The sequence below is a fragment of the Antechinus flavipes genome, chromosome 3 (assembly GCF_016432865.1).
Source record: "Antechinus flavipes isolate AdamAnt ecotype Samford, QLD, Australia chromosome 3, AdamAnt_v2, whole genome shotgun sequence".
Classification (NCBI taxonomy): Eukaryota; Metazoa; Chordata; class Mammalia; order Dasyuromorphia; family Dasyuridae; genus Antechinus; species Antechinus flavipes.
The window spans coordinates 551,265,024-551,337,112 of record NC_067400.1 but is presented as its reverse complement, the minus strand read 5'-3'; the positions used below and the strand labels follow the sequence as shown (position 1 = coordinate 551,337,112).

The window sequence follows — 72,089 nt, the reverse complement described above, 5'->3', positions numbered from 1 at the left end:
GAAGCAGAAGCTGGCACTGGCAAAAGATTAGCAACGAGAGCTCTTGGAACCAAAGAAAACTAACTGGGCTATTTTGGAAGAGACAATAAAGAACTACTTTAACAGCTGGCTGCATTTGAAGTGATTATTGATCTGAACTGAAACTAAGGCTGCCTCTAGAATTTCCCCAAGAAACCTGCTCCCAGAGAACGATCATATTATACAAAAGAAGAGAACACTACACATAGACAACATCCACATGCATTTATCTAAGAGGCATCAAACAAAAGACAGAGTGATATACATTTGTATATAGAAACAAACTTGTTTGTGTTCGTAATTCAGGACCAGGTTATTATCCTTTATCCTTAAGGATAATCCTTAATTCTTAAAGAACCTGGATTTTCTAATGAACGCAGATTATGCAGGAAAGAAAGTGTAACATCTCTACAAACTGCAAAAATGTAGCGCCTAGGCAAAGAATTGGAGGTTTAGGGAATGCCCATTAATTCTGGAATGTCTGAACAAGTTGTGTTATGATTTGTCCTGGAATTCTATTATGCTTTAAGAATATGAAGATGTGGTTTCAGAAAAACCTGGAGAGACATAAATGAGCTGATACAAAGTGAAGTAAGCAGAACTAGAAGACCATTGTACACAACAATAACACTATTGTACTGTGAAAGACAGCTACTCTGATTAATGCAATAATCTTTGAATATTCTAAAAAATACCATCTACCTTCAGAGAACTGATAAATCCTGAATACAAATTGAAGATTTTTTTTCATTTTAGGGGGGGTCTTTTTGTAATATGGCTAAGGATTCAAATAATAATAATTTTAATAGTATTTGTTATGAACCAATCAAGAACATGAAGTTGTAATTTATGAAAATAATATAGTTGCTTGAGTTTTTAAATGAATACTTTGATACTAAAATGCATCTATGATTTCATTGGTTTAGGTACTTTCTTCACTAGTAGAGATCACAACCTACTTGTCTTATTTTATTCAACTGTACAGTTCTTGCCCATCATCTTTTCAGAAATTTTCTATTAATGTACTAGGAGCCTAAGAGCCTTCCTCTCAGTCTTTTAATATTTCATGAATACCAGAGCAATACCAGCCTGTTCAACTATTATCCCTTGCTATATGGCTAGCCCAATACCATTTCTAGTCATAGATGGACAATCTAAAACTGATTATGTTATCCCTGTCCTAAACTAGTTACTGTTTCTCATACTTCTGTAATTCTGTTGAAGACAACATCATCATTTTAGTCATTCATGTGCACAATCTTGGAGTTAACCTTGATTCTTCCCCTTCCTCATTCCTCTCCTGGCTCTACTCCTGATTTCTAGATTTCAAAAAGCAAATGTAGCCAAGATCAGAAGGAAGCAAAAAAATCAGGTGGGGAAGATGATTTTATACACAGTTTCTCAGATAAATGTCTCATATCTCAAATATATAAAGAACTTTGTCAAATCTCCAAGAATTTGAGTTATTCCCCAATTGATAGTCAAATGACATGAACAGGCAGCTTTCCAGTAAAGAAATTAAAATAATTTATAGTCATATGAAAAAATATTCTAAATCAATTTTAATTTGAGAAATGCAAACTAAAACAACCTTGAAATATCATTTTATGCCTATCTGGCTGGCTAAAACGATTGAAGCAACAAATGTTGGAAAAGGTGTAGAAAAATCAGGACATTAATTCACTCAGTGGAATTGTGAACTGATAAAACCACTTTGGAGAGCAATCAGTAATTATACCTAAAGAGTTATTAAAACTATACTCTTTGACCCAGCAATACCACTAGTAAATCTTTTTCCAAAATAAATAGGGGGAAAGAAAAAGAATCTATATCTTCTAAAATAGTCATAGTCTCTCTCTTTGTGTAGCAAAGAACTAGAAATTTTAGGGATGCTTGTGAATTGGGAGATACCTGAACAAATCTTGATATATTATTGAGAGAGAATACTACAATGCTATAAGAAATGAATTATATCATGTTATAAAGATATGGATAGACTTGCATGAAATAATGCAGAACAAAATGAGCAAAATCAAAAGAATGCTGTTCTTGAACATTATTATTTTTCTAACTCAGTAAAATAAAATGTATTGTAATTTAATCAGTATAGCATTGAATATAGATCATTTAGGCAAAATTTTCATTTTTATTAAATTGGCTTTGTCTACAGTCAATGAACAATTAATATTACTCCAATTATTTAAATAACTTTATTTGTATAAAGAGTGTTTTATTATGTTCATGTAGTTATTGGGTCTGTTTTGGCAGGTATTTTATATTGTCTACAATGATCTAAAACATTATTTAATAATATTGGAGACACATACTGTTTATCTTTTTTTTTTATTTAAATCTATTTTAGTTTTAACTTTGTTTAAGATCATGATTGCTATTATCTGTCTTTTTTACACCAACTGAAGTATAATAAATTCTATTCCAGTCCTTTATTTTAATTCTATGGAAATAACATGGAAGGAAATATTCAACTAGTAGTTGTAATTTTGTTTCACCCACTCATGCTTTAGGATCAGATTATTTAGTTTCCAACTAATTTTGGTCTATTTTTCCACAGCTCTTTATTACACTATTTATTTTCTGTAGTTGCATTGGAGGTGTCACAGCTAATCTGCTTATCCACTGGCCTTATGAAACAGGACAGAATAGACATTGCTTCTAGATTTTGACTAAGAGCCTCCCACTAGACTCCCTGTGCAGGGCCTCTTTACGTTGGACCTCCTTGCATCACACCTACTCTGGACCATGTCATCTCCCTGCTCAATTGATACAGACCTTTCCTAAAATCCATCTAAGATATCTTCTACTAGAAATCTATTACTCTCCATTCAGAGGCTTGATCTAGTGTTGATTCTGAGAGAAGCCAGGGAGAACTCAGGCTCTCCACCACCTTGGCTCTGCTCCATAATTGTAACTTTGAATGTGAATGGGATGGATTTATGCATAAAATGAAAACAAATAAAATGGATTATAAACATGTTTTTTTTTAATTTTTAAAAACTACACAAAATAAGAGATACACAGTTATTGTTATTTCTAATCTAAATCTTGCCCTCCCATTCCTTATTTACCATGCCCTCCTTTATCTTCTCTCACACTCCCCTAATTCTTAATCTATTCACCTTTCTAAAAGTCTCTTTGTCCCACCTTTTGCTCTCTTATTTCTATAGATTTAGAATGTATATACCCTTTTAGATGTAGATATTATTTCCTTTTAAACTCATTTCTTACGATCAAAATTCCAGCACTACCAGTCCTTCACCCCCACCTGCTTCTTCCTTTCACTTATGTGTATGAAATACTTCTTCCTTTTTACATATGCCTATCCAGTTTTATTTTTTCAAATCACCTCATCACATGCAGCTCAAGCCTTTTTTTCAATAATGATTTTTTTCAAAATGATTTTTCAAAAATGACTATGATGATAGTTATAAGGATTTGTACATATTAGAAGTAAAAAGTTTGACCTTTTTGAGTCCCTTATAATTGATGTTAATGTTTCTCCTAGATCTTATATGTTGAATTTCCATTAAGTTCTGGTCTTTTTGACCAGAAAACTGAAAGTCTTTCAGTTTGTTGAATGTCTTTTGATTATTCTTCAGGGTCATTGTTAACTTTTCTTGCTAAGTTATTTTTTGTCATCCCAGCTTTTTTAATCATTGAAATATAGTATTCTAAGACCTACAATCTTTTGATGTAGAAGATGTGAGGTCTGATGTCATCCTGACTGTAGCTCTTTAGCATCTAATTTGTTTTCTTCTTGTTGCTTATAAATCTTTCTCCTTTCCTTGGGAGCTTTGAAACTTGGCTATGATGTTCCTGTAAGTTTCCCTAACGAGATCTCTTTCAGGTGATAACCACTGGATTATTTTTTTCTATTTTTACATTACCTTCTTGTTCTAAAACTTCAAGACAATTTTCCTTAATAGTTTTTTATAATATTTTATCAAGATTCTTTTTATTATAACTTTCAAGTAGTCCAACAATTCTTATATTGTCTTTCCTAGATCTGTTCTCTAGATCAGATGTTTCACATTTTTTCCTATTTTTTATTATTTTTGTTTTATTTTTCATTTATTATGTTTTATTATTTCTTAGTATCTTATAACATCTAATATCATTAACTTTCCTTACCCAATTCTAGTTTTCAAGGAGTTATTTTCTTCCTTAAATACTTGCATCTCTTTTTTCAATTGATTGACTTTTTCATAATTTTCTTGATTTTTCTGGATTGCTCTCCCCCCCTCTAATTTTTCCTTAATCTCTTGTTTTTAAGTCCTTTTAAGAATTTAAGAATTTTTAAGAATCTTATAAGAACTTTTGGGCTTGTGACCATTTAATGTTTCTCTTTGAATAAAGGAGTGACTTTTTAAACTTTACTATCTTCCTCTGACTATGAACTTATCTCCTCTCTATCACCATAGTAGCTGTTTACAATTAGGTTCTTTCTCTTTTACTTCATTTTTATTTTATAGTATTTTATTTTTATCAGCCCACTATTATAATCACGTTCTAGTGCTGAGAAATAGGGACTGGTGTACCAGACTTCAGGTCCTTCTTACTGTTATTTTCTGAGCTCTGTTCTAGAGCCCAATTTTGAGCACTATTCTCCACCCCTAAGCCATGGCTAGAGTCCCCAGGCCTACTTTTCCAAAAAGTTCCCCCTATAGCCTCTCTGACAGCTACAAATTTTAGCTCTCCCCTTTGCCAGGGAACTAAAACCAAGGATTCCACTCTCCTGCAAGCACTCAAAGTAAAGGGGTTCCTGCCCCTGTACTACTGCATTCACTAGGCATCTACTCATTCTTTTTCTCCCACAGCCATAGCCTAGTCTGCCACAGCCCGACCAGAAGACAGCTCTTCAGTCTTCCCTTTCTAAACCTTCCAACTCCCAGGTGAAAGGTCCTGAGGCTAAGGCTGTGGGTCAATGCAACTGCCCATAGAGCTTATTTGTTGATTCAATGAAGTCTGTTATAGGTGTTTGCACTTCACTCAGGTAAAATCTCTGTCCCTGGAAATGGGGTCTTCCCTGAGAGCCTCTCAAATTGTCTGAGGAGGGCAATACCTTCTCCTCCTCCTCCTCCTTTTTTTTTTTTTTACCTCTACTCTGACTGATAAATCATTCTACATTTACTTTGAGGTGTTGTTCTATCTTGTTTATGAAGGAAATTTGGATTTCCTAGAATTTTCTGACCTACTCCATCATCTTCTCAGAATCCTCTATCACAATTTCATATATGAAAATCATTGTTGGTGATATGCAAGAACCAGTTTATATAACCCCATGCATTTTCCCATTGAACTCTCTTTTATCAATCATTTGGATTCTTTAGAGATCATATTGTTCCATAATTCTCTTATATATAGGTGTAAGAGACTATTAATGGCAAAAAGATGAGCTTTGGTCTTTTTGTCATGAACCCCAATTTAAAGTCAGGGTTTTCTTATTTCCTCCTAATACTGCTACAAATAAAGCACTGAACTTTACTTCTAGTTATTCCTCAGTCTTGCCATGTAACTATCAACTTGTTTTTTACTCAGATTTTCATTTGATGGCATCTTTGACTGAACTTTTTATTTAAAGCTCCTAAATGATCACATGGTATAGTCTGATCATACTATCATGTACCTTTCCATTACTTAAACTTTAATAATCATCTAATTCTTCAGAAACTGTAGTATTCCATGACTTGCAATGGTATGACAAAATTGGTTGAATACTGGTTAAAAGACAGACTTTGTTGCAATAAGAAGTTTAAGGTTAGGAACTTTAAGATAGTTTTAAATTTAATTTGTGGGAAGTCAGGTCAAATTCTTTTGAGTAGTTATATATCTTTTCCAGGATGCAAAGTATAGAAGCTTAATGTGACCATCTCGGTATTATTCACAAAGAGAAGCTTCTAGAGGAACTCACCAACTGTAAGTTGGTGCCTATATGTAGCTACTATTTGAAAAGGATTTCATTGAATACCAAGGTACTATATAGCAAAATCCATAGCAATACAAAAAAAGACTAGCTAACTATTCGCCCTTCAAAAAGAGATTGAAAGATGAATACATATTACTTAAATCAAGAAGTAATATGGCATGATGGATAAAGCACTAGACTGTAGTCAGAAAACATGTGCTTAAATCTTGTTTGATTTTAGAAAATTTGTATTTGTGTGATTTTAGAAAATCTACAGTAACTTTCAGAGTTTCTGTCACATTTGAAAAATACAGACAACATATTTTATTCTCTACTTCATAGAATTATTATAAGGAAAATCATTTACAAACTCCATGTAAATAACTATATTATTATTTAAATTTAAAGATATATCATACTGATATTCATCCTGACAGTTGAGTTAGTTGATATATACATATACACATACACATATAAATGTACATACATAGATGAATAGATAGATAAATGGACAGATACAGATAACCTTGACTAGGGACAATAAATTGAGTCTAGAACTGAGTAGAAAAAAATCATTATATGGGGCAGCTAGGTGGTGTAATGGATAGAGCACCAGCCCTGAAGTCAGGAAGACCTGAGTTCAAAGCTGACTTCAGACACTTCACACTTCCTAGCTGTATGACCTTGGGCAAGTCACTTAATCCCAATTGCCTCAGCAAAAAAAAAAAAAAAAATCATTATAAATACAGTAGTAGATACTTTATAAATATTTAGCTAAATGAATTAAGGTAATGAAACTACAGGACTTAAAGAGAGAAATTATGAAGACAAAACAAAAAGCTTTCCAGAATCTCCAGAGTTTAGTCATATTATGATTTTGTACTTTTGTTTAATGCATCCATACTTATCATTGAAGCACATAAACTCATATTCAAAATTAGAGAAGACAAAATTTAAGGTGTTCATGATCCCTTTAAGCATTTAAAGGATTGTAGAGTCAAAGAGAGTTTAAATTTGCGCTGCTTGGCCTCAAAGAAAAAGTACTAGGAAAAATAGAAAATGTAGAGGAACAATTTCAGGCTTGATGTAAGGGAAAACATTCCTACCTATTAGAATTGTCCAAAAGTAGTATAAGTTTCCTTCAGATATACTGAGTTTTCCTTCATTGGAAACTTTTAACTAGCAATTTTGGTGATCATAGAAAGATAAATTTAGAGCTGACACTTAGCACAGTACCTGGAATCTAGTAAAGCTTAATAAATGCTTTTTATATTTAATTCAATGCTAAGCACCAAAGATAGAATTTGAAACCAGATCTTTAGATTCTAGGGACAGTTTTTATTTCAATGTGCCACTTTTGTTCAAAGAAATACTATATAAATATGGTTAGTATAGATTGCCTCTAAGGTGCCTTCCAATTCTTTGATTTTATAAAATATTTTAGAAATTCATTCCTAGGCCAAGGTGGCAGACAGCCTCTGACTTTCTCTCAAATCAACAGCAGATTAAGCCTCTGAACTAATTTTGGAGTCAAAGAACTCGCAAATATTTGGAGTACAACACATTTCCCAAAGAAGATACTTTGAAAGAACTTCAGAACAGGTCTATTTCAATCAGGTAGAGGGAGAGGTTGCGGAGCCCCAAAAAGAGCCCAGGACAAAAAGCTGGGGCAGGGAGCCAGAGTGTCTCAACATCCATGTGAGGCTCTTACACTACTCTGTCTTGGTTGCAAGTAGGTGGTTTAGCAGATTTGCTGTAAAACACCTAAAAGCAAATACAAAAGGCAAATTGTAAAACATTGAGCCCTGGGAGAATGCAGAATCTGGCCACAATTACCCAGCACCAGAAGTCAGTCAGCTGAACTTCTCCAGGGCAAACTAAAGCAGCTGTCATCCTTTTGCCAAAAGAGCAGACCTTAACCCTTTAAAAATGAGCAAAAAAGCAAAAATAACTCTTGACCATAGACAACTTTTATGCAGGGAGAAAAGAACAGACTTCAAATCTTGAGGTTCCTAAAGACAAATCAACTCCAGATGAAGTCCCAATGGGAAATATCAGCTGATCCCCATTTCCCAAGGCTCTCTTGGAAAACTTCAAGAAAGATCTTAAAAGAGAGAAGAGAAATGGGGAAAGGAAAAAACAGAAATAATATGAATAAAATGCCTTAAAAATAGATATGATGAAATGGGAAAAGCATATAACTCCTTACAAAAATATATGTGAAAAAGAAACCAATTTATTGAAAAACAGAATTTGTGAAATGCAAAAAAAAAAAAAAACCCTGCAATGAATAAAATGACTCATTTAAAAATTCAATTGGCCAAATACAAAAGGAGCTAAAAAAAAGATAACTGAAGAAAATAATACACTAAAAATTAGAATTGAACAAATGGAAATTAATGACTCAATAAGACATCATGAATCAATTAAACAAACCCCCCCAAAAAGGAAAAAAATAGAAGAAAATGTGAAATACCTTACTGGAAAACAACTGACTTGGAAAATAGAACTAGGAGAGATGATCTTAGGATTATTGGACTTCCTGAAAACCATGATGAAAAAAGAGCCTAGACATCATCTTTAGGAAACCATCAAGGAAAACTGCCCTATTGTCCTAGAACCAGAAGATAAATCAGCCATTGAAAGAATTCACAGATCACCTTCTGAAAGAGATCTCAAAATGAAAACTTCAAGGAATATAGTAGCAAAATTTCTTAATTATTGGGTCAAGGAAAAAATATTACAAGCAACCAGAAAGAAACAACTCAAATATCGAGGAGCCCCAATCAGGATTAACCAGGAGCTAGCAGCATCCATCTTAAAGAATCGAAGGGCCTGGAATTTGATATTCTGAAAAGCAAAGGAAATTGGATTGCAGCCAAAAATCAACTATCCAGCTAAATTGAGCATTATCTTTCAGGGAATAAGATGGACATTCAATGACACAAGTGAATTTCATTTATTTCCGATAAAAAGACCAGAGCCAAAAAAAAAAAAAAAAAAAAAATCTTCAAATACAGAACTCGAGAAGCATAAAAAAGTAAAAAGGAAAGAACTATTGAGGACTTTATTTCTTTTGTGGATATACTTAGAGAGTGTGGGTATAATTTGATTTTATTGTTATAATATGAAAAAGAAACTAGAGATAGAAAAGGGGATTATACTAGAAAAAGAGGAAAATGGAAGTAAAATGAGGAAATTACAAGGCATATTGTAATTGAGGGAAAACAGGGAGGGGGATGAGCTTATTGTGAATCTTATTCTCATCAGATTTGGCTCAGAGACAATATCAGACATATTTGGTTCCCAGAGAAACTTGTCTCACATTATAGAGAAGTAGGAGGAGAAAGGGAAAAAGAAAGAGGAAGGCTAATAGAAGGGAAAACAGAAGTAGTAGGCGAAAGGTGTAAGAAAGGATGAGGGGCTGTAAAAGGGGAGGACTGTTTGTAGGAGGTGGTGGTCAGAAGCAAAATACTGGGGAGGAAAGAAGGAGGGAAGGAAAGAGAAAAGCATAATGAGGTAAATAAGATGGCAGGAAATACAGAATTAGTTATTTTAACTGTGAATGTGAATGGGATAAACTCTCCCATAAAATGGAAGAAGATAGCAGACTGGATTAAAAGCCCAAATCCTACAATTGAAATGGACAAATGGCCCTCCTTTCCGTCTTGGGCCAGCAGAACAAAGTTTGCTCAGCTAGATTGGGGGATTTCTTTTGCATTTCAAAAGGCCGGCTCAACAATGCCCTTAAGGGTATCTGTTCCGGAAGGTACTTGGGCGGTACTCGAGCTGTACTCGAAACCCCATATGTTAAAACATTGCCCCGGTGCGATTCTCCTGTAAAACCCCCATCCTCCTGTTGTAAAATGCGAATCACAGATTAAAATGTAACAAGCCGAACAGAAATGCTTATAAGGCTGTCTTTAGTTCTGTAAGGTACAGAATTTGATCAGAACTCCATCCCGAGCTCTGTACCAAATAAATTCTAAATCTTCTTCATTACAGCTGTCTTGAATTTTATTGCCTGGGCTATTTCACAATATGTTCTTTACAAGAAACATATTTAAAGCAGAATGATACATACAGAGTAAATGTAAAAGGCTGGAGCAGAATCTATTATGCTTCAAATGAAGTTAAAAAAAAAAGCAGGAGTAGCAATCCTTATCTCAGATCAAGTAAAAGCAAAAATAGATCTAATTAAAAGAGATAAGGAAAGAAACTATATCTTGCTAAAGAGTATCATAGATAATGAAGCAATATTAATATATGCACCAAGTGGTACAGCATCCAAATTCCTAGAGGAGAAGTTAAGAGAACTGCAAGAAGAAATATACAACAAAACTATCCTAGTGGGGGATCTCAACCTTGCTCTCTTAGAACCAGATAAATTGAACCACAAAATAAATAAGAAAGACGTTAAGGAGGTATAGAATTTTAGAAAAGTTAGATATGATAAGATCTTTGAAGAAAATTGAATGGAGACAGAAAGGTGTATACTTTTTTCTTGGCAGTTCTCGGCAGTCAATAAATTGACCATGTATTAGGGCATAAAAACCTCAAAATCAAATGCAAATTTGTAGAACAGCAGAAATAGTAAATGCATGTTTTTCAGATCATGATGCAATAAAAAGCACATGCAATAAAAGGGCAGGGAAAAATAGACCAAAAATTAATTGGAAACTAAATAATCTAATCCTAATGAATGAATGAATGAGTAAAACAACAAATCATAGATACAATCAATAAATTTATCCAAGAGAATAACAATAATGAGACAACATACTAAAAATTGTGGGATGCAGCCAAAGCAGTTATTAAGGGGAAATTTTATATCTCTAGATGCTTACTTGCATAAAATAGAGAAAGAGAAGATCAATGAATTGGGCTTACAATTAAAAAAGTTAGAAAAAAGAACAAATTAAAAACCCTCAATTAAATACCAAATTTGAAATTTCTGAAAATAAAGGGGAGATTAATAAAATTGAAAACAAGAAAAGTGTTGAATTAATAAATAAAACTAATAGTTTTATGAAAAACCTCAACAGAATAGATAATTTTTTAATTAATTTGATTAGAAAAAGAAAAGAAGAAAATAAAACTGTTAGTCTCAAAAATGAAAAGGGAGAACTTTCCACCCATGAAAATGAAATTAAAGAGCAATAATTAGGAGTTATTTTGCCCAACTATATGTCAACAAATTTGATAATCTAAGTGAAATGGAAGAATATCTACAAAAATATAGATTGCTCAGGTTAAAAGAAGAGGAAATAAATTATTTAAATAGTTTTTAGAAAACTTTTTAATATAGTTTTTAGATAGTTTTTTTTAGTTTACTTTTTAAAATAGTTTTTAGAAAACCATTTTAGAAAAAGAAATAGAACTAGTTATTAATCAACTCCCTAAGAAAAAATCTCCAGGTCCAGATGGATTTACACTAAATGTTCTACCAAATATTTAAAGAACAAGTAATTCCAATACTATATAAACTATTTGAAAAAAATAGGAAAAGGAATCCTACCAAATTCCTTTTATGACATAGATATGGTTATAGATACCTAAACTAGCTAGGACAAAAACAGAGAAAAAAATTGTAAACCAATTTCTCTAATGAATATTGATGCAAAAATCTTAAATAAAATATTAGCAAAGAGATTACAGAAAGTCATTCCCAGAATAATACATCACAATCAAGTAGGATTTATGCCAGAAAAGCAGGACTGGTTCAATATTAGGAAAACTATTAGCATAATTGACTATATCAATAACCAAAATAACAAAAATTATATGATTATCTCAAAGGATGCAGAAAAAGCATTTGACATGTTAAATATGTTAAAATATATGTTAAATCCAATATATGTATACATATTTATACAGTTATCTTGCTGCACAAGAAAAATCAGATGTAGAAAGAAAAAAAACCTGTGAAGGAAAACAAAAATCCTTGCATATATTTTGAAAATAAAAAGCTTCAATAAAAAATTCATTCCTAAATCAAATATAATGATTTTTAAATTATCTACTACATATTATCCAAATTTTGGGTTCCTTTCACAATAGAAATGATTGTATATACTCTAGAAATATTTGTTGAAGGAATGAATTCCAAATGATAATATTAGGGACATTTATATATTGCACAAGACACTGAAGGATTAGAATACAATAGGGTACAGTAGATGAACCGGCTATTCATTGAATCAGTGTTGGTGACTTGGCATTCAAAATACCATACCGTCTTTAGAGATGCAGAGATAAATGAAAAAAGTGAACATCCTGGGAGCAGTACAACAGATGAACAGAAAAACAGGCAGTAATTTTATCCTTTGGCAAAAGATTTGTGGTATTGATTTTTCATCCTCTGGAATTCTTTCTCTAGAATTGGTAATCTGTTTTAGACCATGTTCTGTGTGCTCTATCATCTCTTGGAATTAGGAAAAAGTCCAATAGCTAAGTTTTTATTGTTGTTTTAGGAGACAAGACCCACAATTTCATTGGTTTAGGAAAATGTAAGCAAGGAACCTTCTTTCACTAATATAAGTTTAACAGAGTTACTAGGATCTTTAGAAGTTAAAAATCTTACATAGTTTGTTAGAGATGGTACTTGAATACATCTCCAAGGCCAGCTCTCTCTCCACTATGCCAAGAATTCATAATATAAAAGGTCTAGAAGTTGTCAAAGGGGAAAGTAGACAGAAAGATGTGGTCAGTTTTGAAAAGAGATAAACTTATTTTGTCCAATTGTAATCAATATACTATATTAAAATTTTGGTTCAGCCTTTTTGTAGGTAGGGATTTCAAGGAATTTTTATGTTACGGACCCTTTTGGTAGTCTGGTGAAACCTAACAACCCTTCTCATAAGAATTTTTTTTTCAATCATTTTTTTTTTTTTTAAATTGAAGGAAATGCCACGTTTCAATTAGAGGTTAGTAAAAATCTATTTCCCCCCCAAGTTCTGGTAATCCCTGAAATCTATCCTTTTAAGGATCTAAGGATGTCAAGAACCAATCTCTAGGGAAAAAAGGGAAATTATGAGTACCATACTTATATGGTTTAATAGATGGATAAGTAGTAGGGCGAAAAAGGAAGCAAAATGCTCCCAAACCACTAATGCTAACCCCAGCAGGGAGAGGAAGAGGCTTGTAAGTTGCAGAAATGAGTAGTTTATCGTTTAATTTAATCGAACTAAATTGTGTAAGGAAGTGATAGGGATAAGGATTGATACACGGATCATCAAGGTGAGGAAATTCCTTCCACTCGTGCCAAGAATAAAAAAAGGTCCTGAGCAATCTTTCCCACTTGAAACATAATGAGAGAGGGACGGGAGGGAAGAGGAAGAGTAAAGAATTTTTTTCAATGTCAGAAAAGTGGGAATAAGCAGGATTTATTTTACTAATTTAATTTACTTACTGATTTTTATTTACTTACTAATTTAATTACTAATAATGAGAGGACTTGATAGAATATTTTTCATTTGAGAAATAAAAAGGAAAGGTAGGATAGGTGAGAGCAGCGGAGTAAGGGCAGGGGTGGAGAAACCACAGTAGCAAAGTAAAGCCGAGGTTCAAGAAGCGGATGACGAAAACGCCTCGAATCTGCATCCCCCGGATAAAATTATAAGAGTACATCCGGGTAACCCTCCTTTCTTGGTTCACGGTGGCCTCTAGAAGTCAGAAGCCTTATTGCAGCACATGCGCAGTCTCTCAAGCCTTCCTTCTGCACTCAGTCCCTCAGAAAGTCTAGCTGCTTTGTCCCGCCAGGCTTTCAAACGCCCGCCTCTCTGATACTCGCATCCTGCTTCCTAACGCCGCGCAGGCGCAGGGAGAAAAGCTGCTTGGTGCCCCACTCCAGGCCTTCCCGGGCGCTCCGGGTGCTGGCGTTGGGTCTGGACAGGCAGTTGCAGGGAGAGAGCCGGGTGGTCTGCTTCCGACGGTAGCCCTCGGGACGGAGGCACAGCAGGGTATCGAATCGGCGGGGACAGGCGGCGCTGCCGCCCCCCCAGCCGCTGCTCCCCCAGCCCCGCAGCTCACCCTACTGGTCATGCAGCCCTGCGGCAGCCGGGAGGAGGCGGCAGGGGTGGAAGCGGCAGCGGGCGCCATCCTGCGGCCGAGCCCCGCTCCTGCGGCCTCGGTTACCCCTACCCCAACCCCAACCCCGACTTCGACCCCGACCGTGACCCCAGTCCCGCGGGGCGGCAGCGCCGCCGAGAACCCTATGCCCTTGTATGAAGTGGCGGGAGATGCGGAGGACGAGGCCGCTGAGGACGAGGCAGACCTCCTAGACACTTCAGACCCACCAGGGGGCGGCGAGAGCACGGCCAGCCCCGAGGAACTGGAAGACGAGGAGATTCACTCCGGGGGCGAAGGCGGCCGGGCGTCCGCGGGGATCGCAGGCGGGAGCGGCGGGGGCAGCGTGAGCAAGACGTGCACCTACGAGGGCTGCAGCGAGACCACGAGCCAGGTGGCTAAGCAGCGCAAGCCGTGGATGTGCAAGAAGCACCGCAACAAGATGTACAAGGACAAGTACAAGAAGAAGAAGAACGATCAGGCCTTGAGCTTGGCTGGCACTGGGGCCGCCGTAGGCGCCGGCAGCGGTACGAGCAGCGTCAAGCTCGAGGTACCGCCACCCAGCCGGGAATCCCCGGGGCCGACTGGGGCAGGTGTTCTGGCGCTGGTGCCCGGAGATGCACTGACCCTGGAGCGCAGCCCGAGCTGTCTGTTGACAGTGGCGGGAATCGATTTCTGCAAAAGTTTATACTAAAGTGTGCAAGCTCAGAGCTTCTCCTTAGACAGAGCCTGCCTTATTTATTAAGCCCTTGATAAATGCTTATTGACTGACCTGCGGGACAGTGGATGGCGTGCTGCACCTGGAGTCGGGAAATCCGAGTTCAAATTTGGCCTCAGGTGCTAGGTGTTGTGACCTTGGGGCAAGTCGATTAGCAATCGCCTTCTGCCTCAGTTTGTTAGGAGAGTCAAATGAAAAGCGCTTGTCACAGTGCTTGGCACATAGTGAGCGTTTAGCTAATCAGTATTATTGAGTGTCCCAAAAGTCTTAATGGAGATTAAAGTTATAAACGCCTAAACTGCAATTTAAAACTTATTAAAGCTGAGAATTGTACCAAGACTTATGGGACATGATAATCAGCACTAAAATAATGAAGCATTTTAAGGTGTGCATACGGGATCCCTTTTTGATAAAATGATACAGTGAATAGATTGCAGGGCCCATCAGAAAGACCGGAGTTTTAATCTTCAGAGAATTAAAAGCTGTGAGAACTGTTGCTTTGAATCTCTAAAAGTCACTTAATCTTATGAGTTACTTAAGATAAATAGCTCAGCAAATCACTTCCTGCTTCAGTTTTCTCATCTGTAAAATGGGCACCTCCCTCCCAGGGTTATTGTCAAATAAGATAATAATTGTAAAATGTTTAGTTTAGCATCTGATACATAGTAAGCCTCATATAAATGTAAGCAATTATTATTGAAACACTTTGCAAATCTTAAAGCACTATGTAAATGTTATATATTAGAGTGTGTGACAACGAAAAACAGACGTTTCACCTGGGGAGAGGGGTATGAGCTAGAATATTTTGAACAGATTATGATGAGAATAATTGTTGAAAGGTTGAGTTGAAGGTCTGTAGAAAATCAAGTGTAATTGACATGTTGGAAGCCTAATTGTCTTCCTTTCTGTCAGTAATTTGTTAACACAAAGAAGAAGCATTTCAGAAACATATCTCAATGTATTTGGATTGTTTGATTTGGGTTGCTGTGGACAGCTACCAGTTTACCAGAAAGGCTTTAATTCTTGAAGGCAGCAGATTTTGCTCTGTAGAAAGAATAATTCTCAGTGAGCTCCTTAACAGCAAGGACTGTCTTACTTTTCTGTATTCCCAGTGCTTAGCACAGCAAGTGGCATATAGTTGGTATTTAATAAATGCTTGTTGACTTATGACATCTCTATAGCTCTTCCCTGGCAAGGATTCTATAAAGTAGGAAACGCAGGAATGATGATCTTTACAAGTGAGGTTGTTGAGACCTAGAGATGATCCTGTAGCAGTTAAGTGAATGGTTCTTTCAGGCTTGAAGATAAATGATAACCAGTCCAGAATGTTTCAGATTTCTGCATGTTATACTAGTTCATTTTTAAGCTCCCTTCCAGCTTGATTTAGGAGATTTTTACTAATTGAGGAATAGTCAAGTAGAATGAAGAGATCTATACTTGTAATCAGGAGAGTTCAGTTTAATACCTGCCTCAGATAATTTAGTACCTATGTGACCTTTAGTAAGTCATTGAAAATCTTTAGAACCTCATTTATCTATGGGGATAATATGAAGGTACTTGATTGACACTTATTTTTTATGTAGACTGACTTTTTGAATAGGCCACAAGGACTTTGAAGACGCGAATCTTATCTTCAAAAAATTCATATTCTTGTTGAGAAGAGATGAATATAAAAACCATTTAGGTTTCATGGTAGAGGTGTTTAGTTACAAAGGGAGATCACTAGAATGTTTATGAGAGGCATCATGGCAAAGGGAATACTTGGCCTTAGGATTTGAAGGATGGATAGGATTCAGGTTGGCAGCATAGAGACAGGCATATAGTCAGTTAGGAGGAAAATATGACCAAAGGTAAAGTAATAGTGAAAAATAAGAAAAATTATGAGTAATGCTTTACATTATATGTAATGTCCAGATCTAGTCTAACCATGTAATTTTTAACATGGGGACATTGAGATCTCCAGTACTAGAAGAGAAGTGTCTTCATGTCCAAAACTAGAGGGTTGGACTAGGTCTAGATGTTAAACTTTGATAAGATTGGGTGGTGTCAGATTGTTTAGGGATACCATGTAATGTTTAGATTTGACTACAGGTGCTAGGAAATAGGTCAGACTATAAACAAAAAAGATTAATTTAAAAAATATTTTATAATTTACTCTAGGAAAGCACAGATGGCTCCTCATCCACTGGAAAACAAAGAACTGGTTCTATTGGAGATCGTCCTGCAAGACCCACTCTCTTAGAGCAAGTGCTAAATCAAAAACGGCTGGTAAATATGAATTCTTTTGTAAAATTGAAGCAGATCTAAAATATGACTTTTTATCTTTTTTGTTTTAACCTTTGAGAGATAACTGAAGCTTTATAAACTTACTGACAGTTAAATTTGTTTTATTTTTACATACTGGAACCTTGATAAATGAATATCTTTAAGGACTACATCATAGACTCATCATATGGGGAAGATGATCTTTAGTAAAAGCATGTTTATTAAATAAATATTTTGGTTATTTAAACAAAATGGAATTTCAGTTTAATTTTACTTTAGTGTTAGTTTCAATTATGTTGGTCTAATATTGAGTACTTCCATTATAAATGTTTATCTAGTTTCAGGAGATAGCAATATCTCTTCTTCTAAACTTCCTTTTTCTTTTTCTTTCTCTTTTTTTTTTTTTTTTTTGATCTAGGCACTACCCTTTTCCCAGTCTGCCAGATTTGTAACTTCAGTATTAGCTTCAGCTTTTCATTCTTCCTTTCCTTACACATCCATTCAATTGTCACATTTTGATATTTCCACCTCTACATTTCTAATAGAGCCTATATTTTGACACATTAGTTGAGGCCCTTATTACCTCTCTTCTATATAACTTCAGTAGCCTCTTCATTAGTCTTCTGCCTCATTTTTCCCATTTCAGTTCATCATCTAGTACTGTTAACAAAATTATTTTTTTAAAGTCCATATCTTGACCATATCGTTTTCCTAATTTCCTTAGTTTAACCATTGTCTATAGGAACAACTATTATATTTCATTTTCTAAAGTCCTTCACAATTTGGCCCCAGTCTCTTTCCAGCCTTTGTAAATTATTTTCTCTCCTGTTTTCCCCAATCTATAGCCAAACTGGAGAAGACATTCTCCTTAGTTTGTGCCTTTGCTCTTGCTGTCACTTAACACTAGAATTCATGCCCTATTCACCAATACCTGGTAGAATCTCTCCATTACTTCAAGACACAAATTCAGAAACTAATATCTTTATGAACATTACTCTGATCCTCCCAGTTGCTATCATCCATTCCAAACTACCTTTCTGACATAACCACTTTTTATTTATTGTCTTAAAATTTTCTCTGTATACTTTTGCCTTTGTTAGAATGTAAAGTCTTTGAGAAAAGAACTTATTTTTTTGAATTTTGATCTCTGTTGCCTGACACACACAGTAAGAATTTACTAAATGCTTGTTAATTGATATCATATATCTTTGATTAGGTGAGGACTAGCCTAAATAGCAGTAGGCTTTTCAGAAACATTTATTTTTTACATAGAGAAACTACTACATTCAAAGTTTGTTTGAACATCACAAATTAAATTTTGTGTGCAAATTATCTCATCTAAATTGCAATTTCCCCAAATAAAAATTATTAATATCCTATTTGCTTTGAGCAATTGACAATTTTATTAAATTATTATTAAATTAGATTTAATAAATTAATGGAATAGAAAGTTGTACATTAGAATTTGTTTGGCATAAGGTTCCAAAAAAAACTTTTTTCTAGTTGAAATGGTATAAATATTTGTTTGAATGTACTATTAGAAATGTAATAGTAAGAAACCCTGTGGTGAAATTTAGAAAAGAGGGGCAGCTAGGGGGCACAGTGGATAGAGCACCAGCCCTGAAGTCAAGAGGACTTGAGTTCAAATTTGGCCTCAGACACGTCCTAGCTGTGTGACCCTGGGTAAGTCACTTAACCCCAATTGACTCAGGGGAAAAAATAGGAAATAAATATTTAGAAAAGTGGCAATTATTGGTCTTAATAAAAATTTATTATTTACAATAAATATTAAGTTCATAATCATTTTATGATCTGTTTGAAAATAAGATAGGAATTCTAAGAATTAAATTTAGCACCAGAGTATTTTTTAGGGTTATAATGGAACCATGTAGAATGATGGCATTATTTAATATTAGAATTGAATGAAACATTAGAGAGAATCCACTTCAGTCACAACTATTTTACAGTTGATGAAAATGAGGTTTTCCTCTATTTTGTCTATTTTACTGGATTTTTTTGTTGTTTTTTTGTCTATTTTACTAGATCACAGAGACAAGTATATAGGAATCAGGAGCTTGTTCTTGGTTTGAGACTGGTTTTCTTTCTAATACACTATGCTGTTTAACCAACTATTGAAATAGCTCTTGTTCCTTCAATTTTTAGTACTTGTTTTCTTTTCTTTTTTTTTTTTCTGCTCCTTTGAATGAACTTATCCTTAAATTTAATAATGTATGCTCATAGATTCTGATTTCATGCAAGTGGTGATCTTGTTAACATAGGTATCTAATTTGAGTTTAGCATCAGATATTAAATATAAAACATTTTATTTATTTGTAGGTTTGGTTTATGTTGTAATTCTCATGTAATGTCATAGCATATGCTCATAGATTCTGATTTAATACAAGTGGTGACCTTGTTAACATAGGTATCAATAATTTGAATTTAGCATCAGATATTAAATATAAAACATTTATTTGTAGATTTGGTTTGTGTTGTAATTCTCAATATGAAACTATTAACCTGGATGATGCTAGATTATGAATATAAAATGAGTATATAAATAAGTACATTGTACTATTTTTTTCTTCTAAGGCACTATTAAGAAGTCCAGAAGTTGTACAGTTTCTGCAGACACAGCAACAATTACTAAATCAACAAGTTTTGGAACAAAGACAACAACAACAATTTCCTGGAGCATCAGTGTGAAGGGACTAATTGAGGCTTTCCACAGGTTTAATATCTTACTATACTGGCTGAAGATATTTTTATATTGAAGAGAAATAGGTTATAGCAGTCAAATAGAGGACATGGATATGATTGTTATAAAATCTTCTAGAAATACATATATTTGTTTTTTGTGATGGGTTTTTAGATTTTGTGGGAATCTGGATTTTGAAAGAATCTGGTCCTACATTCTATTTCCAAAACTCCATTTAACTTTGTTTTTAAAACATTTTTCAACTTTAATTTTAAAAATACCCCCAAATTTCTCAAAAAGTTATCAGGCAAAAGATCATAAATATATGGTCGTTCTTAAGTTTATTATTAATGAAGGAAATGAGATACTTTCTGTGGAAGTTGAGAAAGTAATAGATATTGATCTTGTATTGTCTAGCCACTGAGTATGGCAAGATATAGCTTGGACATTCTTCAGAAGGCCTGTGCTCAGGAATAATCTTATTTATGCTTTTCTACACACACTTTGAGTTAACAAGGAAATAAATATAGAGTGTGTATATACATATATAGGAAGAAGGATGCTAATAATCAGCTGCTCTATGAGACGGGTGTGCTCCTGACTTCAGAAATGTCCTACTATATCAAAAAAAAAGGACTTCACAAAGGAAATTGGAATGAAGAAAATACAGAAGAAACTGCTTGATTACCTAATTGGCTTTGTATGAGAACTATTAGATGTGATCTCTATGGAAACAGGTATTCTGAAGTGCAGAATTTATGGTTTATGGAGATTGTATCTGGCTAACTTTGTTTACCAATTCCCTGATAAAATTGGCCCCGGTTTATTATTTATTACTTGATTTTTTTTTTCCAATGGAAAAAGTTGAGAATAGGAGGGAAAATTCCTATTTTTTAATGAATTATTTTTTTTAAAAATGAGTCATTTCATGATTGTTACTATTAAATAGATACCCAAAGAATGAAGTGAGATACTTTAATCCTTTCTTCCTAAGTTAACAAAACTCAAAATCATATCTAATCATAGCATCCAAAAAAAGTATTACCCCTACACTGTGTACATCTTCATGCCAAATGTGTACTAGACTGGCTTGTTTGGAAATGTTTGTTTTTTGTAAGATGGTTTTTAAGCCATAGTCTGTACAAACAAAGCTCTCTGATAAGCATTCAGAAAATATTCTTCATTTTATATGTGTAGATTTTATAATTAAATACTGATAAAAAAATAATAAAATAAAACTTTGTGTACTTTTCAATTGTAATTTATTCATATATTTAACCACTTTACAGACATAAAGAGGGTTGAGTTAAACTAGTCATTGTCATGCTGGCAGATAATCATCCTTTATGCCTTTGATTTGGTTGGTCAGAAAATCCAAACCTGTGTTGAAGCTTAAAAATTGAAGATAACTTTTGCTTCTTTAGGTAGAATTAGGGAAAGGGCTTTACATTTGAAACCTGAATTTTTTTTTAAAAGGACTTTAAAAATTTAGATGTTAAGATATAATGCTGCTATTAGGAATTGGGCAATAAGAATTTTATATTGAAATACACGTCTCCAGACCAGAACAGAGTTGGCATAAGGGAAAAATGGAAGGTAATGATAAGGAAGAAAAGTAGGGCAGAGGAAGAGAAGAAAAGATTATGTTCACATAAAGGAATTTTGGAATTCTTGGACCTTGGACTTAGAAGTGAAATAACTGTGGGTGATGGCAAGATCAAGGGAATAGCTGTTTGTGACCTGATGGGGAGTTGAGGAGCAGGCCATGACAGTTGAGTAGATTTAGGAACCGGGATCTGGTATGAGAGGAAACAGCAACATGTAATTTTGAAGTTCTCTATTAAGAGTCCAGGAGTTGAGGTGGAAAGGAAAACCACGAACCAAACCGCATCAGGGAGAATCATCTTATTAACTGAAACAGTTATCTTCAAAGTTATCAGTAATCTCATAGCCTTTCCTCAGGCATCCTCCCTCTTCATCTCTATGCAGTATTCACCATTATTGCCCTCTTCTCCTGCACACTTTCTCTTCTCCAGGTTTTAAAGATTGGTTTTTTACCTACCTGATTTCTCCATTTCAAGATTGGTTTTTCTACCTACCTGATTTCTCCATTTCATTGTCCTTTGCTGGATATTCACTCACAACCTTGAGTGCTTCCCCTTCTTTTCTGTATTCTCTTGGTGATTTCCTCAGCTTCTGTGCAAATGAACCCCATCTATTTTTCCATCCCTAACCTCTCTTCTGACCTCCAGTCTCACATCATCAAATGCCTCTTGGACATTTTGAACTACATGTCTCGTAGACATCTTAAACTTAGCCCATCTAAGAGAGTGCTCACCTTTCTTCCACAATCTTCTTTCTAATTTCCCTTTTACTATCGAGGGCAACACTTAGGATCCCAGTCTTGTCACCTTCAACTGCCTCACTTCACTCCACCTATTCAGTCTTACTTCCTACTCTGCAACATCTCATAGATTGTTTCACATCACCTTTGTGCAAGCTCTGGTCACTTCACACATAAACTTGCAATAGCCTGCTGACTGGGCTCCCTGTGCTTAAGGCTCTCTCCCCTTCCATCCATCCACCATTCAGCTATAAAACAATCTTCCTTAAGTAGAGCTCTGACAGTATCATCTCAGCAACTTCCATAAGGAAAGAAAGGAAGAAGGGCAGATATTCCTTAAGCTGATCCTCACGTACTCAGTGAAAGATATGACACTGTCATTTCTGTTGTATATTTTCACTGATTTTCCCTTGTGCGTGGTATTTTCTGGCTTCTTTCATGACTCAGCTCATAACCTATCTTCTGCAGGCGGTCTTTCTATATCAGAGATCCCCTACTTCCTGCAACTGCTAGTGCTTATCCTCCAACATTACCTCCCATTTACTTTGTAAATAGCTTATGTTTCTACAAATACTTGTTTGTATCTTGTTTCCTCCATTAGATTGTGAACTCTTTGAAAGAAGAACCTAACATTTGCCATAGCATCTGTAAGTTCTTAATAAATGCTTGTTTTGCCAGATGACTATTGAAAAAAGATTCTTCAAGTTTGTAATTTCATTAACAATAAGTAAGTATGCCAGCAACGAGGTTTTTGCTTTTGATTGTTTTTTAACCAATTTTGTGGCTATGAGATTATAGTTCAAAATTGTTTTATTTTTTATCTCTGATTATTATTGATATTGAAAGTTTTTTTTCAAATAGTTATTAAGTTGGTATTTCTTTTGAAAAAAAATTATTCATATTCTTTGACCTTTGTTCATTATGGACTGGGAATTATTATTATGCCTTAACAAGTTTCTTGCCAGATTGAGCTTGGGAATTCTGAGCTGCAGAATTGGGCTATGCATCTGCACTAAGTTTAACATTAATAGAGTGAGTCTACAGTGGGAATTTGGGGAGAAGTGCCATTAGATTGCTTAAAGAAAAGCAAACCAGCATGAATCACAAATAGAGCAGGTCAAAGTTCCCAAGTTTCCTTATCTATCAGAGTGGCATAGATCCCAATACTTCCAAGGTGGTAAAAATAAGAACCAGTCTTTTTTTTTTTTTAAATAATCTTGTTTATATATTTTTAAAGGTCAAGCTTTTTACATGTCATATTTGCTATGAATGTTTTTCACAATCTTATTATTTTTCTTATTTTAATTATATATGTATATATATGTTATACAGAAATGTTTTCTTTTCATGTAATCAAGCACATCTGTCTTCTTCCTAATAATTGCTTTTGTTGAATTGAAAAAAAAAAACCTCCCACAATCAAAATATTTTATTTCATTTTATTTCATCATTTTTATAATTCTGTGCAGGAGTGTATGACATAAAATATGAGTTTTTTTCCTGACAGATTACCAACTAATAGTCCAAGTTTAATTTATTAAATCTGTTCTAAGTTTATATTTTCTTTATGTTTATCAAACACTAACCTTTTGTATATATTTGATTGACACTGATCTATTTTTTCTATTCCATTGATCCTCAAAAAAACTATCTATAACATGTATCTCCATTTCTCAATCTTCTTGAAGCCTAACAATCTGACTTCAGACCTTCTTCCATCACCACTACTTTCCTCAAAATTATTCATGATTGTTTTGTTGCCATATCCAATGACATTTTTCTATCTTCAGTCTCTTTTTTTTCTCTACAGCTTTGGCATTGTCAATCACTCTCTTCTATACTATTTCACTTGGTCATCTCATCAGCTCCCAAGTTTTTAATAGCCATCTCTATGCTATTGATTTTCTTTTTTTTCTTTTTTTATTATAGCTTTTTATTGACGGAACATATACATGTAATTTTTCAACATTGACCCTTGCAAACATTTCTGTTCCAACTTTTCCCTTCCTTCCTTCTACCCTCTCCCCTAGATGGCAGGTAGTGTAATATATGTTAAACATGTTAAAGTATATCTTAAATACAATATATGTGTACATATTTATAAAGTTCTCTTGTTGCACAAGAAAAATAGGATTTAGAAAGGTAAAAAATGACCTGGGAAGAAAAACAAAAATACAAGCAGTCCACACTCATTTCCCAGTGTTCTTTCACTGAGTTCAGCTGGTTCTCTTCATCACTGATCATTTGGAACTGAATTAGATCCTTTCATTGCTGAAGAAAGCCACTTCCATCAGAATTGATCCTTATATAGTATTGTTGTTGAAGTGTATAATGATCTCCTGGTTCTGTTCATTTCACTCAGCATAGTTCATGTAAGTCCCTCCAAGTCTTTCTGAAATCCTCCTGCTGGTCATTTCTTATAGAACATTACATGTAATATTCCATAACATTCATATACCATAATTTATTCATACATTCTCCAATTGATGGGCATCCACTCAGTTTCCAGTTTCTAGCCACTACAAAAAAGGCTGCCACAAACGTTTTTGTACATATTGGTCCCTTTCTCTTCTTTATTATCTCTTTGGGATATAAGCTCAGTAGTAACACTGCTGGATCAAAGGGTATGTACAGTTTGATAACTTTTTGAGCATAGTTCTAAATTGCTCTCCAGAATGGTTGGATTTATTCACAATTCCACCGACAATGCACCGGTGTCCCAGTTTTCCCACATCCCCTCCAACATTTGTCCTTGTCTTTTCCTGTCATATTAGCCAATCTGACAGGTGTGTAGTGGTATCTCAGAGTTGTCTTAATTTGCATTTCTCTAATCAATAATGATTTGGATCACCTTTTCATATGCGTAGAAATAATTTCAATTTCATCACCTGAAAATTGTCTCTTCATATCTTTTGACCATTTATCAATTGGAGAGTGTATGCCATTGATTTTGACATTTCCCTATCCTGTCCTAAACATTCTGCTGACCCCCCAATCTGACATTTCCAATCACCTTTTAGACATTGTGAACTGGATATCCAATAGATATCTTAAACTTATTATGTCCAAAACAGAACAAACTATAGTTTCCCCTAAAATCTCTGTCCCCTATCGCTCCTGTTACTTTAGAGGAACACCTTGTCCTCCCAGTCCATAGGCTTGCACTTAGGAGTCATTCTGGATTCTTCACTTCCTTATCCCTCATATCCAAGCTATCGATTTCACCTATGCAATATCAAAAATAATTTCTCACCTTTGACACTGTCACTAGTGCAGGCCCTGGTCATCTCACACCTTGATTTATGGTATAGCCTGTTCTTGCCTGCCTCCAGTCTCTCTCCATTCCAATCGATTCTGCATTCAGCTATTAAAGTGATTTTCCTAAAACACAGGACTATTTTGTCATCCCCCATCTTCACCCACTCTGCTCAATAAAAGTCTATGATAGTTTATTGATTTCAGAATCAAATACAAAATACTCTGACTTTTATTATCCTTCAATACTTCTCCTACCTCTCCTGTCTTTTTATACCTTACACTTATATCTGGTGACACTGACCTAGCTGTTACACTAACATACTCTTTCTCTTGTATCTGGCTGTTACCTGGAATGCTCTCCTTCCTCTTTTGGACTACTGACCTCCCTGATTCCTTTAAGTCCCAGCTAAAATCATTCCATCTACCAGAAATCTACCCTACCCTCTCTTAATTCCAGGGTGTTCCTTCTGTTGTCTTCCCCATTAGACTGTTAGCTCCGTTAGAGTGAGGACTGTCTTTTGCTTCTTTTTGTATTTGGCACATAGTAGACACTTTATAAATGTTTATTGATTGATTGATCTGTTTCTCTTTTCCCAGTAACAAATATTTTTGATGATTTTGAATATGTTTTACAATCTGGGAATGTGAGATTCTTGTTCACTTATTTTCCATATAAAGTTTGTTGTGAACTTATTTAGTTCTAATAGGAAATCCCTTAATATCTCAATATTTCATTCAACATGTATCATAATTTGGGAAACACTGACATTTTATTATAACTTCCAACCCATTACAAACATTGATGCTCTCAAATAAGAATGTATTTCTTATGTGGCTCTTGTGTATTTTTAGATAGGCTACTTTTTTAAGTATTTGAAAGTTTCTGTTAATGTTCTTATTGTTAAAATTGTTTCTTGGTCGTTATTACTAGTAAATAATAATGCAGATTGAGTACTCTTTATTGCCCTTTGAGCTGTTTGTATTTGTTGAATTTGTCTAAGATGATTGTGTTTAATGATTTATAGACTATAAAGCATTAAGTAAAAATGGCATAAAAAGATGAATTTTTAGAAATGTTTTATAACTGTTTTACATTTGAATTAGTTCATGTCATTTTATGGTATATTGCTAGAGAATAGCCAAGTTTTTTAGTGTCTAATATATGTGTTCTATGTTTTATTTTGTTTTTGTTTTTTGGAGAGGAATAAAGGCTATGTCTCCTCCTCACCATAAAAGAAGTTATCATTATAGAAAAAAATTTCCATTATTTGATTAGGCTTTCTTTCAGTTTCTAAAGTGCAGTTTACAAAGGAATCACTGTAAAATATAGGAATAATTAATCCATTCTCTTCTTACTCAAAAATGAATATTTACTGCCCCATCTATAATTATATTAATCAATAAACAGTTATTGCCTATTATGTGCTAGACACTGTGTTAAGCGCTAGAGATAGAAAAAAAGGTAAACCAAGACAGTCTCTTCTCAAGAAGCTCATAGTCTAATGGGGGAAACAATCAGAAAAGAATTACATCCAAACAAGATAAATACAGAATAAATTTAAAACAATCATCAGAGGGAACACTATAATTAATGGAGATTGAGAGTCCTATCTGTACAAGGTAGGATTTTGGATGGGATTTGAAGGAAATAGAAGGTAGAGATGAGGTGAGTGATATTCCAGGCATGGAGAATATTCAGTAAAAATGCTTAGAGTCAGGAGATCTTATTTGAGCAAGGACAAGGAAGCCAGTGTCATTGTATCTCAAAATCTAATATCATGGAGCAAAGTATAAGAAAACTGCAGAGGGCAGTAGATGGAATAAGTTGCATTTTTGAATTTTGAATGCCAGACAGAAGTTTGTATTTGATTCTGGAAGTGATAGGGAGTCGCTGGAATTTAGGGGAAGACAGGGGTGGTGATGCTGAAGTAACATTAGGTATATCACTTTAACAACAGAGTGACAATCATATTTTACGTTATTTTAACTACTCTCTGAACTCCAAGAACTTTTGAATTCTTTTATAATGTTCAGCTAATGTGTACACCTCATTGAGATATTCACCAAAAGTGGTAATTAGTCTTTTTTTTAGTAATGGCTATAAATCTTAATATTTTATAAGAAATATTCACAAGGCTTTCTGAAAACCTGACTAGTTTTCTGGACCCATGAGGCACTTTGAAATGTTTAATATTGCCGACTGTCTCATGTAGGCTCTTAAAGAAGATTGCTCTTCCTAAAAGTCATTCCCCAGTGGATTGAGGAAGTTGCCAGAGATGAGCAAACAATTCTCAAAAGAAGAATTGCAATTGATGCAAATCACTAATAATAGAAATGAGAATCAAAACAACTCAAATTTCATCTCACACAACAAATTGACAAAGATAACAAAAAATGGAAGTAGTCAGTGTTGGAGGAATTGTTAAAAGATAGGAACTCTGGTATATTATAGGTAAAAATAGAATTCTTTATTTTTTTTTAATTTTTCATAATTATAACTTTTTGTTGACAGAACCCATGCCTGGGTAATTTTTTACATTATCCCTTGCACTCACTTTTGTTCTGACTTTTCCCCTCCTTCCATCCCCCCTTCCCCAGATGGCAAACAGTTCCATGCATGTTAAATATGTCATGTATATCCTAGATACAATATATGTGTGTAGAACCGAGCAGTTTTCTTGTTGAACAGGAAGAATTGAATTCAGAAGATAAAAATAACCCAGGAAGAAAAACAAAAATGCAAACAGTTTACATTCATTTCCCAGTGTTCTTTCTTTGGGTGTAGCTGCTTCTGTCCATCATTGATCAATTGAAACTGAGTTAGATCTTCTCTTTGTCGAAGAGATCCACTTCCATCAGAATACATCCTCATACAGTATCGTTGTTGAAGTATATAATGATCTCCTGGTTCTGCTCATTTCACTTAGCATCCTCTCCAAGCCTCTCTGTATTCATCCTGCTGGTCATTTCTTACAGAACAATAATATTCCATAACATTCATATACCACAATTTACCCAACCATTCTCCAACTGATGAGCATCCATTCATTTTCCAGTTTCTAGCTACTACAAACAGGGCTGCCACAAACATTTTGGCATATAAAAGGTCCCTTTCTTTTCTTTAGTATCTCTTTGGGGTATAAGCCCAGTAGTAGCACTGCTGGATCAAAGGATATGCACAGTTTGATAACTTTTTGAGCATAGTTCCAAATTGCTCTCCAGAATGGCTGGATTGTTCACAATTCCACCAACAATGCATCAGTGTCCCTGTTTTCCCACATCCCCTCCAGCATTCCACATTCTCTTTCCCTATCATTCTAGCCAATCTGACAGGTGTGTAGTGGTATCTCAGAGTTGTCTTAATTTGCATTTCTATGATCAATAGTGATTTTGGAGCATTCTTTCATATGAGTGGAAAGTTTCAATTTCATCATCTGAGCATTGTCTGTTCATATCCTTTGACCATTTATCAATTGGAGAATGCCTTGATTTCTTATAGAGTCAATTCTCTATGTATTTTGGAAATGAGGCCTTTATCAGAACCTTTAACTGTAAAAATGTTTTCCCAGTTTATTGCTTCCTTTCTAATCTTGTCTGCATTAGTTTTGTTTGTACAGAAACTTTTCAATTTGATATAATCAAAATTTTCTATTTTGTAATCAGTAATGATCTCTAGTTCTTCTTTGGTCATAAATTCCTTCCTCTTCCACAGGTCTGTGAGGTAAACTATCCTATGCTCTTCCAATTTATTTATAATCTCATTCTTTATGCCTAGGTCATGAATCTATTTTGACCTTATCTTGGTATACGGTGTTAAGTGTGGGTCAATGACTAGTTTCTGCCATACTAATTTCCAATTTTCCCAGCAATTTCTGTCAAATAATGAGTTCTTATCCCAAAAACTGGAATCTTTGGGTTTGTCAGACACTAGATTATTAAAATTATTGGCTGTTTTGTCCTTTGAACCTAACCTATTCCATTGATCAACTAGTCTATTTCTTAGCCAATACCAAATGGTTTTGGTAACCGCTGCTTTATAATTTTAGATCTGGTACAGTTAGGTCACCTTCATTTGATTTTTTTCCCAAAATTCTTGACCTTTTGTTTTTCCATTTGAACTTTGTTGTTATTTTTTCTAGGTCATTAAAATAGTTTTTGGGGAATCTGATTGGTATAGCGCTAAATAAATAGATTTAGGTAGTATTGTCATCTTTATTATATTTGCTCGCCCAATTCAAGAGCATTTAATATTTTTCCAGTTGGTTAGATCAGACTTAATTTGTGTGGAAAATGTTTTGTAGTTTTGCTCATAAAGTTTCTGATTTTCCCTTGGCAAATAGATTCCTAAATATTTTATACTCTCAGTAGTTACTTTAAAGGAATTTCTCTTTGTAACTCTAGCTGTTGGATTTTGTTAGTGATATATAAGAATGCTGATGACTCATGTGGGTTTATTTTGTATCTTGCAACTTTGCTAAAGGTGTGGATTACCTCTGATAGCTTTTTAGTAGAATCTCTGGGGTTCTCTAAGTATACCATCATATCATCAACAAAGAGTTATAATTTGGTTTCCTCATTACCTACTCTAATTCCTTTAATCTCTTTCTCAATTCTTATTGCCAAAGCTAGCATTTCTAATACAATATTGAATAGCAACTTTATTTCACTCCTGATCTTATTGGGAATGGTTGCAGTTTGTTCCCATAAAAATAGAATTCTTATAATCATTCTGGAAAGCATGTTTAGAATTACACTGAAAGAAGAATGAGATGTCTATGTCTTTTGGCCTAAAGATGCTCTGCTAGGCATATATTCCTAGGAGCTCAAAACAGAAAAGGTCCCATGAATATCAAAATAATCACAGCAACACTTTTTGTGGTAGGGAAGAACTTGAATTAAGTATCCAATAGTTGGGGAAGGAAGGAAAAATTCACATGAATATAATGGAATACTGCTATGTGGTAAGAATTGGCATTTATAAAGACTTCTGGAAAACACAGTTTAGATCAACAGATACACAAAGAAGGAAACAGAACCAGGAAGGCAGTCTATGCATTGAGAATATCCATGTAGACTTCAGGAGGCTCTTAATCTCTCAGATTCTAGGCAATTCTCTAAAACTGTACATTGCAGGATTGACCTGGGCTGAGGAGAGTTTCCTCCTCTAGGAGTTACTTATAACATGGAAATCACAGGACTAGGCCCACTCCCTACTTTAATTCTCTTTTGCTAATTTTCTTAGTTATCTTTAGCTGCTCTTAGAGAGCAAAGGGCAGTGACATTTTTCATCTTGTATCTTCAGAGCCTTAGCCCATCTCCCTTTTTAGCATTAGCTTCTGATCTGTGATTTCAATGGGGTCAGAAACTCTTGATGAATTCTATCTGTATTCCCTTACAGATTGACACTTTCACTCAATGGTTTCTTTCACAGAGTTGCCCAAGACACCAAGAGGTTAAGTAACTTGCCAGGATCATACAACTAGAATGTATCCAAGGTGGGAGAGAAACTTCAACCCAGGTATTTTTGGCCCTTAAGACCACTCTATGTGAAGCTTTCACCTTGTAGTGATAGATGCTTTTTGAGGATTCTGTAGGTTAATACCCATTTGCAAAGGCTGCCCATTTGTAAATTGTCCCAAACTATAAATTAGCAGAGAAGACCTGTCAAGAATAAAAAAAGACTCAATTAAAATAATCCATTTTAAGTTCAAAATTGAGTAAAATTATATTTTTAAATAAAAGTGTTACTTCATGTTTTTCTTAGCACTTCAGGTCAATGTACTAATGAATAGGCGAGCTATTTCTTCATGTGGACCTTAATTTTTTTTCAAACCAATTGTACCATTCCATATTCTTAAAATATATGATTTTTCTTCAAACATTCAGACATATTTTATTCCTTGTAATTCAGTGGAATACAAGTTGAATCTTCTTTTCTCTTAGGAGGTATAATTAAGAAGCATGAAAAGCACTTAGCTTTTTCTAAGTCTTATAAAATAATCATGAAAGCTCATTTTCACCACTTATTTGTAGCTTGAGTTTAAGAGAAACATAGGCATGTGGTGAGGTAACAAAAAAGAAAACTGAGGAAAACATCCAGTAGACAAGTTATGACCAGTAGATTTTTCTGTTCTGTTTATCATCCTAAAATTAATACCTTGTATTGTTGCCTGGCTTCCCATTTGAGGAAGACAGTTGGTGTTGATTAGATTTCATGCTGGTCGCCTTTGAAAATCAACTGAGAAGGCTATGTTTTCACATGCCTCTCTTATAAGCTGATTGTGCCTCTAATATTACTAACAGCTCAGCATTAGTGTTGTTTATGGAGTGCCTGAAAAAAATTACTGCCTTAGAATGATAATTAACATTTGAATTGTACCTGCCTATAACCAGAAACCATGGAAACTTCTGAGAACAGGATTTAGGACTTTTAAAAATAGTTCAGAAATTAGAATTTATTGTATTGACCTTTAGGAACATCCTGTTTTTTAATTCACTTTAAATCAAATTGATTGAAAACTTTTAAAGTACTGGAGCCAAGTCTTATGCTTTGTATCCCTCATCCATCAGCTAACATATTTTTCACTGGGTGGGTGTTCAACAAGTAGAATCATGGGATTTTAAAACTGAAGGAGACTGAAATTTTAATGCAGTGTTTTATCATATAAATGAAATCATAAAATGTCACTTTTAATTCATTTAAATCATCTTTCTTTTTACATTTTATTTGTTTAGCACTTCTTTAGAGCACTTTTACTGCTTGATGTAGGTTTTAAATTAAGTTTTGTCTTCAACTATAAGAAAAAATGATTTTCCTATTCTATAACAGTAAAGGCATGAGCTACATAAAGTTGCACTAAACAACTAACTTCCCAAAATGGAATTATAATCAAATCCCAAAGTAGAGTTCAGTTCCCTGCTGCAAAGAAAGTCCCTTTTGCCTGAATACCAATCCAATTCAGTCCTGATGCACTTTGTTGTATCTATATGTTTTTAAACATTAGAGAAGTGTAGAAATAGTTTTCTTATTAGAACCTTGTCAGCAACCTCATTTATAAACAAAATGACATCAGGGTAATTGTTCTACCTAGCAGCTACTGGGACACAAATAAAAGATGGGGGATGTTGTTGGAATCTTTACAAACTGCTGACTCATTAGAGTTGATGTTTTGGAACAGAACCTGAAACAAGGTACTAAGTAGAACTAATTGAAACAATGCTTGTGTTCACACTAGTACTCATTGGAATTCACAAGTTTGGGAGATTCACAAAGTAAACTTTGTAACTTTGTGAATTCACACCTCCCTTGAAGCTCTTAGGGGCAGAGAGCACTATGAGAGAAAACCCATATTCGCTCTCTCTGGTATATAAGAAGAAAGCAGAGACCCAGTGGAAAAAATTCAGCCAAATTTACATGGAGAGGGAAGCGTCAAGTCAGAAGAAGCCACGAATCGGAGTTGAGCTAGAGCCAGGAGAGAATTACTTCGGAAGGCAAGAGAGACAGATTCAACTTGGAGCTGGATTGGAGGCTTAAGAAAGCAGAGGCAGAAGCAAAGGACAAAGCCTTCTCTCTGAGGCAAGACAGATCCATTTCATTTTCCACTTGGTTGGCTGGAGGACTGAAGGACAAACCTTTGGTTCTGGAGACATTGTGAGGGAGCTCTTGGAACCGAGGAGAGAGATAAGCCTCTAAGCTAACCAGGATATATTGGAGACAATAAAAGATCTGAATTTTTATCACCTGGCTGCATTTGGGGTAATTATTGATCTGAACTGATACTAAGGCTGCCTCCAGAAAACCTCCCTGAAAAACCTGCTCTCTCCCCCAGAGAGAACTATTCTATTTATTTTAAAAGAAGAAGATCACCACAGGATGTGGGTATTTTGAGGTTTTAAAAATGATTAGCTTAACTTCTGCAAATTCAAAGTCACTGTTTTACTTTTCCTCCAGTCATAATATTTCAAACTGCTAGACTGCAGTTCCAATCAGTTGCCTCCCCTCATATTGTTCGGGAGCTTGATATAATTTCTCTATAATGATGACTTGTTATTGTCTCTAACTGTGGACAACAGATTTTGTTGTTTTTGAGAAAGTGTTTAGCTTTCATGTAGGATGCCAAAATAATCCAAATTAAAACAGCCTAGCTGTCATACAATTACTTCAGCAAGAATTTTTTTAAAAAGCATCAGAATATGTAAGGATAAGGAAATTTAATTAAAAACTACAAGCAAACATATTTTTCTGGCTTAATTACTAGGGCACAGTTAGAAACATGCAGGGATCCAGCCAACAAAACTTTGTACACAGAAGCTTTTCCAGTTCAGAGACTGGGGTAAGGCAGGAAAACCTAAAACCTAGAGTTGTATATACCAGGTCAGGAAGTTTGGATTGGGACCAAGTGATCAGAAACGAAACCAGAGATTGTGAATTTATCACTTTGATCCCAGACCAGGATTGGGAGCCTGCAAAGCTCAAATAGTAATTAGACTAAACCCTAGATCAGACTAGGATCTTGAAAGTTTGTTGTTCACTAAAATGAACCTCGTTTGAGGTCCTTATAAACCAGAAGAAGAAGGGGATTGAGTTGGACTGGACTCCAGACAATAAAGATCTGAATCAAATGAGATTCCCACCAATTTTTTCCAGAAGTACATAGATCCAGTCTCTGACTAAAAAATAAGGCAGAAAAAAGGAAAACAATTCAGTAATGATAAAATAATGTTTTTTGGTGTCCCAAGATACAAAACCAGAATAAGAGGATAACTGTAGCAATCACAAGCAAAGCTTCAAACAAAAAACTGTAGTCAAAAGAGTTCAGGTTCCTAGAAGTAATAAAGCAAAAAATTTAAAAGGCTATTAGGTGGTCAATGTAAAAGGGAAAAAAAAGGCACCTAATTAGTACAGTAAGTAGAGGGTGAAATCAGAAAAATGAGTTCAAATCTAGGCTTAGGCATTATCTGGGGCAAGTCACTTTATCACCACTTGCCTAATTTTTTTTTTATGTAAAATGGAAATAATAGCAACTCTCAGGATTGTTGTAACTTAGTATTTGCAAAGTGCTTAGTAAATGCTTGTTCCCATCCAGCCATTCTGGAGAGCAATTTGGAACTATGCTCAAAAAGTTATCAAACTGTACATACCCTTTGATCCAGCAGTGTTTCTACTGGGCTTATACCCCAAAGAGACACTAAAGAAGGGAAAGGGACCTGTATGTGCCAAAATGTTTGTGACAGCCCTGTTTGTAGTAGAAGCTGGAAAATGAATGGATGCCCATCAATTGGAGAATGGTTGAGTAAATTGTGGTATATGAACGTTATGGAATATTATTGTTCTGTAAGGAATGACCAGCAGGATGAATACAGAGAGGACTGGCGAGACTTACATGAACTGATGCTAAGTGAAATGAGCAGAACCAGGAGATCATTATATACCTCAACAACGATACTGTTTGAGGATGTATTCTGATGGAAGTGGATCTCTTTGATAAAGAGAGCTAATTCAATTTCAATTGATCAAGGATGGACAGAAGCAGCTACACCCAAAGAAAGAACACTGGGAAATGAATATAAACTGCTTGCATTTTTGTTTTTCTTCCCGGGTTATTTTTATCTTCTGAATCCAATTCTCCCTGTGCAACAAAAAAACTGTTCGGTTCTGCACACATATATTGTATCTAGGATATACCGTAACCTATTTAACATGTAAAGGACTGCTTGCCATCTGGGGGAAGGGGTGGAGGGAGGGAGGGGAAAAATCGGAACAGAAGTGAATGCAAGGGATAATGCTGTAAAAAATTACCCTGGCATGGGCTCTGTCAATAAAAAGTTATTAAAAAAAAAGTAAATGCTTGTTCCTTTCCTTGTTGATGAAATGGGTATTCTAGAGGAAAGAATTATAAATGAAATGGCAACTTTAAAGCAAAGAATAAGTAAACACTTTAGTATAAGAAGTGCAAAACCTTTTCCATCTAACAGACTCCTCAGAGGATTAGAATGGACCAAATAGAAATCAGTGACTCCATAAAACAAGAAATACTAGGACAAAAATCACAAAACTGAAAAAACAGAAATAAATGTAAATTTATCACCTAACAAAAACAACTGATTAGAAAACAGGTTATAGAATCATAGATTTAGAGCTAAAAAAAATCAGGTGTCCTCTAATCAAACCTCATTTTAGAGTTGAAAAAGTAGATACAGAAAGGTCACCTAACACCTAGAATTAAAACAGCTAAGGCTTTATTTGAACCTAGATCTCCCTAAATCCAAATCCATATCCAATGCACCATGCTGCTTGTCAAGGAGAAATAATCTATCTAAAAATCAAATTTTAAAAAATGTTCTGGTTATCACCTTTGAAGAAATCATGATTGAAAATTGCCCAGCTCTATTCAAATCAAAAGAATCCACTAGTTACCTCCTGAAATGAACCTCGGATACAAATTCCCGGGACTATTATAGTCAAAATGCAGAGTTTCCAAGTTCAGGCAGGGAAAAAAGATACTGCAAGTATTAAGAAAGAGTTCAAATACTATTCTAGCTTGTTTCTGAGTCATCCAAATCTCAAAGTTTCAGTAATTTCTAAGGGAAAACTAGGCCAATTTACATGGGAGTAGGAGGATTAAAATACTACTCCCACTACAAGTAACAAAGAGTCACAATCATGATCATTCAAGACTTATCAGCCGCTAGAAAGTAGAGGAGAAGTAAGAATGCACTCTTCTGAAAGGCAAAAGATAAGTATAACTTTTTAGAGGGAAAAAAAGTTGATTTAATGAAAAAGAGGACTTCCAAATATTCCTTATATAAAGACCAGAGTGCAATGGAAACTCTGAAATGCAAACATAGGAATAAAAAACAAAAAATTAAATTAATTTGAACAGTTGGGACAACCTATGTGATGAAGGGCTATCTTTTTCTCAGAAGAGAAAAAAAAAAGCATGCCCTCAGAATCCCAATATTTTCAAGAATTAGAAATAAAATAAAAGAGGTTCTATAAGGTTTTTGTTGTGTTTTGATGCTCTCAACAAAAGAAAGGGAAAAGGATAACAGTGGAATGAAAACCAATTATAGAAAGACTAAAATTTGAATCCCACCTCAGAATTAATTCTATTATGTAACACTTCTGTCTTTACACAGAATGTTCTGAATGGCTAGACTGCTCTCCTTCCTTGTTTTCCTCTTAAAATTCTCAACATCCCTCAATGTTCATTTCCAATATTCCTTACCTCAACTACCTCTCAACCTTTCTGTGAGAGCTCCAACGACTTAGTGCTCTCAGCTTAAATTATCAGTTCTCCCAAATGTGGGTTTCCCTGAAAAGTTAACCCAAGGTTAAAGTTTGTCCCAGTTGGAGACCTCCCTCTACTAAGGTAGTAAGGTGCAACTTCTTCCCCATAAAAGTAAGAGTAGAGTCTGCCATCTCCCTTTTACCTTCCAGTCCATGTTTGGGATTTGGTATTTTTAGAAGGAAGGAAGAAAGGTCCCTTATACTCCAGTCAGTCATATGAGAGAAAAGCAGCTTTTCTTTCTATAAGAAGTATCCATCAATTCCCAGATTCTTAGCTTTCAGGCTTCCAGTCGCCAAACTTTGGGAACATAAGCAAACTCAGAAGACTGGGGTGAAGTCTAACCTAACCTGAACAAGTCATTTTTAATGTCCTAGGCAATCTCTAAGACTTAACAGCAAAGAAACTATTCATTGGTATAGATAGAGAGAATTTCCTCATTCAAGGAGGTCCCTGTATATTAAATTCAGAGTACCTTCAACTAACAGTAAGCTAATTAACACTCATAGGCATTTAAATAGTTTTTAAACTATCTGTAACTAGGGTTGAATCACATTCTATTATCTTGGTCAACAATATGACATGGTTAAAAATTCCATGTAAATACTGTTTAATCCACTTCTGTGGCTTCTGCGAAAAGAATCCTCACTGGTCTATGTGGGTCAAAGGCCCTGCAGTTTTTCTCTCTCTCAAGATCTCCCATGCAAATGAATGTGAGGAAAAACAAAAGTAAGCCTACAGCTCAAAATCCTGACTTTATGATGTCCTTGTATTATGTGGATAAGCTTTCAGCACTTTCAGGTATCCCGTATACTCTATAAATAATGTTATATCCTCTCAGTGGAATGCAAGTTCCTAAAAATGATTCTGTTAAAAAAAAAAAAAGGCACTCATTATGCTGGCACATTTGGAAAACCCAAGTTTGTGTGGCAATCCTAAAGAAGGGCAATGTCCAGGAATGTTCAAATTACCCAACAACTGCACTCATTTACAGATTGGCAAGGTTATGTTTGAGATTCTGCAGGGTATGCTACAGCACTATGCTAGGCTTTCTTGCTATGACCAAAAATAGCAAGATAAAGATTTTTGCCCTTAGAAAGCAGTTGAAAAGAAGCTGAAATTTCTTTTAGAAATCTTCCAAAATATTTACCTCTTATTTTCAAACTAGAAGAAACTATGAGTATGCCAGAATAAAAATTACCATTTTATTCACATACATTACTTTTCCTTAATACTTTTACACATAAATTTTTTTTTGTCAAATACCTCATTTTATTTTTTTATTTTAACAGTACATTATTTTACCAATTACAAGTAACAATGGTTTTCAACATTCATTTTTGTAACATTGTTATAATTTTTTCTCCATCCCTCAATTTCTCATCCCCCTCTCCAGCAAGCAAACTGATTTAGATTATATATGTACAATCAATTTTTAACTTATTTCCATATGAATCATGTAGGGAAAGAAAAATCAGAACCAAAAGGAAAAACCATGCAGAAAAAAACCTACCACCCCCATATAAAGTGAAAATAGTATGCTTTGATCCCCATTCAATCTCCATAGTTCTTTCTCTGGATATTTCAAATCTATTGAAATTGTCTTGAATCACCACATTGCTGAGAAGAGATAAGTCTATCACAGCTGATAACCACACAAATTTGCTGTTACTGTGTACAATGTTTTTTTCATTCACATAAACTTTCATAGTCATTAACATAGAGCAGTCAACTGGCATATAAAACATTTAAGATATCTAATTGACATTTGGAGACAGAATCATGCAATGAAAAGAGCAAGATGAAACTGAAATCACAGTCATAGATCTGAATTTCACCTGCAACATACTGTGTGACTGACCCTAGATGAGTAAATTCAGGTGTTCAGTTTCTTTAATGTAAAATGAAGGTTGGACTAGATGATTTCTAAGGACTGCTTACCACTTTATATCTGCTATTACACAGAAGGTTATACAAACTTCTCTAAATTTCCTCTTGGTAGTTACTGTACATCTATTACCTTCCTCCAAATTCTGTTTCAAACACCACTACCACCAAAATAATAAGCTGTTCTGTGTGTACGTATGTGAAGACCGCATTAGTACCCTGATATTTTAAAATCAGCTGGAGTCAGGATAAGCAAAAGTCCTTAATCTTTATTGTTTGTCAAAGGGAGAGGAGAGAGAGTGGACACAGGAATGTCCTCTTTCTTTTACCGCCAGGAATCACACTCGCTTGTCCTACTCCACCCTTTTATCCCTCCTCCCAATCTCCCTATACACCAACTGATTGATACAGCACAGAATGGTGGGGCAGGCCATTTTCCAAGCAAATGCTAATAGAATATTGTCCAATTGGTAATTAACCTTAAGTGCTTTCTTGTCTGAACCTCAAGAGTTTCAGCCCTTTACATATGTAGGTAGTATCACATGGTGGTATTTGGTATTTCTTGAATTTTATATATATGTATGTATAAATATACTACATAAATATAAAATATGTAATATATAACACACAATATAGTATATATATGCAATATAATTCAATATATTAACAGTATATTTAACACATAATTTCAACATAAGATATTAATATATTTCTAAATTCAGCATATGTTGAAATTGTTATATTCATATGTAATTGATATAAGATTTAATAATTAAATATATAACATTCATATATTGTATAGCATGCTGAAATTATAATATTCATGTATAATTGATATATTGAATAAATATATAATATTCATATATATTAAATGTGTAGTATATTGAAATTATATTTAAAATTTAATCAAACTATATTGAAAAGTATCATATGTTACCATTATATTATAAATATGCATATATATATAATTCAAGGAATACCAAATACTACCATGTGGTACTACACACTTGTACAAAGAACAGCTTATAATTCTGCTGGTGGTGTTGTTTTGCCCTTCATTTTCAGAGGACCAATGACATTAATATTTTGACTTGCATGTGAATTGGATTTAAGTGAAGCAGAGTTGCACAAAGCCATCAGCCTCTCTCTCTTGTCCTGAGTCATCAAATCTAATGATAAGACAAAGTCAAGACACCTGATGATGGTCTGGGATGCAGTGGATGACCTTATCATCTCTGATGAGCGACCAAGCTCGGAGCACTCCACACGCCTCCTTCAGCTGCTTCCATGGCCATGGAACAAACTTCTCATCCATCTGTTCCAGAGGGGAAAGTCTTCATGTGCTTGGAGTAGACACCTCCCCCCTACCTTCCCCACAGGTTACCCTCAGCCTGGGTTAGTGTAGTTACTCTGCATGCTACAGCTTTTTGAAGCCACAGGTGAAGGCTGGATTAATCAAATCCATATCAAAGGTAGAGTAACACTGAGAACAGCTCAGCAGTTCTCACAGCAGCTGCTCATCTTCCCGAATATCCCACACCACTGAACTTCAAGGCAGATGAGTTAAATATAAATCTTGAGTGGGCCACTTCTAAGCTGTTCCCTCCACCAATACACTTAATTTCCAGGAGCCTCAGTTTCCACTTCTGTAAAATGGGCATAATTACTTGAACTAGTTTATGCTTTGTAACTGAATTGTTACATAAATGAGAGCTATTATAATTCTGACCTCATTTCTATAAAAGAGTGGGTTCCTCTTTCAGTTGGGATTGAGTATGTTATCCAACTGCTTGGCAGAGAGTGCTTTCAGTGAGAATGGGAACAAAAGAAATCAGAAAACATAGAGGTACAATATTCTTTATTCATAAACTATCAGATCAACAGATCATATAAGCATTTAGAAGGATAACAACACTTAGCGCTACAGCCAAAGGTTCTAGTATATACCTAAATGGAAACAGCTTTTCAGATTTTGGCATGAATTTTAACTTACACAACATTGGATAGGATCACCTCCTCTTGTCATCAAGTTTAACTGTTTGAATATTATTAGGAAAGATGAGTTTGGCATGATGGTTAGTTTCTAGTTCAACCAGTATACATGTAGTAAATTCTAAAGATATAATCCCAATGAAGCAGGAATGCCAGAAACACTGGCTGAAATGAAAGGGCCAATAAGGACTACTGCATATTTTCACCTAATTTTTTTTTTTTTTGGCTATGGGAACAACAGTTTTTTTAAAGATGCTAAAAATACAAGGAATTCTACATTCTTGCTTAACAGATTTTCTGTGATTTACAATAAGTATAAAAGCTGAAAGCAATTGTGTTTAAAAGTGGCACTTTAATAGTTCCAAAGCACTGGCAAGTATTAAACTATCCCCTACCTCAAACAATACTTAATCTCACTTCTTAATAGGAAAATAACTGACTTACACCATGGATAAACACTCTGGGTGCCATGAGCAGGTCAAAATACCATTATTCTTTCTTGGTATATGTTGTTTTTCCATGGCAACCTAAAACTTACTTTGAATTACTGGTTCATATAAATGTTTAAAATGGCAATTTACAAAAACCTACCTTTGGTAGGACCCTTCTAAGAGTAATTTATTATCTTTTTGGAGCAGCCTGAATTGAAAGGATGTCATTCTGAATTTTATTTGGGGTCATATATCAAATACTGCTTTATAATTACTGGGCAGCAAAAATCATTAAATCTTCTGTATTTCTCATCTACCCATTGATATCCAGAAGTAACTAGATGAAATTTCAAGCCCTTGAGAAACCAATTTGGTAATCTCATTTCTTTGTTACAGAAGTTACAGGATTTAGAGCTGGAATGAACCTTATAGTTCATCTATTCCAACTCTTCCCTCACCCCCCTTTATAGATGAGAAAACTAAGATCATCTTAGATACCAGAAAGTAAAAATACACAAAAATAAAGCAGCAGAACTGAGATTTGAAACTAGAGCTTTTGGCTCCAAATATAGTGTTCTTTCCACTATAGCTTTCCATATTGCCTCACTCAAGGTCCAATTTCGCAGATATCTTTGTGATGCAAGTTTCTAAAAATGGCATGAAAAAGAACACTGAATTTCAGACACAAAAGTCTTCAGTTCAAGTCTTGATTTTACACCATAACAGCTGTGAGATCTTAAAAAAAATTATTTAACCATTCTGAACCTCAGTTTCTTTATCTAGTCATTATTGAATATCTTACTCTTCAATGACTTCATTTGGGGTTTTCTTGGCAAAAATACTGCCATTTCTGTCTCCAGCTCATTTTACAGGTGAGGAAACTGACAAACAGGATTAGGTGACTTGCCCAGGAGAACACAGCTAGCAAGTTGTCTGAAACCATATTGAACTCAGGTCTTCCTGACTCCAGACTTAGTGCTCTATCCATTGCACCATCTAGTGCAGAGGGAGTAGAAATAAGTCTTACTACCTGCCTCGCTGAATAATAGTGAGAAAAGTGCTTTTTAAGCTGGAAAGTGCTATGTTAGTGTACACTATGTACTAGGTAATTACATGAAAGCTAAAATACTTTAAAATACACAGTTTTGAGTAGTTAGTTCAAGTTAATTGCTCTGCTTCTTCTAGAACAAATTTATTGACTCATTTGTTTAAGGTAATTTATATGAGTGGCATGACACTTATTTAGTAGAATTCTAAAATATTAGAAATGTAATTCCCCCACAATATAAAAGTGAAGGAAGGGGAATTGAATATTGTGGTATTTTTTTAAGTAAAAGGATTATTTTGGAATTTTAAAATAGGAAGATTACTTTTCAAACATATTTTTCATCATCTGACTAAACAGTAAATAGAAGCCTAGTTTCAATGTAAAAAGATTTAATTGATGCAGAAGATTCAAATAACATCTATATTAAATGATGTTTACTGCATAGATAAGTGGATGTGTATATACACATATACATATATACATATATACTGCATATGAGTTATTTTTAATATAATTTACTATAGGAGCTCAAGCTGATGTCTAAGAACTTTTAAAATACATTTAATATATATGAACATAATTGGTTTCCTTTGGAATCCTGTATATTTTATTTTATGCATGTTAAAATATAATTCTGAGAAAGAGTCCTTAGGCTTTACCAGACTGCCATCGGGGTCCATTGCACACAAAAAGGGTTAAGAAGCTTTGCTTTAATAGCACTTAACACTCCCATGCATGATTGTTGGAAACAGTTCAAATAAAACAGCCTGTTGGCTGAAGAATTTTCTTTCGCCCCTTAACTATCATTCTATCCTTACAGAAATTTTCTGCCTATCTATTATCTGTAATTAATTCCTTGAAAAGGTGATGTCCAAGCAACATAAATTGAAAAGGTCTTGGAGCCAGGAAATACTTGGGTTCAAACCCTGATTCTGCCACATGTCAAGGTCATGATCTTGACCTGGTCATTTAATTTTGTTGATTCTCAGTTTCCTCATCTATAAAATGGAAACAATAAATAAGTCCCTTATAAGTACTTTACAGGGCTAAGAATCAAATGAGATAATATGTATAGCATTTTGTAAATCTGAAGAGTATAGGATCTCATCTATTATTAATATTATTATTAGATAAGAGAACAATTGGGGGAGTGATGGGACATGGGGGAAGACATAATAACATAAATAGGTCATCAACTGAATGATATGGTCTTTGGTTACAACATATTATTAGTGGAGACATTATGTTGTGGTGAGAAGATTACTAAACTTAAAGTCAGGAGATCTAGGTTCAAATACTAGTTCTCTTACCTATTGGCCATTTAACCTTGGGCAACTTGCCTTTTATGACTCTTCATATGGAATGAGAAAATTCAACTAGATGGGTTCAAAGTTCTGAAATAAGACAATTTGTTAGCATTTGTGAAAACTATTTCCAAGATGTGCAGTGCTTGGTGGGTGCTCTTTGTCATAATGTGCATTAAAATTTAAATAATCTTTATTTTTATACTTAGAAAGTGAGAGTTTTCTGCAATATACAGTTTTTAAAAGAATAGATCAGGACAAAAGGACTGGCCTCCTGGAGATTGAACTTGGCAATAGAAGGACAGACATTCTTCTGGGCCTTGCTATGCTATCCCTCCTCCCATGACAATTGTTATTCACTCCCAGTGGCAAAATAGATAAAGAGGAACTGGCACAAATACATACAAACACAGAAAGGAGATTTCCCAGGTGAAAGACGGCTTTAGAGCCACACTCCCCTCTGATCTATTAACTTGTGAGCATGACCTTCAACAAATCACTTCTTTCTGAGTCTTTGTTCCTCACCTGTAAAATGGGCACACTTTTGCCAACTCCACACAGTGTTATTGTGAGAAAAGTACCTTGGTAAGTGTTAAAGTGCTATATAAATGAGTTATTATGACTATTATCCAAGCCATACCAAGTTCTTAGCAACTGACTTTTCTGTCCATTTCCTCTTTTAGAAGTTTCTTCTTAGAGAAGAAACATTACCAAGATGGACTACAATAGAATATAACTCTAAACTTTACAGTTCCTGTCTCTTTTCCCATCACAACTTAAATTCTTTTTACAATGTACCATTAATATCAGCAGAATAACCTAGTAATTGGATAGTTCTATTTCAGAAACAAAAGATGTCTATGTGACATCTTGTAAAATCCATTTTATGTGCTTGATTTGTTCTTGCCAATAGCACTAATAATGGAATCATTTAAAAATATGTGGACTTGGGTTTTTTGTTTTATTTGAAAATGTTATTTGCCTGGGTGCTGTTAGTACCCTATATTTTCTGTATAACAATTTAAAATATTCCACTGACCCAGAATACTTCCAGTGTCTTATAATAATGTGACAGACAGCAGCTGATTTTCTTATTCTAGCAATATCCTACAACAGCTATTGACATCATGTCCCTTATTTTTCCTCTGACAAAAGCTGCTTCTTAACATAGCACAGACACAATAAATCTGACTTTCTAATTTCATTGTATCGGGATCCTTCTAACTTGAAAGCACAAAACAGATTGTGGAAAAAAAATATTGATAGTATACCATTTGTATTCACATATATATTTAGAGACTTCAGTTAATTGCAAATATGAAATGATATAAACCACTGCCTGCAATAGCATCTATTCTATTTGAAGTATAGCTTTAGAGTGTTAAGATACTGAAGAAATTGGGTTATGTGGTGAACCCATCTGCGTCAGAACTTTGTCCAGCCACTGCAATGGTCCATGAAGATGAATCTCAATCCAGCAAGGGGTGCTGGTGACATCCTGACGGTGGTATTCAGCTCCCCAGCCCTGAAAACCAGAAGTATGCAGAAAAGGGATTATTTCTGATTTGGCCATTAGCCAGCATTTATAGAGCCTCTTTTCTCTACAACATCTTACCTTGTGATTTCTATTCTAAATTAAGATGTTGGCAGATCCCCACTAAACATCCCCACTCCCACCAACATGAAGATCATGGTGCAAAGGAAAAGCATTGGATTTTTGAGTCAGAAGATCTGAGTTTAGAACTTGTCTTTGCCATCTGAATAATCTTTGGTAATTGGGCTTCAATTTCCTCAGTTGCAAAAAAAAAAAAAGGTTCCTTTCTTTAGGCCTATAATCTTATGCATTGTAAGCTTCTGGAGCAGAGGAACATAGTTTGCATTTATTTGTATCTCTTTTCAAACCTAATGAAGCAGTATACGATTGAAATCAACTAGTAAGCATTTATTAAGCACCTACTATGTTCCAGGCATTGTGCTAGTTAGTACTAAATAAAGAACTGTTAAGTAAATAAAGCAAAAATTATTTCAGGGAGTAGGTTTAGATTGGTGATGTCAAAAATCAAATAGAAATAGATCTCTGAAGGCAAAACTGATGTAAAAAGACACAAATTAATATTATCTATAAAGTATTTTTATTTTGTTAAAACATTTTTTCAATTACAGTTTATTCTGGTTCAGGTTTATGCAGACAAGTGCGACATTGGTTGAGATGACCCTTTAAGCTTGAAATACATGATTAACATAATGAGGACAGACTGGCCAAAGGGAAGGCAGTCCAGTCCAAGAAACCACATGAAAAACTGGATTGTACCAGGCAGGGAATACTAGATGTCCTCAAAGGTTTACTTCAGTTTTAAACTTTGCTAGCTCAGGCTTTGGGGACATCCTCTGTTATACTAAGACAAATGACCCTGCACTGACCATTCTGTTAAACAAAGATAATGAGATCTTGGAATGACAAGGCCAGAGTTGGAGCCAGTTCAGACCTTCAAAGGTTTCTTTCCTACTCAAAGACTACCCAGGTCCTTTGGTTCTCTTTCACCTGACTGCCTGTTGACCATTCTCTGTTTAACAATAACTATAGGGTGGGCAAGGCAAACGAAGAGAGACAAAACCTCAAGCAAGTCAATTTTATTACTTGAAATCAGTATAATACAGTAAAAGAAAAATTCCTTGGAGTGGTGGTTTAAAATATTGATTGAGATAAAATCTCAACATTTCTAATAGATTTCAATTTGCTATGTTATCCCCTTCCCTACTAGTAGGGACAGTGAAGTATTTTCTGTACTTGCCATCTGGTTTTGTTGTTGTTGTTGCTTTAATCACTGGTGCCTGATAGTTTATATGTTTATAAAATATGCTGTTTTCCCCATCATGAGTAGTTTACTTTCTGAGTTGTGTAATTACATTAATCTAAAATTTCACTATTAGAGAAACACATAGGCCAACCCAGTAAAAAACAGACTATTAAATAAAAATTAAATAGGTATTAAATAGTATACTTAACCAGAGTACTAATATCACTTGTTAATTCTAAGGACAATGAACTATAAAAAAATCATTCTAACTGTACAAGTGAATGCTTATGAAATAATAATGTGCTGCCCTCTTCTGGCTGTATGGGAAATAAGAACTACTAGCATGTTACCATGTTGTAATGGACTTTAAAATACTTTACGACTATTTATGTGAACAGACTACAAGGCAAGTTTCTTTATTTTTGCCACTAACAAGAACAATACTTACTAAGAAGTAACGTACTAGTGTAGAATGAAGTCTTGTTTCTTATTCTAAAATTTTTCTTGAAATGATAAATGAAGAAAAGTTTTGGAAAGCATTAAAACAACAAAATAAAAATTGAGTATGAAGAACAGGAAAATAATATTTCAAAGAATGGCAACTCCTTCAGCCAGCTCCATCTTTGCCCCAATAGTTTGACAAGAGAGAGTGGAAAAGGACTATGAGAAAGAACAGAGGGGTCAAAGAATTATATAACCTCCAAGTTCAAAATTAAATCAGGGGCCATCTAATCCAACAAGTGATAATTTAGCCTTTGCGTGAGAGGCAGCCCAATAACTCTCAAGACAGCCTACTCTACTTTTGGGGACAGCCATGATTTTGAAAGGAAACATTTCCTTACATCAACCCTAAATTACCTTCCTTCTAACTTTATTCTTCATTCCTAATATTGCCTTCTTAGCCTAAGTAAAACAAGTCTTCACGTGACAACCCTTCAAATATTTTCATACAACTAACATCACCTCTTTCCTTTCCCTCATAGGTTCAGTATCTCCAGTTTCTTGTACTAATCCTCCTACAAAATGGTTTCATTTTGTTGTTATTCAGTTGTTTTTTTTCAGTTGTGTCTGACTCTCTATGAGCCCATTTAGGGTTTTCTTGGCAAGGATGGTTTGACATTTCCTTCTTCAGTTCATTTTACAAATGAGAAAACTGAGGCAAACAAGAGTAAATGAATTTTCCAGCATTGCATAGTGTCTGGGGCTACATTTGAATCCAGGTATTTCTTTCTCCAGATCCCAATACTCAACCACTGAGCCACCTCATTTGCCCCATAATCATTGTACAGATGAGGAAAATAAAGCAGACAGAAGTTTACCAATTTGCCCAGATCATGAATATAGTTATTAAGTATCTGGGGATGGATTTAAACTCAAGTCTTCCTGACCACAGGTCCCCAAAAAGCTAATGTGTGTGTGTGTGTGTGTGTGTGTGTGTGTGTGTAATGTACACACATATACACACTAGCATTTTGGGTTTTATATATATGTATGTATATATGAATAAATATGTGTGTATATATATATATATATATATATATATATATATGCACACACATATACACACTAGCATTTGGAGGTTTTTTGAGTGCCACATCACTGCCACACCACATTGATCCTTCAGTATACTATGTCCCAAAATATTTTTCATTGGGATTGTATCTACCTCCAGTTTCCCCATATTGTATACTTACAAATGTTATTTTCTGAACCACAAGTGATACATTTATTTTCACATTTATTTCTACTGAATTTCATCTTTTTTTGATTTGGTTCATTTTCTAGTCTTCTATGATCTTTCTTTATCAGACTCAACTTTATGTTATTTGTTAAGATTCACAAGCCCTGCCTTCATCTCACTGCCAAATATATTCAGTTAACCAAGGTAAAAGATCACCAATGTACTCCCTTTCTAAGCAAATATTATTATTTATTACTCTTTGAGTCTAATTGTTCAACCAGATCCCAAACTTATTTTATTGTTCTATAATCTAGTATACAGTTTGTCAACAAAGACAACACAAGATATTTTATCATGTACTTTGCTAACTAAAATTCAGATAAATTCTATCTAAATCATTCTCCTTATCTAACAGTCCGATAAGCTTGTCAAAAAAGAAAATGAAAATTAGTTTGCCACTTTTTGATGAAGTCATTCTGGCACTTAATGGTTATCAATTCCATTTCTAGGTTTTCAAAAACTATCCTTTTAATGGTGATTCTCAAATTTCTACAGGGTCTGAAGTTAAGCTCATTGGCTTACAGTTCACAAAATTCACTCTTTTCATTTATGAAAGTGAGGAAAATATTCACCTTTCTCCAGTCTTGAGCTACTTCTCCTAATTTTTCATGATTTTTCAAAGATGAGTAATAATCAAATGCCCCAGTTCTCTCACTGTATTGGGATGTAATTTATCTAGGTCCAGGGTGACCTAAACTCATCAAGAGGAGACAGTTCCACTCTTACTATCACCCTCCTTATCTTGAATTTCAGTTCCCAGTGATCATTTGTGTCCTACCCTTTCCAATCCAAAAATCTATTTCTTTGCTTCTTCTCTCCCCTCCCCTCCCAACAACAAAGCAAAACAAACAAAAACAGAAGCTAAATAAGAGATAAGTTCTGCCATCATCTGCATGTCTTGTTATATCACTGCCTCCACCCACCCTAGGCAATAGTCCTATTTTTTGATTGGGCTTTCTTTTTTCCCTAATTTAGCTGAAAAGCTAATTTTTTTGTTTTCCTTAGCATTTGTCATCAGCTAATTTTTAGGTTATTATTAATATTTTTCTGACAAAATAATGCTACCCTCCTCTTTTTATCCTTCCTCACTTGCCTTTGCTTCTAATCTTTTATAAACCTAAATTAGTTGATGGACTTTTTTGCATCTACACTTTTTAAAGCTTTCCCTTCCTTGTTCTCTGGTTACATCTTTGGAATTGCATTTTGAGGGTTTTGTATCTCTTCTGAGATAACTTCCCCTATAGAATTTAGTTTAATACTTTCCTCTGAACCCTTTGAAATCTGTTCTCCACAAAACTAGGATGTAAGGTAGACTATGCCTGCATTTTTTCCTTCTTCTTCATCAGGAATCTGGTTGTAAAATGATCAAATCAATCAAAGAAACTGCCTTTTTTGTCTCATTTTAGAAGCCTTTTAAAATATTTTGTTTATTTAAAAAAGATAGAAAAAAAGAAAGATAGAAAAGAAAAACAAAACAGAACATTGTCATGTGCCCAACAGAATATTAGGGAGGATTCAAAATATATAACAATAAATTTCCAATTCAAGAAATGATATGGAATAGTAAAAGGAATTATATTCACAAGTACATTTTAGAAAGTTTAAAGAAAGTAATCCTTACCTTGACAAAACTCATTCGAATAGTGCACATCTTGGTCAGCTCATAGACTACTTCAAAACCATGGTTAACTGACTGTGCAAGCAGCTGGGCAAAGAGTTGATTGTTGAAAATCTTGAGGCTGCAGCCACTGGGGATCTTGCATACAGTGGCTGGGTGAAAGCCATGCTGATAGTTGCAATTACGGCTCTGTACAAAAATGCTGCTATCACTTACACATTCAGCATAAACTTCTCCCCCAACATAATACAGGTGAACACCTGCAAAGCCAGTGACAAGAATTTTTTCTCAGAATAATAATCATTTTAGATCTCCCTTTGAACTGTCACATTTAATTTACACACACACATTACTATCACCTACATAACTTCCAAAAGCCCAGAGTTTAGCATATTTCTAAATGCTTTTCACATACTTCTAAATGCTTATTTCATAAAGAAAACTGAATGTGACATGTATTCAGTATATGAAAAAACCTGTCCTAGAGAACTTTAAATAAAAATTTTAATTTAGTTTTATACTTTCTAGTATCTTAAAATCAGTTTATAAGTTCTCAAAATTAATTTTATTAAAGGGCTACCAACTATAAAATGATCTTTATTCTCACTGACAATATAGATGTAGTACAAAATTTCCAGTTTCAAAAAAGAAATTTTTATATAGCGAGGTATGTGTGTTTATCTATTTGTCCTTCTAATTATATTTATATAAATCTAAAGTCAACTGTATCTTTTATCAAGCTGCTTTATATCCTTGAGATTAATATTCAAGGAAGCATCTTTGGGTATCAATGAAAATTACTTTCTAAAATTAGAATTTGAACATTTTCCTCAAGAATTTTTAAAATCCATCCCAACTTTGAAATTCCGCATTAATTTAAATGTTTAGAGTAAACTCATTAAATATAAAGAGAATTTTTACGTAAGAAATATTAAATAATGGAATGTTAAGGAATTCACAAATTTCCTTGACTAGAAGTTTTAGGATTAGAGTTAACTGCTGTGGTTTATAGTAATAGTAACAATTTGAGAAAATTATTGGATGCATCCTTGTATTCTTTACCACGCACAGCTTTTTTGCTCTCACATACCATTTACTGTCTCCTTTCTCTATTTAAGAATTTTAAACATGAAAGTTACTTGAACACTACTGAATCCCAAACCCTCATTTTATAGATGAGGAAAATAGTGTCTGGAAACATTAAATGTTTTGACCAAGGTCACAGTTAGGCTCTCTGCAGAAGTAGGGGAAAAAAACACACTGTTTCCTGCCTCCTATTCAGTGATCTTCCATTACATCACATTTTCTTCTCACTCATTTCCTTTCTTTTTCATCTTCTCTTTTCATTTTCCATTGGTTATATTTTATACCTGAAACTATGAAAACATTTTGGTCCTCTAGGCATAGTTTTTTCCCCCCACTATCTAGAGAGCACTTAGAAAAAATAAGAGATTCAGCACCCAGAAGGATGTACCTGGCAGCCTGAACTTAATGGACAAAAAAAATATTTAGCTACTCCTTCTGAGAAACAGCATGGCAGGATGTACAATTACAGTCTTTGGCAAGAGGCAGCTCATCTACAGAAAATCTAAATGGTTAAAAGATTTTATCTGAATCCAATTTATATCACCAAATAATGACTTGAGAATATATCTGCAAAATTCATGCCCTTTATATATCAGAAGTTCAGCCTATTCATGCAGAGTAGACACTGAAATTGGAATATCATTTTTCATTAAATGATCTGCCATTTTCTTTTATATGTGACAATTATTTTCAGGAAATGACTTCTTTGGAATGACAGTCCCATTCCATTCAAGTATGATAACTTAGAATCTTTTACTTGCACATTTCTTCTATTAACAAATCAAGTTTTATTTTTTCCCATTTTTGAATTAGAATCAGAAATTATAAATTTTGGGATTTAAAAATTGTGTTTTGTGGGTTTTCTATTTTTTCTGATACTTTCCCTTTATAAATAACAAAAAAGATGCAGATGTCAATTATGTTGTATCCTACATTTGTCAGAATGGGATTATTTTCTAGATTACTAATATTTTCCTTAAAGGCTTAAAATCATCATTAAGATGAATAATTTTATAATGTATCAAAAACATTCAGAAAAAAAATGATGTTTTAAAATTCTTATGATTTATGTTAATAGTACAAAAATACTTTGATAAGTGCAAATGAACTGCCACTAATAAACTTGGACCCCAAAGAAATATGGTATCTGGGGGACACATAGAGTCCCAAACAATGATCTAGGTTATTAAGAACCTAGATTCTCTGCTACATAGGCTTCTAGAAGAATTTCACTTGTGTTTAGATTGTGTTTTCAGTTCTAAAAAGCATTCTTATCATTATGAGGAGCTTGAGGTCCTTGAGTGAGGCAGAATTGTAAAAGGAACAAGGTATAAGTCTTCTTCCCATGATCTAGAAAACAAAAACAAAAACAAAAACTGTTTTCCTCCCAACAATGGGATGCTTTAGTGTAATGGTATATACAGAAGTCAAACTATAAAAAAGTTGAAGAAATTAGACAGTAACCAAATGCCATTCATTTCATCTACATAACAGATGTAAATGAAAGAAAATTATGGCTAAAAAAGCAAACTGGGCGAAATGGGTTTGTGTGAGAGTTAAGTGATAGAGAAGTTTATATATATTCAAAGACAAAGGCAATCTGAAAACTTGCCATCTCAAGGAAATCTAGTTGCACAATACTATTCACCACCAGGAGGCAATGGTTGATAAACTTAGCATCTTCCCTACAAATGGCAGCAGCACAAATCAAATATAGTCAAATATAGTCTTAAAGTATCATTTTCTAATCAGAATTTGAGTAATTTCTCCACAACAGAAATAGAATAATGATTATTTTATTTATTATTAAATTAATAATGATTATCAATAACACCTGCAAAAAAAGTCTTTTTGCAATAGTCACAAATTTGAAAAATAAAATATCACAGATATTCTCATAATACATCTAAATTGATCCAAAATGAAGCTGTTGAAGCCTTCCTCAAAATTCAGAACTAGTGTAGAACCATGCTAACAGTTCCTTTAGAGAAAGAGACATAGAATATTCCATATTATTATATTAGCTGTAAAGATCATCCTAAAATTTACTCTAATCATACAACAATGCACAGGCAATCAGCAAATAAATAGTTCCTCCATCTGTTGAATATTTTCATACCATTTTAGAGAGAAGAAACCTGGAAGATGGGTTTAAGTGACTTGGAATATGAAATCTGTTAACTGAGAATACAATGCTCTAATTTCTAGTCAGCCTTTAAACTTTCCTCCAAATCAAGTACAGACTTCTCATGCCAAACTAGTAGTAATTAGTCTGTGTGTAATCATGGCTACAACTGGTAGAATACCTTGCTCATAAGGCCAACTGTTCAATTCCCCAAACAGCAGCTGTGCTCCTTTGCATGCTAAAAAGCTACATCCTTAAGTCTAGCCAGCTATTATGTAAATGTGTGCCCTTGATCACAAGATTAAGTAAAAGAATGTGGATGAATCAGCATAAATCCACCACTACTAATGATTCCAACTGATACTTTTTCCCATAGGGCAGTAGCATCAGGCAATCAGGAGGTGCAATGAAGAAACTGTTGGAATAAGTAAAATCTGAGTTCAAAGCTTATCTCAGACACTCAATAACTATGTGATCCTGGACAAGTCACTTAAGCTCGCCTGTCCCAGTAAAATGGGGATCTATAAAACAAGGGTAAAAATAGCACCTTCTTGTTGTAAAGATCTTCTGAGATAACTGTTTGGTAAACCTTAAAACACTATTTAAATGTTAGACATCATTATTATCTCCTCTATGAAGAATTCCTCAGTGATAATTCAATTAGCCTATGAGTCTTCAACTTAAAGAGCCATTCTTTACCTTAATGGAATTAATAAGCTTAATCTACTCCTAACAAATGGTTAGTACCTAGGGGAAAAAAGGAAATTAAATTATATATTAGGAAGAATACTGACTACCTTATCAAATGAGATTGTGAGATGAACAGGTGGGTTTTCAAGAGATTTTTTAAAAAGATCAGAAAATTATCTTGTAAAGTTGATCTGAACCTGTGATTTCATGAAGTTTCTGCCTTTGCCAAATCATCAATCATTCTGCAACTCAGTTTTAAAGAACTGCCTGAAGTCCTGAGAGATTGAAGTCCTAGCCCAAGATCCCAGAACCGGTACAAGTCTTGATTCCAAGGTTGGCTCTCTACCCACTAAGAGAGAGCTTCTCCCTGTGCTGATTTGCGTGTTGTCTCCCCACAGTAGACCACAAGTCATTTAACAGCAAACACTAGGTTTATCTTTGTTTGTATCGCCAGTGCAGAGTGCTCGGCACCTAGCAGATACTTAATAAATGCTGTTGGCTGACTGACTTCAAGACCGCTAATTTGAGATCTTGAATCTTATGAAGAACATCTATCACTCCCATTAATTTGCCCTAGCTAGTTACTGCTGTATGGACAAATTTATAAAAGATAAATTTTGTTATGTTTTCCTGTGTAGCCTTAGCAGAGGCCTAAAATATCATTAAATGCTTCCATTTTCACAGAAAGGGCTATGCAAAGTTTTATCACCTCATTCCTAAATTTTTGCAAAGAAAGAATAAATTCTCTTGGCTACAGAATGACTTTAGTCCTAATGGCCAATCAAACTTTTAACTGTGAGATTCAAAGTAGTAACATATCATATTTAAAAAAGTTCCCAGCCCAGTTATGATGCCATTAATCTACAAAAGAAAACAAACAATTTGGTTAATAACTAATTTAAATTCAATATTTTTCAAATTAATAACTGAAAAAAGCTGCTTTTAAATGGCCACAATCCAGAGAAGACTTTGCTTCAGAAGTCAATTCAGAAATCATTTTTATAAAGTTTAAATAATTACCTAGGAATTGTATGGAATATTTATTATGACTCAGCACACTCACATCTAGCGTTTCACTTGTCATCACTACACTCCAATGAGATAAGTTAAGAGAAAGTATTGTTTTACCTATATCATAGATAGAACACAGAGACAGAAGTTGTGATTTTCCAAGGTAAAATGTTCATATTTTGTGGATCCAAACCTAGAACTTCATTCACTCAGCTTATAAACTTTTCATGGCTTATCCAGTTGGCTTATAAATTCTTGATTATCTTATTCTGATAATATATGGCTATCTCCAAGTTTGCACTTACAAGAATGTAGACACTTTCCCTTTATTTTTTTAAAATCCGAGGCTAAGTATTAATTCACTTTGCTTGACTTATCATAATACACATACACACATTCCATGTATATATAGAACTATTAGACACTTTTTCTTACCTTTTCCTATATGTCTTCGAGTATTTTCTATTGTTGAGTTTCTGTTAACATTTGAAAGAAGTCCAAGACAAAACCTGTTTCTGTTATTTGAAGGATCTGTAAATCCATCTATGAGGACGCTTCTAGAAGAAGCCTGAAAAGTCTCCCCAACTCGGTTGTTGAGTTCATAGTAGGCAACAGAACACCAGTGCTGAGGCTCTTCATAACAAACGGGTCGAAAGTCTAAAGAAAAATAAATTAGGATATATATTATTGTGATAATAAGTCTTTATATGAGCTTCCAATTCCAGGACCTAGTGAGTCAAGCCTTTCATCAGCAACTAGGCTGTAGGACAGATGTTGCTGTTTTATTCTTCTCTCAAACCTATCATTTTTTTTAGAGTTTTCAGTGGTAAATGATGATTTGCAGCTAGCTGGCTCAGTTGATTAGTGCTCCATTCTAACAAGTTTGTGTATTAATCCCCTCTGTAAGCCAAAGAGCTTGTCCCACAGACTGCACTCTCAGCTCTAGCCAAGAGTCTTACAAACTTGCACAAGTAGGGGAATGGGAAGAGCAGACCAAACAGTATGTAAGGCTACTAGGACAAGTCACTTCCCTCTGTAGAAGATTTATAACTTAAAACAAGTGCCCTAATCTAGATTCAGTGTGTCTATAAAGGACAATGAGTGAAAGCTGAATGGAAAGCAATGATGGGTAACATACCATTTCCCAAACAAGAGACTAAAATAAACGGATGAATTTCAATAAAGTCAGAGTCAATCTGAAAATCTATCCAGGAATGAATGTACAAGAAAAACTCCTCACTAGCACATGTTTGTATTTTCCTTCTTGTCTCATGTACAGTATTTAATCATCTAAAGCTCCCTTCAAAGGAAAGTGATTTTTTTGAGAATCATAGACTGAAAAGTATCTTCAAGATCAACTGGCCTGATCAATCCCATCCATACATGAAACTAGAATGCTGACTATTTTGGCAAATAAAATGAATAAGGGCAAATATAGTATATAACTGAGCAAAATCAGTTTATTAAGTGATAGGTCAGTTGATCTTTTCAGATTGTCCTAATGAGAAAGAAAGGATCCTTTTTTATGGACACACAACAAAGAAGGTTCCTTGGGAGGTATGGAACATTAGAATTGGGCTTACTAAGAAGAGTGGGTTGACTTTTACATGAAGCTAATCAAGCCCCTCTCTGACAATTAAGAAATGTGTATTGTTTTCTGAGACCAATCTTCATCCTATAATCTTTAATAGGGAATCAAAACTACTAGATTTTCTTTCTCCTTGGAAGAGATAAAAACTCTTGTTTTTATTGTATTATATAAAGACAGGCAAGATCAGATGACATATCCCAGATGACATATCCTAGATGACTTGGGATTGGACCCAGTAAACTTGTGGGGTTTAAAGATAATAAACAGATGTCCTAGAAGTATCACAGGCACTGCCAGTATGAGATAATAACTTTTCTTTTCATTATAACTTTAAACTAACTCAGAAAGCTAAATTCCTGAGCCCAGCTCAAGGATAGAAAGAGAATTTAAGCAGATAAAGAATCAATTATAATATGAAATCAACACAATATAGAGTAGAACTAATATGAATTTCTCACCATATAATCCTTATCAGTTGACATGAGCTTCTTGAAAGCTTCTCTACCCTCAAAGGTTGCCCATTCCTAGTTAATGAGCAAGAATTTACCTTAATGTTTTATGATGTGTATATTTGCTTTTTATAGTCAATTTTTGTTCATTTGAATTTTTACTAACTAATCAAATTTGGGGTTCCTTATACTATATCTCCCTTTACTATATTCTGATTTCCTTTGTCACTGACAGTCATATAAATATCTAGATTATCAATACAGGTGTGCTCACATTTTAAGAACTACTGCCCTCCCTGAAAAAACTCCAAATCAGGTAATTTAGAGACTGAACATTCAAATTACAAGGAACAATCTGGGGCCAGTAGGGATCTCAAAAGGTCATCTGATACAACTCTTAATCTCAGACACATTGAATATTACTGTAATCTCCATTTTACAGACAAAGCCACTGTAATATAAAAAGATTTATATACATAGTAGTTAGTAAAAGAATAGTAAAAAAAAATAGTAAAAAAAAAAGTTAATAAAATACCTAGTACGAAGTTACTTTGCCATAACTGACAGTCTGGTAAAATATTTTCTTTAATATATATACTATTATCTTTTAGAAGTATTCATTTAAAAAGACTTATAGTAGAATTCCTTAGATCAAGGATTCTTAAACTTTTGTGTGTATGTTGTGTACCTTTTGGGTGGCCTGGGGAATCCTATGAACCCCTTCTGAGAATAATTTAAATAAAGCATAAAATAAAGCAGAGATTTACAAAGGAAATTAAAGATTAATGAAAAAATATATATTTAAACTTTTTTTTTCCATTTCCATTCATGGACTCCATGAAATCTATCCATGGACTTCTCAGAGGGCTGTGAACCCAAGATTCAGAACTCTTTTGTTTTTAGGCACTAAGTTATTCTCAGAAGGTAGAATCTGGAACAATGGAAACTAAAGGGAGAAAGAATTTTTTATTTAATTTGAGGAAAATTTCTCAACATTCAGAATTGCCCCAAAATAGAATCAGTTGCCCTAGACCTGAGGTTTTTGAACAGTAGCTGGATCACTACTTGTAAAGAGAATTTATATTTCAGATCCGTAACACATTCCAACTCTGAGTCTATGAATTATCTGAAAATCGTAAAGTCCCAACATGCTGGAAGGGATCTTAACAACTGTCTGGTACAAGTTATTTTACAGATGTGGAAACTGAGAGCTGGCAAAAGGGAAAATCATTTGTACTGAGTCACATTCCTAACAAACAACAGTGCAAAAGATCAAAATAGCATTTTTATGCTATTTTCACCATCTCACTGAACTTCTACACCATGAGAACATTTAAAAATATTAAGTTTCATGGGAATCCTACAATTTTAGAATTCTGGCATTGTAGGAAAAAAAGGATTTCCAGGAAATTTTCCAGGGATACGTTTACTACCTCAAGAGAAGTGATGCTTGAATAAATAAATCTGTGGAGGTTTTTAAATGATACATTTTTAAACCTGAATAATTATTAGCAAAAAAAATTATTAGCAAAAATTAGAACATACATCCTTATTTATAGTAAGTAGCACACTGACATCCATCACTGAATAAATTTAAAATGATAAACTTATAAATACAAAAGTTAAAATGAATTATTAATTTATTCCAAGAATCAAAGTGACAAGAAAACCAATCCTTGCTGTGGTTTGGAGAGGCCATCAAACAGAAGTTAAGATGTCACAGCAGTCCACAATAGAAATTGCAGGTTAAATAACAATTCACTTTTACAGGGAAACAGGGAAGAAGATGGTAATAATTACTATCAAAAAGTATCAGTGTTTAGTGCTTCATCCACAAATTTACCTCCATTAGGCAATGATAGCACTAAATGGCTGTCAGCTGTGGCATCTAGAGGTCGTCCATTGTGGCTCCCTGGTGTTTCTGTGGCATGATAAGGTGGGGGTGGTGTATCAACTAAAGAAAAAAAAAAAGCAATAAAACAAGAAAATCATCAAATCAACCAATTCCTTAAGGACTGATCCCCTTCCTTCGCAGTTCAACCCTGTAACCACTAAGGGCAGTGTCACTGCAGCAGGAAAACAACTAACATGATGCTCAGCATTGCCAATAGGGAAGGGAAAAGAGACTTGCTACTCTTGGATTTCTGGTAAAGGATTGGTTATCTTTCCCTTGGTTTCAGGAATAGTTAAAGCAATGATGATTTCATAACTTGTCTTTTCAAATCTGAGTGTGATAGCAGAAAAAAATGAAATTTTCCTCAATAACAAAAAATGGTAAAAATCTGCTGCCTAATTAATAGTGTAGGAAGAAAGCTACAACTTTTATTATGTGCTTTTGGACAGTCATCTGTCAGAAGAAGTATATCTACCAGATGGTTCTACTGCTCGTGTCTCCTACACCTTGGAAACACAGAGGTTCAGCTATAATAAATTAATGATATTCCTAGTGTCTTATTTAGAATTAGAGGTAATCTTGAAGTTAGATCTTCTGACTTAAAGGTAAATGGCTATTCCTTTATGCTACTTTTTCTCTCTCCAGAATCTGACTGTCTTATAGGTAGAAGAGCTATAAGGATAAGTTCTCTTTACATAAATATATATAAAGGCTTCTATTCCCAACGATTCAGAAGGGACTGACAGAAAGGTACATAGATATAAAGTGCAAGAAGAAAAATTCCTCTTAATCCTTTCTATATTTGACATATAGATAAAAGTCCTTTGATGATGGCACCTAGCATTATGGAGCACCACAGAACTATCTGATTATAAAATCAATTCCAGAACATCAGAAGGGATCATAGGACCATAGGACTTAGAATTGTAAATAACTATAGAGATCATTTCAAATACAGCTGGTTCAACTTCTTGTCCTATGATGGAATTTCCTTTACAAAAAATATGCCTGGTCATCCAAGCTTCTACTGATGGGGAACTTAGTGCCTAAAAAAATAGCCATTTTTAATGATCCCAATTGTTTGAAAATTCTTCTTTCCATAAGGAGAAACTATCTTTTCTATAATTTTCATTCACTGATCTTACTTTAATCCTCTGGAACTTCCAAATAGAAACAGAATGGAATTATAAAAGAATTTTATGAGGGATTAAGAGTGGAGCCAAGATGGCAGAAAAAAGACAGGGATTCACCTGAGCTCTCTCAAAGTTCCCTCCAAACAACTTTAGTAATGCATCAAAATTAATTGCAGAATCAAAGGCTGCTCCCCTGCAAACTAATAGTAGATGTTGTGGGTAACTGAATTAGTGGTGATAGTAGTAGCTTCCAGAGCTCTCAGTCCATTGACAATAAGAGAGTCTGAAAATTGGTCAGAAGGAAATTACAAGAGTTCCTTTGCTGATACTGGGTACAAGATTCCAATGTATTGCCTATACTTGGATGTAGATCACAGTCCTAAATGAGGAGAAACACTAACACACTAGTCCTTGCATCTACAAGACAGTGTGGAGTGGTCACAGTTCCAGGGAGGGAAAGAGTACCTGTGGTACCACAGACTAGAGAACAGACCAGGTGGTAAACATACTTCACTATGGAAGAACTGAAAACATACAGATCCCAGAATCAATTCTAAAAACAGCTGCACAAAAATCTTGAAGCTTAGAAAGTGGCCTCTCCATCCTGAAGGCAGAGCCTAACTTTTAACATCAAGTTTAAAGTCAAGAAATAGGTTGGACAAAATGAGCAAACAAGAACAATAACAAAACCTGACTAGAGAAATTTACTATAGTGACAGAGAAAATAAAAATATAAACTCAGAAGACAAAATCAAAACTACTATATCCAAAGTCCCAAAGAAAAATTTTAATTGGCCTTAGGCCCAAAAAGAATTAAAAAAGGATTTTAAAAATCAAATAATAGAGGTAGAGGAAGAATGAGGAAAAGAAATGAAAGCAATGTTAAAAAATTCTGAAAAAAAGAGTTAATAGCTTGGTAAAGGAGGCTCAACTACACTGAAGAAAATAACATTTTAGAAAAAATAAAAAACCAAATGGTAAATGAAAAACAAAAATCGTGAAAAGATAAATGTCCTTAAAAAAGCAGAATTGACCGATAGTAAAGGATCTACAAAAATTCATTGAAACTAACTTCATAAAAAGCAAATCTGGCCAAATGGAAAGGGAGATAGAAAAAATTCACTGAAGAAAATAATGTCTTAAAAATTAGAATTGGACAAGTGGAAGCTAATGACTCCATGAGAAAATCAAGAAACAGAATCAAAATAATTTTAAAAATAAAAGAAATATGAAATATATCCCTGAAAAAACAAAGGAGCTAGAAAGTGATCCAGAAAAGAGAATTTTAAAACTACTCTACTACCCAAAAGCCATTATCAAAAAACCTGAAAGGGGGCCTAGACATTATCTTTCAAGAAATTATCAAGGATAACAGTCCTAATATTTGGAACCAGAGAGTAAAATAAAAATGGAAAGAATCCACCAATCACCTCTAAAAAAGATCCCAAAATGAAAATTTTCAGGAATATTATAGCCAAATTCCAGAGCTCCTAGGTCAAGAAGAAAGGATTGTAAGCAACCAGAAAAATAACAATTTAAATGTCATGGAGCCACAATCAAGATAGCACATGATTTAGCAGCTTCTACATTAAAGGACTGGAAGGCTTGGAATATGATATTCTGAAGGACAAAGTAATTAGTATTTCAATTCAGAATCCCCTATCCAACAAAACTAAATATAATTCTTCAGCAAGAAAAATAGATATTCCATGAAATAGAGGACTTTAAACATTACTGATGAAAAGAACAGAAAATCTGACTTTCAAATACAAGATTTAAGAAAAGTAAACGGGAAAAAGAAATTGTAAGAGATTCAATAAAATTAAACAGCTTACATGGGGAGATGACAGTTGTGACTCCTAAGAATTTTATCATTATATCAGGATAGTAACTAGAAGGCACATAAGAAGTTGAATATATTAGGATGATATTAAAAAATAAAACTAAGAGGAGAGAGCATACACTGAGAGAAGAGGGAAGAGAGAGTTAAAATAGGATATATCACATAAAAGAGGCATAAAGGAGTTGTTTATAGTGAAGGAGGAAATGGAGGGGGGTTAGGATCTGAATCTTTCTCTCACTGGAATTGGTTCACTTTATACACTCAGTTGTATAAATAGATTTCAAAACAGAAATCTATTTTACTTTATAAGAAATAAAAGGAGAATGATATAAAAGAAAGGAAGGTCTGATTGATAAAAGGGAGAATGGCTTGGGGGAGGCAGTAATCAAAAACAAAACACTTTTAGGATGGACAGAGTGAAAGGAGAGAGAATAAGATAAACATGGAAAATAGAATGGAGGGAAATACAAAATAATCATAACTGAAAAAAATTCACAAGTTTCTCTAATAAAGGCCTCATATCTCAAATATATAGAAAACTGAGTTAAATTTATAAACATTAGAGCCATTCCCCAATTGATAAATGACTGAAGGCTATGAATAGGCAGTTTTCACAAGAAGAAAGCAATGTTATCAATATGCTCTTAGAGCAAAAATGCTCTAAAAGTCACTATTGAATAAAGAAATGAAAATGTAAAAACTCTGAGGTACCACCTCAAACCTATCAGATTGACTAATACAATAGAAAAGGAAAATGACAAATGTTGGAGAGAATGTGGAAAAATCGGGACACTAATACACTATGGAGGAGTTCAGAACTGATTCAAATATTCTGAAGAGCCATTTGGAATTATGCCCAAAGGCCTATACACACATACTCTTGGAAAGAGCAATACCACTATTAGTTCTGTACCCCAAAGAGATCAAATAATAAATTAATGAATAAATAAATAAATAAATGGAAAAGTAAAAGGACTTACATGTACAGAAATATTTATAGCAGCTCTTTTTGTGAGGACAAAGAATTGGAAATGAAGAGTTTGCCCATCAGTTGGGGAATGGCTGAACAAATTGTGGTATGGAACACTATTATGTCATAAGACAAGATAGCAGAATACTCTTAGAAAAAACTGAGAAGATTTACACAAACTGATGCAATGTGAAATGAGTTAAACTATCAGAACATTGTACATAGTGACAGCAATATTATATGATGATCAACTATGAATGACTCAGGTGTTCTCAGCAATACATCAATTCAGAAAGACTTATGATGAAAAATTCTATTTATCTCCAGAGAAAAAAATTGATGGAGTCTGAATGTAGATTAAAACATACTTATTTTTTCTTGTTTATTTTTTGGTCTATGTTTTCTTTCACAACATGACTAATATGGAAATACATCTTGCAAGACAGCATGTGTATAAACTATATCAAATTGCTTGCCTTTTCAATGAGGGGGGAGATGAAGGAGAGAGAGGCAGAATTTGAAACTCAAAATTAAAAAAAAATTAAGATTTGTTTTTATATCTAATTGAAGGAAAATAAAGTATTAATCAAAATACCCAAATTGGCCAGAACCTTCTAGTAAAAGAAGAGAAAATCTTGAAGGTTTTTAAAGTGTTTTAAGTGCATGACTTTATTTAAGTCTTGTAACAACTCTGCAAAATATGAATGAATGAAAAAGCATATATTAAGTGTTTACTATGTATAAAGCATTGTACAAAACGCTGGGGATATAGAGAAAAAAATGACCCCTGCTCTCAAGGAGCTCACATTCTAATAATGGGGGAGAAAACACATCTAGAAGATATCAACTGTAAGTCAGATGCAAATGTACTTTGCAAGTGTTATTATTCCTATTTTATACACGAGGAAATTGAGGCACAGAAAGGTTAAGTGACCTGCCTAAAGACACCCAGCTAGTAAGGTGGGTTTTCACATAGCTTAAAAGGTGAACTTTAAATCCATTTTTTTTATGTCACATTGTATCTCTAAATTGTAAAAAAGAAAGAAAAAAGAGAAAAGAAAGAAAGAAAGAAAGAAAAGAAAAGAAAAAAGAAAAGAAAAGTAAAGAAAAAGAAAAAAAGTCTCCTGTTTTTTCTACATGAGAGCTCTTCATAGATATGAAAATGACTACATTCCTCTTCTAAGACATATTCTACAGGAGAGTAAAATAATATTAATTATACTAAATATTCATAGTTTCTTCAACAATTTTTATATGATATGGTTGTTAGCCTCCTCAGCATCCTGATTACTCTCCTTTGGAAATGCTCCAGTGAGTCTTCCTCAATTAAGACAAAATACAAGGGTACTATATTTCAATACATTATTTCACTTCCCACTCCACCAGCATGACCCCATGTAGGTGCCCTCCTTCCCAGCTTTTACTTTTCAGCTCTCTTGTGTGTGTTGCAACTGTCTTTTTATTTGTATTTGTACTCCCAAAGCTTACTCTATATCTAGCATATAGTAAGTGCTTAATAATGCTTTTTGCCTTGCTTTGCATATGCCTTAACATGGAAAATTGTAAATTGATGTTTTATTTTCTTCCCTTTATATAATTAAAATATCACTCGGATCGTGCTACACTCTTGCTTTTTTGTGCACTGTTACACATGGAAGGTATTTTTTCTCTCTTCCCAAATCTCATCAACTTATTTCCTGGTTTTATATCATATGGCTATATATGGCATCTGAGCTACATCGCCACTCCTTAGAATCCCAAACTAATAAGTAATTTATATAGATATGAACAAACTTTTGGTTGGATTAAAAGACAGCCAAAAAATGGAAAAATTGTAAGATCATTCATAGTCCTTATTCTATGTTTGCTCCTGACTTCATGAAGAGACTATTTTCCTCTTTCCATACATTCTTATTTTAAAATCCCTGGGCTATGAAACACCCAGATCCCTAGGGATGTTAATGATCATTTACCAGAATGATTACTAAGTATATTTAGAATCAAACTGGATTTGACTCTTGACTCTACTAGGTACTCCCTGTGTGATCTTTGACAAATTCCTTGCCCCGCTCTGGTAACTCAGTTTTTTTAATATCTTAAAAAGGGATGCGAGATCTATGGTCCCTTTTATCTCTAAATATGTGATCATATGATTTATGAGCCTGTAGAAGGCTCTAACCCTGTGATCCAACAGCTTTTAATTTCCTCTTCCCAACCACCATCGTGGCCAATTCTTCATCTTCTCTATGCTGTGTTTTTACTTCTCACCTGTGAGTTGATATGGACTCCCTGGGCCAGATGAACTTCCTGGGGAATGAGGGTAGCTTACGGTGCTGGGAGATGGCAAGAACATGTGGCTGGGTGACGATGAGTAGGTAGAGCCTGTGGGCTGCTGAAAAGACTCGGGATAAGTAGCATTATGTGGCATCAGGGGCTCACTGTGGAGGGAAGCATTCCGAAACTTGGCCAGGAGGCTGAGCTGGGGGTTAAACTCGCTATGTCTTGGTACAAGCACAGGAGGAAGCACTGCAACAAGAAAGAGACATCATGGTCAGAATGGAACATTAAAAATATTTTTTCCTTTTTTTTCCCTTCAGAGACCAAAAAAATCTGAACTTCAGATTTGTTATTGATACTAAAATGAAACTATCCTTTAGCCCTCAATGAAAAAATTTAAAGGCAAATAATTTTTAAAAAATTAAACAATTACCTTCAAATGTAGTTTTTACCTGACTATTAGTCTTGTCATCCTCTAGGGTATCATGCTTTTAAAAAGAAAATAACTCTCTTAGTTATAACTCTTCCTGCAGGAAGTTAAACTGTAGAGATTCTAATCCCAAAGCCCAATATTCTCCTGATACTCAGTGATCAAAGCAGCTTCAAGGATTTTCTACACAGAATGACTAATCAGAAACAATGATGTACAGTACAGTATTTATCCTTTACCATGTTATTTTCTGTGTTCTTTATGTGATAAGGGGAAAAAATGAAATCAAATAGATGAATGATAGCTTTTAGAAAGCAATAGCAACAGAAAATAAAGAACAAAGTGAGATCTTGTTGTTGTTCAGTTGTTACAGTCATATCTGAGTCTTCATGACCCCATCTAGGGTTTCCTTGACAAAAATGCTGGAGTGGTTTGTCATTTCTCTCTCCAGCTCATTTTACAGAAGATGAATATTCCTGACTGCAGTCCTCAAAGTCTATCTGTCCCCTTCTCTTATTCCACACCAGTTAGTTACAAAACTTCTCACTGTATTCAGAAGCAAACCCTCATTCTTTTCTTATAGAAATGAGAGGCATAAGATATGATACATCTTTTTTTTCCATTTTTCTATAGAGGAAATGATCAATTAAGATCATTTTTTTTTCATGTAAAACCTGTCTGGGAGAGACCTCTTTATACATTCAATGGAATATTGGTTTCCTTGCTAAGGGTATTTTTTATGCACAAGCTATTCTCTTTCTTCACCAAGAGGAGGAGTCTTTCACAAAAAAACAAACAATACCAAATAATTTTAAAATGATGTTATAAAATGCTTCCAATGACAAAGTGATGAATACTTCTAAATGAAGATATAAAATAGTCTGCAATTTGGTCACCCTCGCACGTCTTTCCCAATTCTAGTCCATCTTCCTCTAAGCTATTCTACTGATCTTAAAGCCCATCTCTGACATGTTATCCCTCTAATCAATAAACTACAGAGGTTTGCTATCATCTCCAGGATCACATATAAAACCCCCTGTTTGGTCTGCCTTTGTAACTTGATTCCCCTGACGTTTCCAGTCTTACCTTAGAATTTTCCCTCTTTCACCACCACTTCTGTATGTACTTTGCAATTCAATGTTACTGAGTTCATCCCTTTTCCTTGAACAAGGAACTCCATCTTCCAATTCTGGGAGCTGATTATTCCCCCTCATGCTTGCCTTTCTCATCTCTGCCTCAGGACTTCCCCAGCTTCCCTCAAGTCCCAGCTAAAAACCCCTCTAAGAAAGACTTTTTCAATTTCCCTTAATTGAAGTGCAATCCCTTTGTTGATTTATTTCTAATTTATTCTGTACATAGCATTTTTGTATATAGTCATTTACACGTTATCTCCCTCACTGGACTGGGTGCTTCCTGAAAGAGCAGAGAATGCCATTTGCCTTTTTTTTGTATCCTAAACATTTAGCACAGTGCGTGGCATCTAGTAGGCTCTTAATATTTGTTAAGTGTGTGAATAACTGAATAATCTAAACGGAAGGCACTTCAATGATTACCTAGTCTAACTTCAACCCAAATAGTAATCTGTCTATAACATCCCTGACAAGTGATCATCTATTTTCAATTAGAAAACTTCCAGTGATAGAGACATCATATAGTGCTAGTTGTCAAGTGAAACATTTACCTTTCTGAACTCTGATTTCTTATATATAACATAAAGATAACAACATTTGTAGTACCTACCTCACAAGGTGTCTAAGAGGTTCAAATGAGATATTTCATTTAAAGATAACATTGGATATTCACAGTTATATGGATTAGAAACTTTATAGTTCTATAAAAAGCTACTAAAGAGTTCTATAAAACTATCAGCTATTCTTATTCTCTATGGCATGCTATTGTATTTTCACACAGCTCTAATTATTATAAACTGGTCCTTATGTAGAGCTAAAATCTGCCTTTCTACAACTTTTATTCATCATTCCAATTTCCATCCTCGGACACCAAGAAGAACAAATCAAATCCCTAATTCTCATAACAATCCTCTAAATATTTCGACAAGAAACCATGTCTCTCATCTTTTCTTATTTTCTACAAACTAAATATCCCTTTTAAAAGATCACCATATGGCAGTGTTTCAAGTCATCATGCTCACATTGCTGTGGCTACTATCCAGTTTGCCAATGTCCTTCTCAAATTCTAGTCCCCAGAAATGGACATAGATATTGTCTGACCAAGGCACCCAGCCATCTGAATCTGAACTATATACTCTCAATTCAAGGTAGCCTAAGACTATATTAGAACCATCAAATTTTTCAAACAGGCATTTTATTGGGGGGAAAGGAGAATATCTATGAAAAACAGAAAAAACAGTCATCCTTCCAGTCCCTTAAGGCAGAATTACAATATACCTTGTACTTCAATATAGATAATCTACCAGTGACTTATCTAAGTAACGTTACCATAATAACAGCAGCTAGTATTTACATAGTGCTTTAAGACTGACAAAGCATTTTACAAATATCTCATTTTATCTATATAACAATTCTCAGAGATAGATAGGTGGCTACTGTTATCGCCACTTTATAGTGGAGGCAGCCAGAAGGGAAGCTGTAAGTTAACTAGAACAGCTAGCAAGTACCTGAGTCCAATCTGAATTCAGATCTTCTGACTCCAGGTACAGTACTCTATCCACTGAACCACTAGCTGTCCTGATGTACAGAGAAGACTCAAAGGTGCCAAGGATAATGAGGGTGCTACCTGCAGCACTCCTGCTTTAGGAGGGAGTTAGGGAATGAGAATATCATTGTTGGAAGTAGACAATTTGAATTTATGGTAATTTGGGATGACTAATATCACAAAACCTTAGAAATCTTCCATGGGAATCTTAATTTTCCTTGAACTATTTATAGGCAGAAGATACATGTCTTAAAATTGGAGAGAAAGAATGCTTTTTTCTTCAGAGGAAAATCAATGTATGCAACGAGAAAATATACAAATAAATAGAGTCTTTTAAAGGTTTTTGTTATATAAGAGATTCTAAAGCCACTTCTAATGTGATGATGTGAATGCTATTTTGCTCCATCAATATTTGTGTCAAAAACAGTAGGTTCCCTCCCCATGAAAAAATTGACATTAGGTTAAGTCTTTAGGAAAGACTGGATTACAAATATTCCTCTAATATTAGATTTTGCTTCTCCTTTACAATAAGAATTTATTCAGAGAGCCAAATGGATGGAGAAAGCACAAGAACTGGGGAAGACCTGAATTTAAAACCTATCTCCATTTCACATTAACTACATTGCCAACTTTCTTAGGCCTCAATTTTTTCATGGGTAAAATAAGAAGAGCAAATAAAAATAACATCTCAAGGCTCTTTTAACTCTAAATCTAAAATCTAAGTTTCACAAGTATCCTAGAGATTCACTATGGCAAGATCTTTGGGGTCCAGATCATTTGGCTTCCTTAAAAAGAAATGTATATAATGAACTGTTTAGATACTAAACCCTTTTGGATGGGATGCCAGATAGACTATTCCATGCGCTAATCACGCAAATTAGCATTACAGCAAGACCACTGGATTTGTTAGTGTCTTTAATTAAATCTCAGCTTCTCTCTTAAGAGATAAGGGAGAGAATAAACAATTTCAAAGAATATTTAGTTGCTTAATTCATCTAAAAATTGTACAACTGTTAGTTTGCTCAAGACATAAAACCAGCTACTTTTCACCCTTTTGGAGGCTATGCATTTTGTTTCTTGCTTGGAGTTCCCAAAGAAATGAAAACACAAAAAGAAAGGAAGATGAATATGGGCCCCTAGGAGATAGTGAAATCTTTAGAAATTTAAGGAATATAAATTCTTCTGCTTACATTTTCATGGAGGTCACTGATAGCAACAGCCATGTGAATGGAGTGAAATCATTTCTTTTAAACATGTACAACACAATGTAATTGTTGGGGAGGGGAAGTACATGTTAGAAAATTCATGGGTTACTTACTTTAACACTTAGATGAAAGGAACAAACCACTTTTTCAATTTTGGTTTAAGGTTTAAGAGAAATACTCAATAAGGTAACCTGATGAATTTCTTAAAGAATCTACCTAAAATTTCTCTCTGAAGCTGGCTATTTTCTTACACTAGTGTACCAGGGCTTTGACTTCCCAGAATAATGCAAACAAGTAAAAAAAAGAGAATTGGCATCAAACTGTTTCCTAATTTTACTCAACAAAAATACCAGATTAGGATAGACCCTGATGGTGCTGATAAAAGGGACAAAGATGACTATAGAGAGAGGCCTTGGTAGGTACCCACTCAGAACCTCAGAGGCATTTTTTACTCTTCTCTCTCCTTCCCTCATCACATGCAATCAGAAACTAAATTCTGTTGATTGAACCTGCACATCTCTCATCTGTCCTTATTCAGGCCTTTATCACCTTTGGCCTGGACTATAAGAATAAGCCTTTTTATCGAGCTTTTATTTCAGTCTCTCTCCTCATAATGACCAGAATAATCTTTCTAGATGATGTCACTCCTTTCCCCAAAAACTTTAGAATCTATTGCACGGAGGATAAAATGCAATGCTCTTTAACCTAAAATGTAAGGCCTCCCTCAGACTCCAAGTTACCTTTCTAGGTACTTTTTAGATAAATTTCAAATTATTTTCCTTCAAATGTTCCACATTCCAGCCAAACTGGACATTGGGAAGAAATTCCCTTAACTTGACATGTTATCTCCTGGCTTCATGCATCCATCTATGCAGGACACTCCCCAAACCTGGAATTTATAAGCTACTCATCTATTTCTTGCAGAGTCTGTCTCCCTTCAAAACTTAGTTTAGATGTCAGAATGGCCATTAAGCCTTCAATTATCTCTAAAACAAAAATTAAAAAATCCCATCCTTCTTAAATTTTCTTTTTTTTTAAATTTCAGCTTTATTCTTACCTTACCTTATATTATTCCTCTCAGTGTCTGTGCCTTATTTTTTGCCCTGACATGCATGCACACACACACATACATACAAATAATATAAGTTCCTCAAAACCAGTGGCTGTGTCATTTTCTAGTCTTTGTATCTTTAGCATCTAGAACAATGAATGCCCAAAATGTGTGCCCTCTTAATAAATATTTGTTGAATGGATACATGGTGAAAGAGAAGTACTATCAAACTATTTTATAAGGGAGACATGTTTTGACTTCTAACATGAGAATTTATTAAAATGATAACTTTTCTAACACGGCTTTTAAAAAAAATCATTGTTCTGTTGCGCTGAGATTTTCATGACCTTCTTTAGGGTTTTCTTAGCAAAGATACTAGAATAACTTGCCATTTCCTTCTCCAGCTTCTTTTCCAGATGAGGAAACTGAGACAGGTGGCTATTAAGTAACTTGCACAGGACCACACAACTAGTAAAGGTCTAAGACTAGATAATAAAGATAACTAACATTTTGCTTGCTTTGAGTCAAGCACTTTATAATTTTTCTCTCTTTTGATCCTCACAATTCTGAGGGGTAGGAGCCATTATCCCCATTTTGCAGATGAAAAAACTGAGACTTGCCTACAGTCACACTGTTAGTAAGTGTCTGAGGTCCTGCACTCTATCCACTGAGCCACACTATCCCTAGTTTTTAGAACAAAGGCTACTTCTTTCTCAGTCACTCTTTTAATGAATATCTACAACCAGTCCCAGAGAGAAGAGTTTTTCCCTTGCACTCTCCTTCAGTCAGAGGGCAGCCTGGATCTTCTTGACTCATCTGCAAGGGCTGATTTTAATCACCCATTTACTACGCACTTGACCTAGACCTAACTGTTTTAATGATACCGGGGTTCATTACCTGGTGTCTCCACTCGGCGGTAGTGATACGGGTTAATGCAAACTTCTTTCTGCTTTGATCCAAATGGGAATTCACAGCACTCTAGTGGTTTTAATTCATGGTGGGACTGCAGATCTGGCCAGCGCCACACCCTGCAGTAAATCACGTGAGGCAGACCCTTGCGGTGGGACACCTGCAGCCTTCCATCCAGGGATCGAGGTATGGTGACACATTTGCTCGGCTGGCCTGGGCAGCTCAAAGCCCTCTCCAGCTCTTCCATGGCTCCTTTCTTCTTCTTCAGCTTCTTCACCAGAGAGTCAACGGCCTTCTCTGCCCACTTTTCCTCTTCATCTCCTTGCTTCCAGCCAAGCAGCCTTTTTACTGCTGGGCTAGTGAAGGAGAAGAGAGAGCTGATAGGGGTGCTGGAGTGCATAAGAGGCAGGCAGAGGATGCAAGATCCAAGCAGAAATAAAAAATTTCCCTTCTCTGACTAAAAGTCAAAGAAAGTGTCATTCGAGTAATCTCAGGAGTTGTCCACATAGACAGCTGCTTCCTTGTTTCTGGGAGCAGTTGTGACAGATTCCAGTTGGAAAGGATGTATTTCTCCCAATAATCTGAAAGTGTTGATCCTGAAAAACAATAGATAACAATGAGAAGGATCAAAATGATTTTCAGGCTCTCTCTATTAATTGATTTAGCCCAGGAAACAGCGATCTCCAAGACAAATTGAGGAACCCTTATTATTCATGCACAAGATCCATTTTCCTTACCATGTATTTCAGGATAATTCACTGCCAAAGATGGAAAGTTTAAATCCTAATCTGCATGCAACCAGCAAAAACTCTTTTTCAAGTATGCAAGAGAGCTCAACCATCTCATTTTAGAATTTACACTCACAATACCATGATTGATTTTACTGGAATGCCCATGCCTCAGTGGAAGTCTCAGTCTGGACCCCTGCAACATTCATCAGCCCCCTCCCAGACTTTCTAAATTTCAACATCATTTCCCCCCACAAAGTTCCTTCTCATTTGTCCTCCTATCTGTTTTTCAATTCCTTCTTTTAGGTGTTTATTTCCTCCATTAGAATGTAAGCTCTTTGAGGGCTTTTGCTTGTATCTGTGTCACAAGGCTCAGCACAGTGCCAGACATGTAGTGTTTATTAAAAATGTTATATAAGCATCCAGATGGAATAGTGAATAGAACACTGGATCTGAGATCAGAATGATCTAAGTTTAAATTCAATCTCAGATCAAATTGTGTGACCCTGGAAAAATCACTCACGTTCTGTCTCAGTTTCCTCATCTGTAAAATGGGAATATTAATATCATCTATGTTCCAAGGTTGAGGATTAAATGAGATAGTAATTATAAAGTGTCTGGAA

The 72,089-nt window shown here is 34.6% G+C and overlaps 2 protein-coding genes across 2 annotated transcripts; one reads left to right on the top strand and one right to left on the bottom strand.

Annotated features, from left to right (window-relative positions):
• The first annotated feature begins 12,587 nt into the window (after positions 1 to 12,587).
• On the top strand, positions 12,588 to 20,936 carry RFXAP (regulatory factor X associated protein). Its single transcript, XM_051987428.1, has 3 exons — positions 12,588 to 14,558; positions 16,887 to 16,994; positions 19,584 to 20,936. The coding sequence occupies exons 1-3, from the start codon at positions 13,983 to 13,985 to the stop codon at positions 19,695 to 19,697; spliced, it is 798 nt and encodes a 265-aa protein (XP_051843388.1). The 5' UTR covers positions 12,588 to 13,982; the 3' UTR covers positions 19,698 to 20,936.
• A 19,371-nt stretch (positions 20,937 to 40,307) lies between these two features.
• Positions 40,308 to 71,331, bottom strand: SMAD9 (SMAD family member 9). The gene is made up of 6 exons (XM_051987426.1): positions 70,727 to 71,331; positions 64,459 to 64,716; positions 58,194 to 58,304; positions 54,746 to 54,967; positions 49,402 to 49,658; positions 40,308 to 44,766 (listed from the first exon to the last, which is right to left on the bottom strand). Exons 1-6 carry the CDS (start codon positions 71,136 to 71,138, stop codon positions 44,623 to 44,625), a joined length of 1,404 nt encoding a protein of 467 aa, XP_051843386.1. The 5' UTR covers positions 71,139 to 71,331; the 3' UTR covers positions 40,308 to 44,622.
• Positions 71,332 to 72,089: the final 758 nt, after the last annotated feature.

Bases quoted from the DNA above. Each gene is read 5' to 3' on its own strand.
- SMAD9 (XM_051987426.1), bottom strand. From the start codon at position 71,138: ATGCACTCCAGCACCCCTATCAGCTCTCTCTTCTCCTTCACTAGCCCA. The intron at 58,305-64,458 runs GTGAGAAGTAAA...TTTTTTCTTTAG, and splicing joins GAGTCCATATCAACTCACAG to TTGATACACCACCCCCACCT. The intron at 44,767-49,401 runs GTAAGGATTACT...TCTGGTTTTCAG, and splicing joins TTCGAATGAGTTTTGTCAAG to GGCTGGGGAGCTGAATACCA.
- RFXAP (XM_051987428.1), top strand. From the start codon at position 13,983: ATGCAGCCCTGCGGCAGCCGGGAGGAGGCGGCAGGGGTGGAAGCGGCA. The intron at 14,559-16,886 runs GTACCGCCACCC...AATTTACTCTAG, and splicing joins CGAGCAGCGTCAAGCTCGAG to GAAAGCACAGATGGCTCCTC. The intron at 16,995-19,583 runs GTAAATATGAAT...TTTTCTTCTAAG, and splicing joins TGCTAAATCAAAAACGGCTG to GCACTATTAAGAAGTCCAGA.